The sequence below is a fragment of the Drosophila pseudoobscura genome, chromosome X, assembly GCF_009870125.1.
Source record: "Drosophila pseudoobscura strain MV-25-SWS-2005 chromosome X, UCI_Dpse_MV25, whole genome shotgun sequence".
NCBI lineage: Eukaryota > Metazoa > Arthropoda > Insecta > Diptera > Drosophilidae > Drosophila > Drosophila pseudoobscura.
This window is the reverse complement of record NC_046683.1, coordinates 37,411,541-37,472,488: the sequence shown is the minus strand read 5'-3', so window position 1 is coordinate 37,472,488 and position 60,948 is coordinate 37,411,541. Positions and strand designations below refer to the sequence as shown.

The 60,948-nt window shown below is 48.1% G+C and overlaps 1 protein-coding gene and 2 long non-coding RNA genes across 4 annotated transcripts; all 3 read left to right on the top strand.

Annotated features, from left to right (window-relative positions):
• The first annotated feature begins 15,342 nt into the window (after window positions 1–15,342).
• On the top strand, window positions 15,343–17,131 carry LOC117184676 (uncharacterized). Its single transcript, XR_004470091.1, has 3 exons — window positions 15,343–15,598; window positions 16,196–16,598; window positions 16,689–17,131. It is a non-coding gene; the product is annotated as an uncharacterized lncRNA (long non-coding RNA).
• Window positions 17,132–27,655: 10,524 nt separating this feature from the next.
• Window positions 27,656–33,198, top strand: LOC117184570 (uncharacterized). Its single transcript, XM_033382839.1, has 2 exons — window positions 27,656–32,879; window positions 32,958–33,198. The coding sequence occupies exons 1-2, from the start codon at window positions 27,940–27,942 to the stop codon at window positions 33,196–33,198; spliced, it is 5,181 nt and encodes a 1,726-aa protein (XP_033238730.1). The 5' UTR covers window positions 27,656–27,939.
• Window positions 33,199–40,140: 6,942 nt separating this feature from the next.
• On the top strand, window positions 40,141–40,555 carry LOC117184571 (uncharacterized). 2 transcript variants are annotated; one of them, XR_004469978.1, is made up of 2 exons: window positions 40,141–40,282; window positions 40,489–40,555. It is a non-coding gene; the product is annotated as an uncharacterized lncRNA (long non-coding RNA). The 2 variants fall into 2 exon arrangements; XR_004469977.1 differs by having other exon boundaries at window positions 40,157–40,282; window positions 40,469–40,555.
• Window positions 40,556–60,948: the final 20,393 nt, after the last annotated feature.

Below are 60,948 nucleotides of genomic sequence, written 5' to 3'. Positions count from 1 at the left end.
GATGCCTTTTACTTAACCCTTTCTTCCTTTCCAGCTCGCCCTCTGCCCTCACTGCGGGTCGCTTGCCGCGATTCCGCTCGTGAACAACGGGTCCTTCGACCCTCCGCCCGGGCTGGAATCTTTGGCTCACATCCCAGGGCAACTACTACGCGCCCCCGGCCGGACTCTTTTGACCGGCGTCTCCCTCACACAGTGGCTCGGACCCGAGGATCATCCGACTCCTCGCCCGGTAGACCACGCATGAGCGGCACCCGTCGTTCCGGCCCGACGCTTGTAGTTGCCCTGTGAGACCGCGTTGAGGCGTGAGCCTGGCCCCTGGGCTTTCTTTGGTCATCCGCTGCCTGAGATTACCCTCCCCGGCCCCGGATTCGCCTCCCAGCTTTGGGGACGCGTTTCCTGTTCAGGTTTGCTGAGCTTTTCCCTCTTCTCGCATTAATTTTCCTTACTCCTACTAATTCTCACTCTTTTTTTTTCAGATCGTTCCAACCACGGCTTTCCTGCTCTTCCTTTTTTTTTTTAAATCTAAGTGCGCCAGTCCGTCACCCTGCGTGCTGACGAGTCTCGCGCGTGTCCTGCGCGGCACCCTTCCCCCGTGTCCTGCGTGGCACCCTACCGTTCCCGGTCCTGCGCGACCCTTTTAGGGCGACCCACTCCATCCATTCCCTCTCACCCCTGCGTCCCTCAATCGTCGGGCTGGGGTTTCAGGTCTCGTATGTGGGCCGTTCTCTTTTTCCTGTCGCCCTCCTTTCTTAGGCTGCAGATAACGGGGGATATGAAGTCCTCTATCTGGTAAGGCCCATCGTACCTTGGTGCCAGCTTCGCGGCGAATCCCTCCGCTGCATTGGACAGGTGATGCTGTTTGGCCCATACGGTTTCTCCCACTTTGGGTCTCCACGGTCTTCTTCTCAGGTTGTAGTGCCTGGCCTGATCCTGGGCTGCCCTTTCCAAGTTTCGTCGTACCAACTGAAACAGCTCTTTTAACTTCTTCGCATTTTCTTCCGGTGTCTCTGTGCCCTGCCCCGTGCCTACCGTCTCCTCATCATATAGAGCCTTGGGCAGCCGGGGTTCCCTTCCTTGCACCACGAACGCCGGTGAATATCCCGTTGTATCCGACACTCCCGAATTCATGGCCAGCATTAGCTCCGGCCATTTTTCGTCCCAACACCTTTGATCGCCCTCGGTGAACTGAGCGATCATGGTCTTTATTGTTCTGTTTGTTCGCTCTGTCGGGTTTTCTTGCGGCGTGTATGGCGCCGTGAACTGGTGGCGGACTCCTAGCTGCTCCAGAAATCGTTTAAATGCCCTGCCCGCAAACTGCACCCCATTGTCCGTAATGAAGACTTTGGGTGCCCCAAACCGGGCTATTATGCGTTCTCGACAGGCCTTTATTAGTGCCTCGGCTGTGGCCTTCCTCAGCGGCACCAACTCGGTCCATTTTGAGAATCGATCCACTAGCACCAGCAGCATCGAGTTCCCATGCTTCGATCTCGGCAGAGGACCCACGAAGTCCGCGCATACCGTTGCCCACGGCTCTTCCGGTACCTGTGTCAACATCTCCCCTGCCGCTTGTAGCTGACTTGGCTTAAAACGCAAACACAGTTCGCACTTCCGCACGTAGGCCCTCACGTCTCTGTACATCCCCGGCCAGTAATACCTTGCCGCCACCCGTGCCGCGGTTCTCCTTCCGCCGGCGTGGCCTGCCTCCGGGTTATCGTGGCTCTCCTTTAAAACCCTTTCTCGGGCATATTTCGGCACACATAACTTCCACGAGGCGACTTCTTCGCTCCCGGCCCGGTGCGGAATGTGCCGGTACAAGTTCCCCCCCTTCTCCATTCTCTCGTTTATACTCTCCCTCCCTTTGTCCTATTATTTGTCGTTGTAGGCCCCACGTTGGGCGCCAGTTGTAACGAACCTGCTTTTTGGGCTCGCTTGAGTTTGCTGGGCTCGCTCAGCGGTCGGCAGATTCGCAGCAACGTATTTTTATTGTTGCCCCCAACGACAAATGATAAGACTTTCCTTTTCCTTTTATTTGATTTTCGCTTTATTCGCAATTCTATTAGGACTTAGGGCTAGGTGTTACAGTTTATCTTAATTACCGATCTCCACCACGCGGGGGCTCTCGTCGGGTGTGGCAGCGTCGAGGCTATTGATTGGGGCAAGTTGACCTCCGCTATTGCTTTGGTCCGCCACTCGAATCCGCACTCCACGTCTCGCACTCCCCTCCTAGCTTCCGCCGGCGTACGGGGATCTTCACTTAACTTAGACTTACTCTGGGGGGCAGGCGGGGCCTGTCTGCCTGCTGCTACACTTCACTACACTTCTTTGTTTCGTACCGAGTATCACTCTTGCGTTTCGACCGGGTCTCAACGTGCGCGCGCGCTTACTTATCCGCGGGAAAAGAGACCCGCTTTGACGCCGCCGCCTCCTTTTATAGCCCCTTGCCAGGCCCCGGCTCGGCGTCGGTAGTTTTCCATCGCCGTCTCCTGGTTTCCACGGCCTTCGTAACGGGGCCTGGCCGGCGGCGTGATCCCGTGCCCTTATTTGGTCATGCGCCAGATTACTGCTGGCCCGATCCCGCCGTTTCCTTTGCCTCTCTTGTGTCTCTCTCTCCGAGAGCAGGGCACTTCCCCTCTCGAGGCCCTTGGCCTCTTCGCCGCGTCCGGATAACCGTGGGCATCTGGCCTGACCTTCGCCTTATCCGGCCGGCCGTCAGCTTTTATCCGACTGTGCTTTTGGTCGCACTCGGCCTGTGGGAACCATGGTTCCTCACAACTTCCCAATCGTATGTGCCCCACATAGTCGCAGCTTGGTTGACGATATCACATCGATATCGCTTTGGCCTCTACGGTTATCGAATGCAAACACCCGACTGGCTTCATTGAGCACGCCGGCTCTCATCTCGGTTATCCACTCAGACAGCAGCTCACCCCGATTGTGTGCGGAGAGCTTGCTAAACCACGCTGGGGATACTACGTTCGCGTCGAGCCCAAAGATGACAGGAGTGCGGCTGCCCAGCAGCAGCACCGCATCTAAGTACCTGAGGTACGGCGCCAAGTCGGTGTCGAATTGGCAGTACACGGAGCATAGGAAGATTGAGCCGAATCTTCCCGTAACTCTGACGCATACTCCAAAATCCGTGGTAAGGGTCTCCATTGGCATGCAGATGGCGTCCGGTTCGTCGACGATGATAGCAGCTTTTCCTCGGCGGTCCTGGAATACTCGCATTCCAGAAGGAAGGCCGGTAATCCGCCCTGCTCCATCGACGTACGGCTCCTGGACCAGTGCGAACTGACGGCCAGAGCTGCGCATGATGGCCGCTCGGCCACGGCCACCATTAGCTTGGATGAAGCTAAACATTAATGTCTAGCTTGCACCCTCGCCAGTACCGCTGCGTAGATCGGGCACGCCGCTGACAGCATGGAATGTGCTGCAGGGTACCCCTTGAAGCGGCAGTTGCGGCAGTTCACGGGGTTGGGACACCGTGCAACGTAGTGGCCGTTCTGTCCACACCGGTGGCACACGCTCTCCTTTAGGCGACATTGCGACACCTTGTGGTCGACGCCTGCACATCTGTGGCAGGCGTATGTTCTGACCAAGGAGCGGCAGCGGCATCTAAACCACTTGATGTACACGCATTCGTGCAACGCCTCCTGTGCCTTTGCGTCGACCTCTAGCGTCACGTTGATCGTGGCGCCGTCGGTGACCGACCAGGGTTTACTGCCCAGGTGAACCGACTTTTTAAACTCCGCGGCAGTCATGGTCTCCTCCAGGTTCTTTGTGAAGAGCTCCTCCATGAACTCTTCAGGTGTGATGGACGTGTCCACGGCCTCTTCTTGACCTCCAATCCTGCTTCTGTGAACTTGCTGCTGGCCACTACCTTCCTCAGTTCGCTCACTGAAGGGGTGCGAATAATCGCTCCTCCGCTCTGCAGTTCGCGAACCTCCAAGAGTCGGCACCACGGTCTTCTTTACTCGCTCCGGGTTCTTGCTCTTTATTAGAGCAGACCAGGTATCCCTAGGCTTTGGGATCGGTGCAGCGACGGCGCTCGGTGCGGGCAGGCCTGGGAAGGCTGTCGCATACGCAGCGGTTGTGACGGCAGTGGTGCCCGTGTGGGCAGCAGCAGCGGGTCTCGGTGGAGGCGGCATCCTTGCCCTCTCCTCCAGGGCCATGACCAACTCGTCGTACCGGTTGGTCGCGACGAGGATTTCCATTGAGGCCTCTGGCGGCATCAGCCCCTTAAGGACAGCCTCGCTCACCGCCATCCTTATCGCAGACATTTCTGCGATGATTTTTATGATGGCCGAGTAGCCTGCCGCGACAATGCCAGTTGCCGGGCATGTGGCAGCGGTGGCGGCAGCGGCGGCAGAAGTACTGGCAGCGGTGGTGGCAGCGGCAGCGGCAGAGGTGGATGGAGCCTGCTCAAAGGGGAGCGACGTTGGCGGCGATCTCTCGGCTGGGATCGGCCGCTCTCCAGCTAGCCCAATCCCAAGCCCGATCTTTTTGGCTCCCTGTTTGGCGGCTGAGGACTTCGGCCGACCCCGCCTGCGGGCGGGAACGCTCGACGATGAGCTCGCCCCTACACTAGCCACGCTAGTGTCGCTGGCGTCGGCCTCCGTCTCTATTTCCATAGCCCGGCGGGTTGTGACTACCTCTATTGGCGTGACTCAACTAATCGGCACTTAGTGGAGACTCGAACCAACGTCTCAGCGGAGACACGAACCGAACGCTTCGAACTCGAGCCAAAGCTTCGAACCAAAGCTTCGAACTCGAACGTGCTGTCGAACTATTCCGACTTGTTGTCGAACTATTCGCACTTGTTTACGAACTAGGGTTCCGCACGTGGTTGTTTTTAGCGTTTATTCTGCAAATATTAATTTGCAAATATCTGCTTTGTTCTTTCACCAAATTAACACCCGATTACACTCACGAACAGCGCGTGATCTCGCGGCAATTTTGATGTATTTTCCACTTGGAAAAATCACTTTTTACTTTATTCGAACGACGGTATAGCGGACCGTGGACGTGTCCACGTCATACACCACGACCTGAGGCTTGGTCCACGGCCTCTTCTTGACCTCCAATCCTGCTTCTGTGAACTTGCTGCTGGCCACTACCTTCCTCAGTTCGCTCACTGAAGGGGTGCGAATAATCGCTCCTCCGTTCTTCAGTTCGCGAACCTCGTGGACGCGGACTCCAAGAGTCGGCACCACGGTCTTCTTTACTCGCTCCACAAGCTCCTTGCTGGTCTCCTCCGGGTTCTTGCTCTTTATTTGAGCAGACCAGGTATCCCTAGGCTTTGGGATCGGTGCAGCGACGGCGCTCGGTGCGGGCAGGCCTGGGAAGGCTGTCGCATACGCAGCGGTTGTGACGGCAGTGGTGCCCGTGTGGGCAGCAGCAGCGGGTCTCGGTGGAGGCGGCATCCTTGCCCTCTCCTCCAGGCGCAACTTTTCTCCAGCCAGGGCCATGACCAACTCGTCGTACCGGTTGGTAGCGACGAGGATTTCCATGGAAGCCTATGGCGGAATCAGCCCCTTCAGCACAGCCTGGTTCACCGCCATCCTTATCGCAGACATTTCCGCGATGATGGCCGAGTAGCCTGCCGCGACAATGCCAGTTGCCGGACATGTGGCAGCGGCAGCGGTGGTGGCAGCGATGGTGGCAGCGGCGGCAGAGGTACGGGCAGCGGTGGTGGCAGCGGCAGCGGCAGAGGTGCATGGAGCCTCCTCAAAGGGGAGCGATGTTGGCGGCGATCTCTCGGCTGGGATCGGCCGCTCTCCGGTTAGCCCAATCCCAAGCCCGATCTTCTTGGCTCCCTCTTTGGCGGCTGAGGACTTCGGCTGACCCCGCCTGCGGGCGGAAACGCTCGACGACGAGCTCGCCCCTACACCAGCCAGGCTAGTGTCGCTGGCGTCGGCCTCCGTGTCTACTTCCATTACCCGGCGAGTTGTGGCTCCCTCTATTGGCGTGACTCAACACTAAACGGCACTAGTGGAGACGCGAAACAAAAGTCTTAGCGGAGATACGAACCGAAAAGCTCTGACCTCGAGCCAAAGCTTCGAACCAAAGCTTTGTAAGGAAGTTTTCAGGCCGAGGTACAGCTTTTCAGTCTGTCCAGGGCCCGGTCCTTCCCCACAGCAAAATTTTTTGTGTGAGGACCTAAGGGGAGAGCCGCTCGTGGCGAAAGCGCGCCCGTGGGGTGGATCGTGGGCCGGTCGGGCCTGGCCCGGCCACGAGGCGTGGGTGAAGCCGAGCTTGGGAGCTGCAGAGACGTGCGTTGGGGGTCATGTGTGGCGGGAGACGGGGTTAGGGTCAGAGAGGGGAGCCCAGCCTAGCCCATGCCTCGTCCCCCGGGCGAGGGTGTAGGAGAGGGAACCCAGCTTTGCGAATGCCGCGTGAATCCACGACTCACATCCAGCATCGCCGGGTCCCCAGGGGAGAAAGGTATAGGAGAGGGAAAACCCAGCTTGGTGAATGCCGCATGATCCACGACTCACATCCACTTCGCCGGGTCCCCAGGGGAGAAAGGTATAGGACAGCGAAGTCCAGCTTTGCGAGTGCCGCATGAATCCACGACTCATATCCAGCATCGCCGGGTCCCCAGAGGAGAAAGGTGTTGGAGAGGGAAAACCCAGCTTGGTGAATGCCGCATGATCCACGACTCACATCCACTTCGCCGGGCCTCCCGGGAAAAGGGAAGAGAGGGGAGGGGGGGGGGCGAATGTTCCGAGACAGGTGGGTTGAGGTGTCTTTATTGTTTTCGGATCGAAATAAACGCCAAAAAATATCATAAACAACATGTGCGGGAATGTTCTGCTTATACCTGCCTACTGCACCGATCTATCCCCCCCAGAGCTCACCCTTGTTTCCCTTCTTTGGGTCGTGTTCTCCCACGGCGGGTCCTCGTCACTTCGGTGGCTTCCTTTGCACACCGCGTGGGTGCGGTCACAGCTGGTTTTATTCACCGCGTGCGGGCGAACACGGCTTATTGTGTACACGGCGCGGTCACGGCTAGTTTTTCACATCTATTTAGGCTTCCGCCGCACAACCGGTCTGGCTCAGCCCTCGGAGATCACTCCCGAGCTTGGCTCGCGCTGGACCGTGCCGGGCCTCGGCTTTTCTTTTTCGCAGCTTCTCTGCCGCTTCGGGTGCCGGCCTCTTCGGCTGCGTGGGTGTATGGCTGCGTGTGTGAATTGCCTGCTTCGCCGTCGGCTCTTTTTCTCGGCTGCGTGGGCGTAAGACCGATCGGCGGCTTCTCTGCCGCTTCGCTCTCTTTCATGTTGTCTCTTTTCGTCTGCGTATAGCCGTTCTCTTCCTTGCGTTGGCTGCGTGGGCGTAAGAGCGTATCTCTTACGTGTTGGTTCTCTTAGTTCTAATAAGTAAAAAGGCCTACTGTTTTGGTGTTTCTTAGCCTATTTCTTACTTTAATGGGTGAAAATAAGGATTCATTGTTGTTTGTCTTGGTAATACTAATAATAATTGAAGAAATAAAATCGGAAATGAACTGAGATAATAATGACATTAGATAACAAGCCGTCGGGGCGGTCCCTTCAGGGGATGGTGTCGTGGTCAGTGTTGTGGAGGCTTATGCCTTCACAGCTTCAAACTCGAACTTGCTGACGAACTATTCCGACTTGTTGTCGAACTACTCGCACTTGTTGACGAACTAAAGTTCCGCACGTGGCTGTTTTTTGGCGTTTATTTTGCAAATATTAATTTGCAAATAGCTGCACTGTTTTTGCACCAAATTAACACGCGATTTCACTGGCGAACAGTGCGTGATCTCGCGCCTCCTGTGCCTTTGCGTCGACCTCTAGCGTCACGTTGATCGTGGCGCCGTCGGTGACCGACCAGGGTTTACTGCCCAGGTGAACCGACTTTTTAAACTCCGCGGCAGTCATGGTCTCCTCCAGGTTCTTTGTGAAGAGCTCTTCCATGAACTCTTCAGGTGTTATGGACGTGTCCACGTCATACACCACGACCTGAGGCTTGGTCTCCGGCCTCTTCTTGACCTCCAATCCTGCTTCGGTGAACTTGCTGCTGGCCACTACCTTCCTCAGTTCGCTCACTGAAGGGGTGCGAATAATCGCTCCTCCGCTCTTCAGTTCGCGAACCTCGTGGACCGACTCCAAGAGTCGGCACCACGGTCTTCTTTACTCGCTCCACAAGTTCCTTGCTGGTCTCCTCCGGGTTCTTGCTCTTTATTAGAGCAGACCAGGTATCCCTAGGCTTTGGGATCGGTGCAGCGACGGCGCTCGGTGCGGGCAGGCCTGGGAAGGCTGTCGCATACGCAGCGGTTGTGACGGCAGTGGTGCCCGTGTGGGCAGCAGCAGCGGGTCTCGGTGGAGGCGGCATCCTTGCCCTCTCCTCCAGGCGCAACTTTTCTCCAGCCAGGGCCATGACCAACTCGTCGTACCGGTTGGTAGCGACGAGGATTTCCATGGAAGCCTATGGCGGAATCAGCCCCTTCAGCACAGCCTGGTTCACCGCCATCCTTATCGCAGACATTTCCGCGATGATGGCCGAGTAGCCTGCCGCGACAATGCCAGTTGCCGGACATGTGGCAGCGGCAGCGGTGGTGGCAGCGATGGTGGCAGCGGCGGCAGAGGTACGGGCAGCGGTGGTGGCAGCGGCAGCGGCAGAGGTGCATGGAGCCTCCTCCAAGGGGAGCGATGTTGGCGGCGATCTCTTGGCTGGGATCGGCCGCTCTCCGGTTAGCCCAATCCCAAGCCCGATCTTCTTGGCTTCCTTTTTGGCGGCTGAGGACTTCGGCCGACCCCGCCTGCGGGTGGGAACGCTCGCCTGGCTAGTGTCGCTGGCGTCGGCCTCCGTGTCTACTTCCATTGTCTATGTGGCTCCCTCTATCGGCGTAACTCTACACTAAACGGCACTAGTGGAGACGCGAACCACAAGCTCCAACCTTGAGCCAAAGCTTCGACCGAAGCTGCAAACTCGAACTTGTCGTCCAACAAAGCGCACTTGTTGTCGAGCTATCTGCACCTGTTGTCGAACTAATGTCCGCACAGGGCTGTTTCTTGAGTTATTTTAGCAAAAAACTAATTTGCCAATAACTCCACCAAATTGGCACCAAATCGACTCGCAATTTCACTTGATAACTGCGCGTAATCTCGCGGCAAATTTATGTTCACTTTCCACTCGGAAAAATGACTTCTTTCTACACTGAAAAGACGGCACAGCGGAACGCTTGAAAACGGCGTCTAATGTTTATTTGCAGCCATCACGCACCACCTCTAAATACGCAGGAATCTGGTACATGCGCCAGTTAGCTCCCCTAAAAGAAGCTATAGCTATGTACATAGCGACTCATCCGGTACCAATTAAAAGTATCCTGGTCGGTCGGTTTCCACGAGGAACCGAGCGGCTCTTCCCGCGTATCGTTTGGGTGTCAACCACAGCCACGATACTCCCACTAGGGGGCCGACCTCAATGTGCAGCCTTGGAAACTGCACAACCCGTGGTACCGATCTTAAGGACTCGATCGCCCTCTTTAGCCCCGACTGGCCTGGATAGGTAAACCACCCAGCCCGTGCACCGCTAGCACCTTCAGTTGCTGTCGCCTGGAGAACGTCAGTCCGACGAACCTGTCGAGCATCCGCATTCTCTCCTGAGTAGCCGTCACTTCGGAGAAGGTCCATTCGCCATCCGTGTGCTGCACTCCAAGTCTATCGAGGTCTCGGAAGTCTGCATAGAGGTTTTTTTTTTTTTTTTTTTTTTTTTTTTATTGGGAAAACAATATTAACAATAGTGGGTGGTGGGGGGGGGGATGGGTTATTGGGAATGGGAATGTTGATGGTAGTTCCGCTCCCGCGGGACTGCCGCTAGGCATTACTTCGCGGTGCGGAGCTTGGTGTCTTCTATGGCTCTAGTTGGTTCGGCATCGCTCCAGCCTACGCAGCTCCCTTATGACGCTTGCCGCGTGCCACGTCTGCTCGTCGGCTATCATCCGCTCGGTGAGGGTGTCTGCGCTTACTCCTGGGCTCGCCTCTCCTAGCATCTCTCGTTCCCGACGAAAGCGGGGACAGGAAAAGAAGACGTGCTCCTGGCCCGCAGTAGCTGCAGTACGGGTCATCGGCGTGCTTGAAGCGGTATAGGTATTGCTTGAAGCAGCCATGCCCCGTTAGCAGTTGGCCGAGGTAGTGGTCGATCTGGCCTCTCTTCCGCTGCATCCATGGTCTCAGCTGGGGGATTAGCCGTCTCGTCCATCTTCCATTCTCGGCTTGGTCCCATCGCCGTTGCCAGCGTGCTATAGTGCCCTCGCGGCGTTCGCCACCGACTGTCAAGCCGCTCTGCCGCTCGTCCACCAAGAGGTCCAGCGGGACCATGCCTGCCACCACTAGTGCGGCGTCCTCTGACACCGTCCGGAAGCAGCATGCAACCCTGAGGGCGCAGCGTCTGTATGCGCCTCTGCTGTCCCTGTATGACGGCATGTTGCTGTGGCTGCCTTCGCGCTTACGTACTCCAGGTGCGCCTTGAATGTAAGTCGCTGGTCGAGTACTACCCCTAGGTATTTTAGGGCGGGCTTGGTCCTGATGGCAGTGCTGCCAACCATCACGCACGCCTGTTCGACCACCTTCCTGCTGCTTATGAGCACAGCCTCCGTTTTCTTCTCCGCTAGAGACAGTCCGTTCTCTGTGAGCCATGATGTTATTTTTCCCACTGCTGCGTTGCATCTCTGCTCTGCTCCTCTGATGTGCTTTGCTACCGTCACTAGCGCGATGTCGTCCGCAAAGCCCACTAGCGTGCAGCCTTTCGGTAGTTCCAGACGCAGGATGTCGTCGTACATCGCATTCCACAGGATCGGCCCTAGGACCGAACCCTGTGGGACGCCACCGGTGATTGTGTGCTGCTTCGCTCCATCCTCCGTGTCGTACAGCAATACGCGGTCCGTGAAATAACTTCGGAGCGTCCGGATCAGGTATTGGGGTGTGCCTCTCCTCGCCAGTGCATCGAGGATGCTCTTCCAGCTGGCCGAGTTGAAGGCGTTCCGCACGTCTAGCGTGCACACTGGGCAGTATTCCTTCGAGCCTCCTGCCTATCGCGTTCCTGCAATGGCTTCTCTGGCCAAGCTCGTGACCATCTGGATGGCGTCGGTGGTGCTCCTCTGCTTCCTGAATCCAAACTGGAGGGTGGATAGGCCATTCCGTTGCGTCAGCTCGGCCTCGAGTCGGTTGCATACCAGCCTCTCATAGATCTTACCCACACCATCTAGCATGCATAGTGGTCGGTATGCCGATGGGTCGCTTAGGTCCTTGCCTGGCTTGGGTACCAGGGCAAGTCTCTGGCGTTTCCATGCTAGTGGTACGTACCGCTCCTGGATGCACTGGTTGTACATCCGTGTGAATGCCTCTGGGTGGGCACTGACCAAGCATTTCAGGGCCGCGTTGGGGATTCCGTCGGGTCCTGCCGCCTTGCCGTTCTTCAGTTTGGCAGTGACCTCCTGCACCTCCTTCACCGAGAAGGTGGTGGTGGCCGCCTGTGCCTGGTGCTCTGCGCTGTCTGCCTCCTGGAGTGGTGGTTGCCGGGGGAAGAGTGCGCAGACAATTTCCCTGAGCAGGACAGGGCACTTGGGGGTGGGTTGCCTACAGAGCTTTCCCATGACCAGCTTGTATGCCCCTCCGAAGGGTTCTGCATCTGCCGCCTCACAGAGCTGCTGGAAGCATTTGGCCTTGCTGCTTCTGATGGCGTCTCTAAGGGCTCTCCGGTTTGCCTTGAATGCCGCCCCTTTAATCCCAAACTGTGGTGTACCTCTAGATCGCTGGTACGCGCGTCGCGCTGCGCAGCACTCCCTCCTTGCTTGGGCGATGTGCTCGTTCCACCATGGTACTGGGCGGTGTCGACTTCCTCCTAGCTTCCTTCGCTGCATAGCTGCATCACATGCCGCTACGACGGTCCTGGAGATGGATCTCGCGCTTGTTTCGGCGTCCCCGGCGGCAGCTAGGTTTTCTGCTGCTGTTAGAAGCGCGCCCGTATCCAGCGTTGCTTCTTTGTAGCCAGTCAATTGCGCTCGTTGCCCCCTTGTTGCATTCCCGATGGCGGCTGTGTCCGTCATCACGGCCAGGTGGTCGCTGTGCGTGTACGTGCTCAGGACTTGCCACTTTGCGTGGCGAGCGATCTCCGGGCTTGCAAAGGTGAGGTCTATGATGGACACTCGGCCTGCTTTGCTGTATGTCGGGGTGCTTCCTGCGTTCAGGAGACAGTCGTTCAGGCTCGCAAATTCCTCCAATAGTGCTGTCCCTCGGGGCGTGTTCCTGGCGCTGCCCCAGGTCGTAGCCCAGGCGTTGAAATCGCCCGCTATTATGACCGGGGATCTGTCCTTGGCGTCGTTGGCTATGTCCCTGATGACCGCCTCGTATTCGCTCTATGTAACATTATAGCTATGCCATTATGTTTGGCTCTCACATATCCCACCCTAGCCGCTCTATGTGTGAGCTGGCCTGGTTGGGGGCCACAGCTCCAGATTGCCGCACCGCCGTCTGTGCTTTGGTGCCAGATCGCTTCGCTTCTTCCCTTATAGGGCTCACTGAGGAGCGCTACATCGATCTGCTGCTCCAGCACCGTTTGCGTTAGCAAGTCCTGGGCAGCTTGGCAGTGGTTGAGGTTCAGCTGAAGTAGCTTAACCATCTAGCAGCTGGGAAAGGGCTTTCTTGTACTCGGGAGAGCTGCGGCTAAGGACCGAGTGGGCTGTTGAGCGAGCGTCTCCGTTGTTGCCAACGCACAGTAGGCACTTTGGGGGTTTGGTGCATTTGTTTTGTACATGCCCCTCTCCGCCACACCTGAAGCAGGTATTCTTCTGCACCTTCTGCTTCTGCACCTCGCTGCCGTGTGGCAATAGGCGTGATCCGTTGTCGCATGCGGCACACCACCCAGCCGATTCGCACCTTGCCAAGCTCCAGGAGCTTCTGTGCAAGGGCGGGCTGGAGGTTTAGTGTAGCCACCTGCGTGGCACCATACGCTTTCCGCATCATCGGCTTTGTTGCTTGGGTCAAGTCCAGGTCGGTCGCTGCTGTAATTGCTTCTAATACCTCATCGCCTGTCGTGAGCTCATCAATGTGGAGCAATTCGACCGCGACTGTCTCCTGGATGGCCTTTACGGCTGCCATCTCTCCTATCGCTGCCTGTATTGCCTTCTGCAGTTCATGTGTGGCAGGGTCTGATGGTTGTTGCATCCTGACGAGCAGCTCGCCCGAGGCAGTCTTCCTTATGGCCTGGACCTTGCTCTTCAGGGCCTGGAGCGTTGGCGCCGCCTTCACCACCTTCAGGATGTCGGCATATGACGTACCCTCGGTACACTTCACCAGTACCGCGTCCGGCCGGGCTGTCGGCTTGCGCTTCGGCCGTCGCCCTCTGACCTCGTTCCACTTCTGCGCGGGGTCAGTGTTTTGCGTGCTGGTCGTCGGCTTCTTTGTCGCATCTTGCCGGTTGGCACCGTTGTTTTGCGCTGTCCGGGGCTTACGGCGAGCGTTTTCCTCCTTCATACTGGGTGTTGTCCCCTTCCTGCGAACTCCTGGCGTCGTCTGCGTCTCCTTTGTCGATGTGGTCTTCGCAACGTCTGGGTGGGGGTTAGCTAGCCTGGGGGTGGGTTCTGCGGTGTGGCAGTGGCATTGACATTCACCCATCGCTACCTTTCCTTCCGCTGGCGCCTTCAGTTGGGACCTTACCTCCAGTTGCAGCTCCTTCATGCGCGCCATCATTTTTTTAATGGCCATGTTAAGGGACCTCTGTCCCTTCTCGTTCATCTGGTACAGGAGGTCGTCCAGAATTGCGCCAATCTCGTCAATGTCCTGCACGCTGGTCCTGCTTCTCTTGGGCGGCGCTTTCCTTCCGCTACTCGATGGGGTAGGGGGGTCACGCTGCCTCTTTGGGGTGTCGGCATCTCTGTTGCCGTCCCGTGACGACCCGCTGGCAACGCCGTGTATTTTGCTCTGCTTCATGTGCAGGGCTGGGGCTGCTGGCTGCTGTGGCGGTGTTCTTGCCACTTTCGAGGCTTTTTGGAAAGCCGTTGCTTCGATGCTTGTAGTCATACTTGCTTCGCCGGCCAAGTGTGCCACCGGAAATGCTTCTTGGGGCCTCCAGAATCCGTGCCCCTTCCGCGGGATTGCTCCGCGCGGGTGGATTTCCACCGTGTGGGTTTCCACCTGGAGTAGTTATGTTTTTCGAATACATTTCTTTCCATTTCATACGCATTTTATACCTACTGCCAGGTTGTTTGCATTTTATACCTTCTGCCAGGTTATTTAACTGCCGATCACTGTGATACAGACGCAGACCAAGCAGCCGCCCACTGTGGGTCAGACGCTGCTTGGGTTTGGTTGGATTGTCGGCCCTTTGGGGCGTCCATCGGTGGTCACGAAGGGAAGTGGTTTCTTTCCTTCTTTCTGGTGCGGTCCCCGTTTTGGGGTGCGCCGCCTAGACGGTGGGGGTGGCTGTTGGCCTGCTCCATGACCTTTGACCCCTGTTGTTCCGTGTGTTCCGCTGGGAGTAGGAAGACTTGGGGGCTTTGGCACGGGCCTTGCCAGTCAGTCTGCCTCTGCATAGAGGTAGTGAAATTGCATTGCTTGCTTGGGGTGTCATGAGTGCCGTAATAACCCAACCAAAAATTGATAAAATAGCGATAAGATTGCCCTTGCTGTCATACATCTTCCTTCCTGTAAATGTAGACCATACGTGTTCGCTACCCAATAGTATGGTGCGTTTGTGCAGAAGTGTGTGTCAGCCAATTGAAGATCACTAAACACATCGAGTGCCGATCCATCAATGTTTTGCCTTCCCATTGATGAAGTGATTCTGCCAAGTACATGTGCGTTTACAGTCAAATAATCCTCAGAAATTCGTTACTTGATGTGAAGTGTGCTGGATCCCCTTGTGGTGTCGGCTTTTACTGAAGATATTCCCGAAACAAGGATACGTGAACGTGCCAATCCAAGAGCGTGAATGCAACGTTCCGATATATACGAGAGTTCTGAGCCAGTATCCAATAAGAGGCGACATGTTATGTAGTCCCCATTTGCGTTTTTAACATAAACCATGGCCGTGGGTAATGTGCTTCTGTTCAATCCTTTTGCTTGAGTAGATTGTGCAGTGCCTTGCGCACATACAATCGATGGTGAGCCCTCTGCTTGGGCAATGTGACTTGAAGTCACCGAAGTGTTATAATGCGCGTTTGAAATGCTCTGATTATCCCCTTTTGTTTGCGGTAAGGTCCCGATAATACCCGATGTAGTATCTGGTAAATGGAGTAGTGAATGGTGATGACCTTTGCATTGTTTACATGTGTATTTTGATTTACACTTGTTGCTCAAATGACCAGGCTTCATAAAGTTATAGCATAGATTTTTATCTTTTAGAAAAGAGCGCCTTTGCAAACCTGTCATTTCCAAAAATTGTGGACAGCCATACAGAATGTGTTCTGTCGAATGGCATTTGGTGCAGTTGCTGCCTTCAACTGCCACCATCGAGTGTGTGATTCTTTTTGATTTGTCCCCGTGAGTTACTGTTTTCCCTTCAGACGAAGGCTCCCCTTTGCTTTGTTCCAATTCCTCGCAACGAGCATCCAAGAACTTGAAGAAGTCGTCGAAAGTGGGTGAGTCTTTATTCAAACTGCGTTCAATCCACCTGCGCCTCGTGTCGGCATCAAGTTTTTCCAGTGCTAGATATATAATCCAACAGTCGCGTCCCGTTTGATTTACGGAAAATCGCCGCATCAATTTTAGTAGTTGTGGGCAACCTCATAAATTGTTCCAAAAACGAGTTTACGATATGCCTCGGCCGATTGTACCTTTCCTTGAGACGCTCCCATGCAGTGTTGTAAGCAGTGTCCGTGATCGCCAAATGTCGTACCAAATTGGCAGCCTCATCGATGAGTAGTGTTTTCAAATGATGAAACTTCTGTGTGTTCGTCAAATGCTGGCCACTCTTTGTAGCTGCCAGCGAACCGTTTGATTTGAATTTTTGGCAGTTCGCTCTGTATTGGTGTGACCGCACCAACTGCAGAATTTGAATTTACCGCGCCTCTAAACTCGACGCTCTCGCTCTCTCCAGCAGCACGCGTTGTTGCTGTTGTAGCAGGCTGAGTACTGCGTCGTTGTTTAGATGAAGCTCTTTGCTGCCATTCCCGTTGATCGTTGCAGTTGCAGTTGGTTGTACTAACCCTTTTTTCTCCAAAATCATTTCCTCGTAGAGTGCATTGTCTTCCTCTGGATCCCCATACCCATCCACGTGTTCGAGAAGGGCTATGGAATCTCCAAGTTGTGAGAACTCTTTCCAAGCCGATTGGAGCAGTTCCATCCGTGAGGTGACCTGCGCCGTTGTAGTTGGTTCCTCCCCTTCAGCCCAAGCCAATGCGCGTGTGATAATTGGCCTTGAGTCTGCCACGGGCTTTTACCAATGCCTTTAATTGTTCCATTGTAAACAATTTTCAATTAACACCAAAGCACACAAAACTGTTCAAGAATCCGGCTCGAAGGACCAAAGAATGTTCGCAAATAATATGCTCGACGAATTTGATTCTAGTGGACTGTATTTATTTTGTTCTTGTCCAGTTCGATGTCTATTTGGTACTGAAAAATGCCGTCGCAGCGTCGGTAAGAATATATATATATATTTGTGTGTATACAAATTTTCGTCTCTTCCATTCTCTTCTTGTTCTCTTTTGCCGATGGTTCTTCGCTTAGCGATGGACTTGTTATACGTTCCTCAACAGAAAGTAAGAGGGAGGAGATAGGTGTGGCAGCACCGGCGACTCTGCCAAGCGGTCTGGCATCTTGATATCTGACTTCGACGCTAAGCACAATGAATGTAGTTTAAATAATAATTAATAAAGGTCCAAGCGTACATTGGCCAATGCGCTAAAAAGGATAAGGGACGGCCGTATATTTACTATAAGTAGCATTAATTAATTTTTATGTCTTCGTATTATAATTTTATTCTTTGTGTGCTCCTGTATATATGTATCTCCCTTAATTATGTGTTCTCTTACCATTCAACCTTCTATACGGACATCTAGAAACCCAGTCATCCCTTTGCAATGAATCTAATCCTGTTCGAAAACGGGCGTTACGATTTGAGAGAGCTGGGCTTTGGGGGTGGAGTTGTTGCTCCCTCAAATCAACCCAGACTCGAGGCTTCAATTACCAATAATATTGCCAACGATCAGATCGCTCAAGGCAAAGCCTCAATAGGTAGAGGTCAGAGGTTTCAAATTCGCGAGGTTGGGCATTTCAACTTTTGGAAGGTATGCTACTCACTCACTGTTCAATTTCCAACGACGAAAGATCGATCTTCCGGCGTAGGCTGAAAACAAGCGTTAATTCGGAAAGGTGGTTTACAGTACGGGGACTCAATCTCTTGCTACAACTCAGAATTCCTAACTTCGACCTACTCCTTGTATGTGGAGCCACAAAACTTTTGGGGGAATTTTCTCCCTGACAATTCAATCCGAACTTAACTGACAACAATAGCTTGTGAATATTTATAAAGATTGCTTAAGCATGATATGAGTTTAACGAATGTGTAACGAAAATGAATTAAACTAGCGATGTCTTAACAATACTTATAACTGCAAATTCTGAACACATTTCCCGAACTCCCAGTGGGAACTTGAACGTTAATGAGGTTGGCTTATAATTATTCTTCATAAATATACAAATTTTGTGAGATTTTTATACTTTAAACCTTAGGATGGTAATAGACGAGCCTAGCATCCGCTGAACCCTATGATTTGGTGAACTGTGCTCCCTGAAGCTGCTGGAAGAGGAATCCTGGACAGAGTCGGGGCGAAGAGGACAGCCGAAGGCGGAGAATTCTGCCTCTGTTTGGCCGACGATTGGGCAACCAGGAAGACGATGGCCGCAGGTGGCTTTATCACTGTAGCATGGTCTGCGTTCGGCAACCAAGAAAACGAAGGCCGCAGGTGGCTTTAGCACTGCGGCATGGTCTGCGCTCGGGCAACCAAGAGAACGATGGCCGCAGGTGGCTTTAGCACTGCAGCATCCCTGATGTGCTCCTGATTCTTCTTCACGCGCCTTGGCGCGCGCTGCTGTTTAAGTAACATAAGTAACATTGATAAAATGATGATTTTGAATTTTGTGGATTTTTAAGGTGTGTTTTCTCAGTTCATTGCGCGAACTAAAAGATGTTTTTAAATAAAACAACTCGCAATGAAATGTCCTCATTTCGTATCTTATATAGGAAGTGATCAGCATATGAACAAAAATTCTATGCATTTTGTTCTGTTTATATAATTTTTTCATGTTGATGGTTATATAAGACCGAAAATGTAAATATAATATTTGAACCAATATACAGCAGTGTATCCATAATTCATCCCTTATTACTCAACAACCAATCAGACTTAAGACATCTGGCCATTACAGCTTTAAAACCATTTACTTATTATCACTCAACTACCAATCTGCTCAGATCACATTTGTATAAAATTGAATTAATGAGAGTATGAAAGAGCATGCAATCTTTTAAATAATTTAGTATAAAATCGTTAGTAGTTTGAATAGTTTCTATTACTATAATGGTATGTAAGAATATTTAAATCTCTTTATAGAAAATGATAAGCACTTAATCAAATATATACCTAGGCTTTCCTAGAATTACTTAACGAGACAAAGCCGGCGGTTGGATACACCAAGGTTGAGGACATGTGCATAGGATTTGAGTAAAATCAAAAAAACATCATTTGGAAATAAAGTAGTCCTTTATTTAACTGATAAGGACAACGAACCGCTTTGGATATTTTTACCTAAAAGTTATGTAACCAAATTTTCCACAAAAACACCCTTTAAGATGTTGAAGGAGCATGGAATCACATCTTATATATAAAGGAAAAGAGATGAATAGATATAGCACTGCCCATTTCCAATTTATATGTATGTATTATATGTATAAGAGTAAATAAAGATTTCCCATTATATACATATATGTAAGAGAAGAAGAGACAACTATACATGTAAAGACAAAAATAAAGAAAAAGGTTAAGAATATATGTACATATGTAAAAAAGAGATGGCTAGATATAGTACTTATCATTTCCAATACATGGGTAAAGAAAAATATAAGGGAAACAGAGCAAAGACGTGGATATAAAGAGTCCTGCTCTTTGAATCATTATCAGTAATAGATTCAAGAAGTCAGCTGCAAGATGCATGCCAAACAAATAAAAATTTTTTTAATGCAATTCGAGGAGATGATCTTTGAGGAGCACGTACAAATTCTTGAAAATTTGATGAGCATTTTGGAGGATCTGGAGGAAAAGGAGCTTCAGTACTCCAAGTTTGGCTTTCATTATAAGCTATGCCCCTGGAGTGATGACGATGCAACGGACGGACCTGACACATGCCTGTGTCATACCCTACCAAATAAGAAAGCAGAAGCTATAGACCTAATGTTAAAGTACTATAACTTAAATAAAAGAATGTATCAAAAAATCAGCTCAACCAGCTCAAAAAATCAATAAACATCTTAAATGTCTCTGAAATAATATTGTGTTTTATTTTAAACGAATTTTCTTAAACATTTGTATTATTAACTTATCATTATAGTTAAAATAATTTTTCTTAAATTGTTTTAAAAACAATTTAATATTTTTTTGCTGCTTTTAATACAGGATACAGTAAGGATACATTAATGACCGCATGTATTTGAAAAATCCTTGCAGTGGTTGTTTATTAAATGTAAATTTTGTGGAATTTTTCCTTAATATTTTTAAAAATTCTTTATTTTGGGGATATTAACCATATGAATCAAAAAATTCTGCTGAATATTTGTTTTCAAAGTAAAAAGCAACCCAATGAGTTCTTGAATGGCTTGAAGAATCTGTGTTTGCTATTATTAAAGCAGGATATTTCGAAATTACTTTAGGCAGCTGATCAGAGGGATAAACTCCTTTAAAAATTGTTTTTGTTTTTGAATGCTTGAAAAGCAACTTATCGATTTGCAATGTATTCATTTTTACAATAGAACACGAATATTTCTATATTCATCAATATCAATCATTGAGTCATATTCAAGTAACTGTTTCTGTAAGAGGCTCCGAAAATCGTCCTTCAATTCGGATGGCTCCTTGTGATATTAAATTTGAGCATACAGTTGAATTGTGATGGTCTGCAGTTAGGTCAAATGCTAATATAAAACTATTTTTATCAAACATTTCCTTTGTAATTTGTAAGCCTCGATCATAATGTTTTATTCCACTTGATCTGAATGGCATATTATATCCTCTAGAGCTTTGAGCATTTTCAGAGTTCGAGAAATCAAACTCAAGTGCCTGCGATGGCACTTGTACTCCATTAACCAATAGATTAAAGCGTTGAATTTTAAAATGATCAAAGTTGAAGGGGTTTAATGACCGATTTCCAGAATATGATTTGTTTTTTACCATGCAAAAAGCCAAAAAATTGGGAAGCTGTCCAATAACTGCATTGTCAATTGATAATGTATTATTTCCTGGATATATTGTAAATGATTTTACTTTAACTTTGCTGTATGGATAAATGGCATTTTATACCCGATACTCAAAATGAGTATTGGAGTATATTAGATTTGTGGTAAAAGTGGGTGTGTGTAACTTCCAGAAGGAATCGTTTCCGACCCCATAAAGTGTATATATTCTTGATCAGCATCAATAGCCAAGTCGATTAAGCCATGTCTGTCTGTCCGTCTGTCCGTCCGTCCGTCCGTCCGTCTGTCCGTCCCCTTCAGCGCCTAGTGCTTAAAGACTATAAGAGCTAGAGCAACGATGTTTTGGATCCAGACTTCTGTGATATGTCACTGCTACAAGAATATTTCAAAACTTTGCAACGTCCACTTCCGTCCCCACAAAGTGCGAAAATCTGTGGCATCCACAATTTCGACGATACGAGAAAACTAAAAGCGCAGAATCATAGATAATGATCATATCTATCAGATATCAATCATAACGTTCCCCCTCGTTTAGTTTGTAAAACATTATGATGAGCCAATAAAATGCTCGGATTAATAACTATGTGGTTCATGAATAATATTTTAAGATTTGATTCAGTTTCAGATTCCATTAAATAAAATGCTGTTTTTTCAATGTTAAAAGTAATCCTCAAATCTACATTATTTATAAGCAGTTTTTGTTTATTAAATATATCTCCATGAACTTTTCCGAATAGTTCAACCTTATTACTGTTTTGAAAAATATTTTTGAGCATAATGGATCCATCGGTGTTAACGTATCTACCAAATAATAATTTACCATATGGTTGTGCAAATTAGCCTGCCGTTAGGCACGATTTCTGAAGGTTTAATTAGACACACCAGACAGACCGACAGATCAATTATAAGTGAGTTTATTCTAAAGCGGCGCCCTCTTCATGAGCGGCTGCTGCTTGCATAGGCTCCGTTCGCAACATGGCATAAGAGCGCATGACATTACAATTTAAGAGCGTTATTTCATACATGTCTCTTAGGTATAATTATAGCTATATATATATATGCAGGCAACTGATTTGCCTTAACATCGGCCGCGTTGACAGCCTATAGGCTTCAATCCAATGGAATAGGCGCCAAACGATGGATCGATCGCTTGTAGACCCCGGCCTTCGTCCTAATCACGGCCACGCAAACCTTCCCGTCCGCTCCTGGGATTGCCTCCTCCACTATTCCGGTGAGCCACATTTGAGGGGGCACGTTGTCCTCGTGAATTGCCACCACTCTGCCTGGCTCCAAGTTGGCGATCTCCTCGGACCACTTCCCTCGCTGTTGAAGGCTGAGAAGATAGTCTCTGGACCAATCTCTCCAACATCTTTGCTTGATGGCAGACACGAGCTGCCATCGTTGCAGATATGAGAGGCTGCTGTCTGGTCTGGGCAGCTCTGATTCGGGCGGCAGCGAAACTAGCGTTCTGCCGACTAGTAGATGCGCTGGAGTCACCACCTCCCCTTCGTTGGGGCTGCCGCTGTCGACCACCAGTGGTCTGGAATTGAGCACGGCCTCGACGTCCACGAGAACCGTATGCAGCTCGTCCTCCTTGAGCACTGCGCTGCCCATAGCCCTGAGCAGCAGATTCTTGGCGGAATTCACCGCCGACTCCCACAGGCCTCCAATGTGCGGGGCTCGCGGGGTAATGAATTCCACCGAAAAACTGTGAGCCGCAGCATACGCCTTGAGGTCTTCGTCCTTGGCATTGAATGCATCCATGCGCTCCTTGAGCATGCGAGCTGCACCAACAAAATTCGTGGCGTTGTCGCAATAGAGTTTGACAAGAGGCCCACGACGTCCAACAAACCTGGATAAGCACAAAATAAGTCTTTTACAATATCTAGGTGTACGGCCTTAGATGCAAAGCAGACAAACACTGCTATGTACATCTTAAGAGGCTGCTTGCCAAATCTACAATTTTTTGGCATTAACAGTGGAAATTTTGCGTTATGGGCTAGAGGAGCGTTTAATGGGCGACCACCTACTCGAACCAACGAAAACGAGCATGAGCCCACTTTTTCTTCCGAAATGAAGGGAGTTAGTTTTTGAAGTGATGCCTGCAACTTTGATACCTTTTTTATTTTGTCAATCTCCTGCGAGAATGCGTCTCTTTGAACAGCTTCAACTGCTGCTAGAAACGCTGCGCCGAGCTCTTCTGATGACGGACAAGTACTACTCCAAATTACTCCTTTCCTTTTGTTTATGAACCGGCAATTGTGCCTACCACTTTCATATATGATGATGAGTTTTCTATTAGGGTGAGGATGGGATTGTGTTCGCCATCGGCCGCGACAAGCGGAGTGGCTACCTTCTTCTTCTCTAATGACGCGTCCGCTTCTGTCAAACGTAAATGACGATTTTGAGGCCAATCCATGGCATTTTGTTGCAGGAATGACGGGCCGTTAAACCAAAATAGTGAATCTAAGTCTGCTACTGATGATCCCCGAGATACTGGATCTGCAGGATTTTCTTTGGTGGGTACATGTCTCCATGAGGCAGTCGAAGTGATTTCCTGTATCTATGCAACTGGGAGGGATGAGTTTGCAGCCAATGTAGAACCACTTCCGAATCTGACCACAATATAACCTTCTCTACGGGGCAATCAATAATAGATCGAACTTCCTCCCACAACTTTGCCAACAGATGAGCGGCACACAGCTCCAATCTTGGGATTGTTTTTGTCTTTAAGGGTGCCACCCTTGACTTTGCCGTTAATAAGTTAACGGACACTCCATTTGAATGGGACACACGAACGTAGATGCAGCAGCCGTATGCGTATGCGTGGACGTATCTGCAAACCCATGTATTTGACATCGAGTGCTTGTGCTAGCTCCTACAAAACGTGGAATGGTGACTTCATGCAACCTTTGCATGTCCGAAACCATCGACTCCCATCTTTGTTGCAACTTTAAGGCAATGGGATCGTCCCAACCAAGGGTCAAAAGCCTAATTTCCTGCAAGAAGATTTTTGCATTAGTAATCACCGGACATAGCAGACCCAAGGTATCGAAAAGACTGGTTTCGGACGAGACTATTGGTTTCAGACAGTACTTGAAAATGTCTGCCTGTGGGTTCCACATCAGTCCAAGAGTTTTGCAATCTTGCTGATCTCCACTCGAAATAACCAGATTCTCTTTCTGACTGTCACCTAGTTGACAATTAGCAGTCCACTTCGTCAGCACAAATCCGGCTGGCTCTAGGATTTCAACTAGCTGTTGACGCAATATCCGTAGTTCGGATTTCGTGTCTGCGCCTGTAAGAAGATCGTCAACATAGAAATCGGAAGCAAGAGACTTTGAGCCAAGTGGATGCGAATTTAAATGAGTTTCGCTTAGATACTTCAAGCACCTGACAGCAAGAAATGGTGCGCTGGCCGTGCCATAAATTACCGTATTTAGACGAAACACTTGCAAGGGATCCGAGCTTGCACGTCTCCAAATAATTAATTGGAATTTGCGATGCGCCTCATCAAGTTCGACTTGACAGTACATTTTTGTAATGTCTGCTGTAAGAGCGAATTTGCGACACCGAAATCTTAACAACGTTGCGTAGAGGCACGGCTGGATGGTTGCTCCAACCATGAGTAAATCATTGAGCGAGACTTGACTCGTTGTTTTGCACGACGCATCGAACACTACTCTAAGCTTAGTGGATGTACTTTGTGGTCGTTCCACGCATTGATACGGGATGAAACAATGCGGCTCTGCCGGGATTGAGTTTTCCTTTGCAGTCATGTGGCCTAACGACAAGTATTCCTCCATAAAGTCCATAAACATCGATTTTATGGCAGGTTTTTGGCATAATCGCCTTTCTAAAGACAAAAATCGTCTTCTGGCTGTCTCAAACGACGAACCGAGAGATGTCGGGCTAGACTTAAATGGCAAAGAAACTTGCAATCGACCGGAGGGTAGACGTGTGATAGTGTCGATAAAGGATTTTTCACACATAGTTTCTTCGGGGTATACAGTCTTTCTATGGATGCATTTGGAACATTTTCCAACTCCCAGAAACGTTTGACCAAGCTGTCGAGCGGGCAGGCTTCTTGAACTGTGCTCACCATAGAGCAAGTTAATGTGGCTTGAGGGCCTTTGGACTTGCAACGTCCAGACACCACCCACCCAAAAACAGTGTTTTGTAAGGTTAGTGCCTCTCTGCCCTGTTTTACTTGACCATTACTTAAGATATCGAAAAAGGCGTCTGCACCTAATAGCAAATCAACCTTTTGTGGCTTGTAAAAGACTGGATCAGCCAGTGGATAGCTCTCAGTAGCATCCATTAAGGAATCAGGCGGAACCGCCTTTTCTGGATGGTACGAGGAAATCGATGTTAAAATCACGAAATCTGCCATATGCGAGAGCAGATTGTGGTTTGCACAACTTGGTGTGCCGATAAGCTGGATTTTCCAATACCTAACAAACTAATATGCTTTCTAGTTCTCTTTAACTGCAGACTTTTTGCCAATTCATCAACAATACTCTGGCTGGCTGATGTTGGCTTGAGCTGCCTTTAATGTCAACAACTGCTGTGGCTAAAAGTACTTGGTCATTGTCGCATGCCATTGCATGATTCGAAACTAGTGGACGTGCGTTCAGAATTGCAGGCGGATTGTCCAACGCAGCTTGACTTGTGGATGAGTCAGTTGTGTAACGATGTAACAAAGTATGATGCGGTTTGGAACAAACTCTGCAATGTGACGATTTGCACTTTGACACAATGTGTCCTTTGCGTAGGAAATTAATGCATAGCGGAACTCCCTTTGCAAATTGGAAGCGGGTTGCGACTGAAGCTGCAGCGAAATCCGAGCAAGAAGTAATGAAATGATCAGTTGCCTTGCAAAATGAACATTTCTGATCTTGAGAAGGTTTGGCCTGAGCCACAGTCCACGAAGTCTTTCCAGATTGCTTGCTCTTTGAATCCTGACTTGTCTTTTTTCCTCTAGATTGCCCTGAATTCGTCTCTTCTGCAGATAAATGTTGGTAGCGTTTGTTAAGCGAAGATACACAGTCTGTCCAATATGGAATGGATTGATAATCCAGATTCTCTTCCCATCGAAAGCGGGTTTTTTGATCTACCTTGGACATGAAAATGTGTATCAGTAAAGCATCCGAAATTTGTTTATAATCTCCTACAGACAATAGCGACTCATAAATAGCGGAAGCTGTGTCAAGAAGGGATCTCAGCCCAGATGCAGACGGACCTTGCATGCTTTGCAACTCGAACAGACGGGCTATACTATTTAAGAATATTAAACAATCATTATCGTATACCTTCATTAAGGCACTAAGGGCCTTCGGATAGTTTTGTTCGGTCACTGGATAAGCCTGTACTACTCCTAGCGCTTCTTTCTCTAGGCAAGTCAATAAATGATTAAATTTCTCCACATTGCTTAATGTGGGATCGCTATCCACTATGCTACTAAATAGGCCGATAAAATTTTTATACTCGGTATAATCGCCACTGAATTTGGGCAATTTTACTGGCGGCAAATGTCTATTTGTAGCAATTGTCGTATTTAATACCGACTCATTTGCTGTCCGTTGCCCAAATTTAGAAGACATGGACTTGAGCGTGGATTTAGCCTCAATACATAAATCCTCAAGCTCGGCTCGAGAAGCTAAATCTGGGTTGACATCCTCAATTTCTACTTGTAATTGGAAAGCCCGTTCAATGTATGACTCTAATATTTCCATGCGGCACTCCAAATGTGCCTTTGAAAAGGAAGACTGTTTATCTTTAAGAACGCTCCATTTATGATTGATATCTTTCTTAACTGCACTCAGCTTGCGAAGAGTGTCTAACGACTCCACATCGTCAACCTCTGCCGATTGTCTAGACATTTTAGTTCTATAAAATTTTTGTTTCTCAAAAATGGCACTGTCACACTCAGCAATTACACTCACAAATTTTTTCTGCCTGCTAACAGCCCAATGCTGTTACCGTGCTAGAGACTACGAGAGAGAGAGAGAGATGATCGCCAAAATGCCTACAAGCCAACGCTTTCGATTTCGAGTCGAGCTTGTAGTTCACCGAAACGCAACTTAACTGCGCGTATATGTATGCGTATGCTGACCGACCGACCGACCGACTAAACCACAAGTAATGGTATGTGTAATGTATGTGAGTGCTACATGGAGACAAGGAGAGAACACGAAACGATAAAGAGCAAGCGAGCGCTGAATGAGAGAGCACAAAAGTGCAGCTGCGCTGTAAAACGAAGAGCGTCCAGCAAGAACCGTTCGCGCAAAGCAGAAACGAAAATATATGACGAAGACGGGCGAGGGGGGAATGATGAAACCAAAATATTATTTAAATATAAGGACGAACTTCTAAACATTGAATGCAAAATATTATTCACTACTCCAACATCGGTTTATTCAATGTTGGTATTATCACTTTTTCTTAGTTGCACAACAAGTCTTAAGTAAACACTTGATAGGTCTCGATATGTTTCCCCATTTCCTAAGCAAACGAATTTAATTGAAGAGGCACTGTCCAACGAAGCTATGGGGTTATATGAAACTTCTTCTGTTCTCAGAATAGAGCTTTGTGTAGGATGTGGCTCAAAGAGATCCAATTCGCTTTTCATACATTCAATATGGGTGGTCATTTTGATTTAGAAAAAATGTCTCTTATGTATAGTTAATTTCTTTGTTGATTTTTTTTTTTGGTCTCGACTGCGTATGTTTGCTTCCTTCTTTAGATGATAAATGAGATAGTTTTTTCCTAGACCTTCTTGTTCGGGCGAAGCCCGAGTGTAAAATTTATACCATTGTTTTATTGCCTATCAATTCACTTTCTTTTCTATTTTGGTCATTATACTAAACTAACGTAACGTAAGCGTAGCTTTATCTATGCTCGCTCAGCAACATGCTCTCATTTTATCATCTATTCTTATCTATGCTCGCTCTTGTTATCTTTTCTTTCCTATGCCGTCGCTAAGCCGTCAGCAGCTGCGCCTGCTCTAGCAGTTACCGCTTGATATAGTTGGAGAACAGACCCCTTTTGTCCCCAATCTATTACTTTGGCTCGAGATCGGCTCGCTTGCCTCATCCAAGTGTTTCACTCTAATACTATTGTAAAAGGCTCTGGCATCTTTGGCCACCCTCAACACACAAAATACCTATAATAAAATTTATAACGTTTTCGGAAATTAATAATTTGTGAAATTATTGAACAATCATAGTCAGCGAAAAAGCTCGTTGTCTCAACATTTGGTGACCCCGACGTGATCGTCAGTAACAATTTGGAAATAAACAATTATAAACAGTGAAAATTATCCGCTAAACATAACTGTTCGAACGCGAAGCGGTTAGTTCCCATTTCGTCGCGCGCTTGCTTACAAGCACTAATACAGCTACGTGCATTAGCGGCTTCGGGTTCGCTGCACTTGCGCTTGCATACCAAAAAAAATCAAACGGTTGGTTCTTCGATTCTTCTTTGTGCTTTGCTCGCTGCTGCCTGTCGAAAATGGATGAGTCTAATGACGTGCCGGAAAACAGGGTGTCTTTTTACAAACTAAAGGCACTCTCAATATACAAAAAAGCCGTTTCACTTCGAGAGACGATATTGAATGATGAAAACAACCCAATCAGTGAAGATGCGCTAAGTGTTCATTTAAAATTCTTGGAAAAAATGTCCGACTCATTTAATGTTACTCATTCTAATTTAGAAGAGCTTGATGTAAGCGAAATTGGCAGCGACTTAAGCAACAATTTTGACGATTTGGCGATGGAAATCGAAGTTCGTATTCGCTCAGCACTCCGCAGGACTACCCAGAACATGCCGCATCACTCAACGATACGACCCGAGCTCAACGTTACTGCCTCCGGAAATGTACGGTCACGATATCATATTCCTGACATTAAACTTCCCACTTTCCGTGGAGGTTATACTGAGTGGGCAGACTTTTACTCGATGTTTAGCACAGTAATAGATCAGGAGCCCTTTCTATCAAAGATTGAGAAGTTCCAGCACCTGCGCTCATGTTTGGATGGACCTGCCCTGGAGGCTGTTCGCTCTTTGGAAGTATCGGAGAGCAATTATGATATTGCATTGGACATTTTAAACAATCGTTTCAATAATAAACGTTTAATCTTTCAGGCACACGTCGCTGAGATTCTGAGGCATGAGAAGGTTGAAGATGGGTCAACTACAAAGCTACGTACTTTATCGGACAAGCTTCATTCTCACATGAGAGCGCTTAGATCGATGGGTACCATGGAGGAAATAGCTGGATGCATCATCGTTAACTCCACATACAAGTATCTCGACTCTGATACCAGGACCAAATGGGAGGAGCTGTCACCCCCTAACGTCATACCAACATGGGACCATTTTTCGGCTTTTTTGGAGAGGAGATGTCAAGCCATGGAGACCATGGATCAAGCTATGTCGATTCAAATCCATAGCAGTCAGGTTGGAAAACATAAACGAATCACTCATTCAAAACACAGTCTTGTTGCTACAAATACAATCGTATTGGAATGCGTGTTCTGTGATAATAAAGGGCATAACATTTACAGCTGCACTCGCTTTGGAAACCTTTCGCCATCTTTGCGTCTTAGAGAGGCAAGGAAGCTTAGAGTTTGCTTCAACTGTTTGAAGAAGGGACATCGGAATACCTCCTGCAGTTCAGGCTCTTGTCGCACATGCGGTGAAAAGCATCATACCCTTTTACATATCAACAATCCGCTGCCTACGTCAGTTAACACGGAACCTGCAAACGCTACTACGTCTCCTATTCAGACAGACTTATGCCCAGGCCCCAATCTTTCAAGTTCTCTTGTTGCCGCTTCATCACCATGCTCGCCTCCTGCTCAGAATCTTAGCTCAGACGTAGTGCTTCTAGCCACGACAGTCATTATGATAAAGAGTCGAGTTGGTGATCTTCTTCCTTGCCGGGCTCTTCTGGATTCAGGCTCTCAGATTAATTTAATAACCTCTCGCTTTGCTCAGAGGCTTCAGCTGAAACGAGCCAAAGGGTCGGTATCAGTATCGGGTATCGGCGCTGATTCTGCATTTCACACGGAAGGTTCAGTTAATTTGGTCATTCAATCCAGGACTTCCGATTACTTTACGAGTCTCACAGCTCTCGTTGCTCCACGTATTACAGGAAACCAGCCTGCTTCTTCATTTGATGTATCCAAATGGGAAATGCCATCCAATATCAGCCTTGCTGACCCACACTTTAACAAATCTCAGCGCATCGATGTACTTATTGGAGCCAGCTTATTTTACGACATTTTATGCGTTGGACAGATCAAATTGGAGAGGGGACTTCCTATAATACAAAAAACCCGTCTCGGCTGGGTTGTCACAGGTGGAGGTCAGTACTCCCGCAGCTCAGTGCTCCTAGCTGCCTCTAGTTCGACGGAATTGAGTCAAACGCCTACCGTTGGTTTGGATGAGCTAGTGCGAAGGTTCTGGGAAGTGGAAAACTGCCACGGTCCCGCTACAGAAGCAACAAAGGAGGAAATTGCTTGCGAGGAACATTTCAAAAAACATTGCGGTCGGCTTCCAAGTGGCGAATATTGCGTTCAATTGCCTTTAAAGCTGAGTGACAGTCTTCTTGGAGATTCTTATCAACAAGCCTATCGCAGATTTCTCAATCTAGAGCGCAAGTTGGTTCGCAAACCGCTTCTCAAGGCCCAATACGCCGCATTTATAAAGGAATACGTCGATTTGAATCACATGTCCCCTGTCAAAAGTGACGCACTTAAACAATGCAAATTTTTTCTTCCTCATCACTGCGTCTTAAGAGAAGAAAAAACCACCACAAAACTCCGAGTAGTTTTCGACGGATCCGCTTGTACATCTACAGGATATTCCCTCAACGATATATTGATGTCAGGCCCAACAATTCAGCCAAAGTTAGTTACGACTCTTCTTCGATTTCGTACCTTTCGTATAGCATTGACTGGTGACATTTGTAAAATGTATAGATGCGTCCGTGTCTCGCCCCAAGATAGTTTTCTGCAGTGCATACTGTGGCGTGACTCACCCCTCGAGGAGCTAAGGACATTCAAGCTGGATACCGTGACCTATGGAACGAAACCAGCAGCATTTCTGGCCGTCCGTTCTATGCACCAACTAGCGGCAGACGAGAGTTCGTCATATCCAATTGGCTCTGAAGTTGTGCTGCGGGACTTTTACGTGGATGATTTGCTAACGGGGGGAGATACTACAAATGAGGTGCTGGAAATAATTCGCCAGGTGTCAGGACTATTAGCCAAAGGAAATTTCAAGATCAGAAAATGGTGTTCCAACGATACATATGTACTCGATCAAACACCCCATGAAGATAGGGAAACATTTGTTAAATTTACTGATGGCAGCGATGTAACCAAGACGCTAGGTTTAGCATGGAATCCCACTTCGGATGAGCTATTATTTTCATTCTGTCCCAATCAAGTCCCTTCGAAACCAACTAAGCGAGTTGTATTGTCAACTATTGCACGATTTTATGATCCACTCGGACTTATAGGGCCAGTTATTACTAAAGCAAAAATATTTCTACAGCAGCTGTGGAAAGAAAAGCTTCATTGGGATGAAAGTCTGCCAGTCTCCTTACGCACAACTTGGATCAACTTTATTCAGCAGTTTGACTCTATGCAACAAATTTCTTTCCCGCGCCTATCTTTCCTTCGAAGCAGCAACCTTGAAATGCATGGATTTTGTGATGCCAGCATGAGTGCTTATGGAGCTTGCATCTACGCTGTTTCGCAAGGCGACAATGGAGTCAAGGCAAATCTTCTATCTTCCAGATCTCGTGTAGCGCCACTGAAGACTATCACAATACCCAAGTTGGAATTATGTGGTGCAGCGCTACTCGCTCAGCTTATGCATGAAGTGTCTTTGATGAACTTCAAGTGCTCTTATTATTGCTGGTGTGACTCCACAGTCGTTTTGGCTTGGATCAAGAATCAACCATCCAACTTCAATGTATTTGTCGCTAATAGACTTTCTGTTATTCAGGAACTCACATCTGGAATGTCTTGGCTGCACGTGCCAACTGATCTAAACCCTGCCGATATGCTTTCTCGAGGATCATTACCAGCTGAGCTCATCAATTCTCATCTTTGGAAGTATGGACCTACATACTTGACAGCCAGTAAGGATCAATGGCCAAGTACACCTGCTCTTCCAGAGCCGGTTTTGGAGGCACGAAAAACCATACTAATTACAAACTGCGCGTCAAGATATTTGGTGGAAGAATCAAAGTTTGTAAATTCCTTCCCCAAAATGCAACGAATTTTTGCGTATGTATGCAAATTCATTCATCGACGAAAGTCTGGAATAACTGTGGAGGACTTGCGTTTGGGAACCGAACTGCTTATTCGTCTTACTCAACAATCTCGTCTATCCACTGAAATAAGAGCCCTGGAAACGCGAAAGGACATCAAGGCTTCAAGCTCGATCGCCTCTCTTTCGCCATTTTTAGATGATTGCGGTTTGCTTCGAGTTGGAGGGCGTCTTAAAAACTCTACCTTGGACTTTGAAGCACGACATCCCATAATATTGCCCAAGAATCATTCCATCACTTCTGCTCTGATACGGCACTTACACGAAAAGCACCTTCACGCTGGACCCCAGTCGCTATTAGCCATCATTCGTCAAACGTACTGGCCAATCGGTGGCCGAAAGACCGTAGCACACGTAATCCAAAAGTGTGTCAGATGCTTTAGAGTGAAGCCTCGAACTCTCGAGCAAATAATGGCAGATCTTCCGGTGGACAGAGTCAGCGAATCTCGTGCATTTTTAGTTACCGGCGTGGACTATTGCGGTCCGTTCCTTTATAAATCAGAAGTTCGAAACCGGCCCCCACTAAAGTGCTACATGAGCATTTTTATATGCTTCTCCACCAAGGCGGTTCACATCGAGCTTGTGAAGGATCTTACAACATCTGCGTTCCTCTCTGCTCTTCGCCGTTTCATTTGCACCCGTGGAAGACCGATTCGTATTTGGTCAGATAATGCCACAAATTTTGTTGGAGCGCGGAACGAACTGGCGGAACTTAAGTCGCTATTCCTAAGCGACAGTCATCAAGAAGCCGTGCATCAAGCTTTTCTCAACGATTGCATCGATTGGCGTTTCATTCCTCCTAGATCGCCACATTTTGGAGGATTGTGGGAGGCGTCAGTCAAGCTTGCTAAGCATCATCTTCGACGTGCCCTCGGATCCTCGCTTCTTGGATTTGATGAGCTGCGCACTCTCGCGTGCAATATCTGTGCAATCATTAATTCAAGGCCATTGTTTCCTCTTTCAGAGAACCCTGCAGATCTCGATGTACTCACGCCCAGCCATTTTCTAGTTGGCGCCCCTATCACAACCTTCTTGGAGCCTGACTTGGTTCATTTAAACGTCGATCGCTTGGACCGTTGGCAGAAGGTCACACAGCTTCAGCAAATCTTTTGGTCTCGCTGGCGCCAATCGTATTTAACCAGTCTTCAAGAAAGAACGAAGTGGCGCACCCGGAATCCTGAGCTTCACGTCAATGATGTCGTTCTTGTTAAGGACGAGAACTTCCCTCCTCTGAAGTGGCCTCTAGCGAGAATCCTCGAGCTCATCCCAGGAGCTGATGGCGTATCTCGAGTCGCCTTGATCAGGATGGCTACAGGTGTTAGCCGAAGAGCACTTGCAAAACTATGTCTATTGCCTCTACGAGATGAGGTGAAAGGCATGGATCCTTCCACGGGGGGAGTATGTTCGGGCGAAGCCCGAGTGTAAAATTTATACCATTGTTTTATTGCCTATCAATTCACTTTCTTTTCTATTTTGGTCATTATACTAAACTAACGTAACGTAAGCGTAGCTTTATCTATGCTCGCTCAGCAACATGCTCTCATTTTATCATCTATTCTTATCTATGCTCGCTCTTGTTATCTTTTCTTTCCTATGCCGTCGCTAAGCCGTCAGCAGCTGCGCCTGCTCTAGCAGTTACCGCTTGATATAGTTGGAGAACAGACCCCTTTTGTCCCCAATCTATTACTTTGGCTCGAGATCGGCTCGCTTGCCTCATCCAAGTGTTTCACTCTAATACTATTGTAAAAGGCTCTGGCATCTTTGGCCACCCTCAACACACAAAATACCTATAATAAAATTTATAACGTTTTCGGAAATTAATAATTTGTGAAATTATTGAACAATCATAGTCAGCGAAAAAGCTCGTTGTCTCAACACTTCTCTTTCTATTCTTTTTACCTGCCCCATTCTGGAATGGGGTTAACTTATTAATGGCTTTATTTGACAGGTTTTGCAAAGTAATTTTACTTTGTTCTTGTATAATGGTTCTTAAAGGTTTTCGACCAAACTCATTTATTACGGCCTTTCCAGTCTCAGAAGCTTGGTTTTTAATAGCTTTTATCCCCGAAAGGAATAAGTAGTGGTTTTATGTCATTAAAAAGACCACTAAAAAAACTCCCAATTCTCTGTTGCATCCACAATATTGCAGATTCGAGAAAACTAAAAACGCAGAATCATAGATAACAATCATATCTATCAGATTGCTGAATCTGGATCAGATCGGATCATTTTTGTAGCCAAAAGGAACAAACCAATATGCACTGGCTACGCAGCGCCCGACGTCACGCTCAGACTGATTTTCTGTCTCTCTCGCACGCACTCTTTGTCGTGTCGCTTAATATTAGCGGCGTCTGCCGGAGGAGAGCCATACTGACTTAGTATCGGGTATAACTGTAGAGTTGCGGTGTCCGCAGCAACTCACAACGTTCCCGCTCGTTACTTTTCGGTACAAGAACTTCCCTTGCAACGGCAGCGAAATGTATTCCGCCGAAATTACGCTTATTAGGTTTTGAGTTGAAAGATTTTTCGGTCAGAAAAGCTTCATCATCGATGTCGTTAGGTAAATCAGAGAACTCATTTTTGATAGAGAGTTCCTTTTTTGAGGACCCATTATTTGTATTGTTAAGAATAGAAGTGTTAGGTTTTACATCTAACCAAACTGACTCGTTTTGTGTTTGTATTCCAATGCTTTGAGGTGGTGAAAGTGGTTTGTTCTGCGTAGTTCGTATATCCATTGTCTTATTTCTTTTTTATTTTGATAGTAACACAATTCTTGACGTATTTTAATCCATTTATTAAAGTCACTAGTTTTTTTTATCATTTAAAATAGAAAAAAACGTTATATTTATTAAATCGTTTTTCTGGGCATTATTTACCAATTTTTGATATGCATTTGTATGCATTAAAATAACTTTGTTTAATTGATGCTTATTTTTAAGCATTGTTCAATATTGTTCCAAAAATCCCCGAAAGCAATGAACTTATTAAAACAGGTCGAAATCCTCCTTTTTGGATGAGAACTTTTCTCTTAGAATTTATTGACCGTTTTGGACATGAAATAAGTCGTAGAGTATTCAACACTATCTCCACTAATGCTTTTACTAACTCAATGTGACAATTACTTATAATTGCATTTCGAAGCTTATTATTTGCCCTTTTGAGCACATAAATTAAATGTTTGTTCGCTTTCAGTCGATTTAGATTCTTTTTGTAAACCATTTTCATCTGAAAAGCAAACTGTATACTCAGAATTAAAAATATGTGTACGAAATCTAAGGAGATCATTTATTCCCTGCGTAAGATCAATAAGTAAATAACCATGTGGTTTATCTGTCACCTCATTATATATTCTGAAGAGCTCGTGAGAATTTTCAGGATAAATTTGTCTTGCTAAGCATTGAAATTGAAGCTTATCTCTAGGATTTTTGAACGCAACGATATATTTTTTATTTAGTGAAATATCTCGAGTACGTGATGATTTATGAAATATATTTTGTTTGACTACTATTACGGATAAATTCCTGTGGTGTGATCCTTTTGTAAATAGCTCACAGACATTTTTATTAAATGCACCCATCATTAAGTCATCTAGTATTAAAAGAATAGGCTCATGATTTTCATTTTTAATTGTTTCGGGAACTCCTTTATAGTATTCGATGGTATTAAAATTTGGCTTAGCATGCTCCTCTCCATAACACCAAATTATTCGATTGAAATAATTGAAATGCTCAGCAAATCATTCCTTTTGTTTATTAAATTTTCTAAAAACGTTGTCTTACCAGATCCTGAAGGTCTGCAAATAAGCATTCTAAAAGGATGTATAAATTGCTTAAACATTTTTGGTTATGTTTTATTTATTAATATTTTATAAATGTTTTCTAACATCTAAGATGTTCTAATTACGCGTCTCCTGATCGCGCTTTTTGGGACAATTTTTTTTCTAAGTGAGTATCAGATCCGCAATGATTACAATAAGCAACTTGTGTGTATCCGCTTTTGTGAGGATCCTTTTCAAGCAAACGCTTAAATGAATCCATTTTAAACAACTAGTTACTAGAAGTGCTGAATATAAACTGAAAATCTACACATATGAGTCACCATTACAGTAGATAGCGTAGTTAGAATTTTCCAAGATAACAAATAGCTTAAATAAATTATTTAGAGCACATCTGAGAGGAATTTTTTTGTGGATTCTACAGTTTGTAAACAAATTTGGATAAAATGTGAGACTTTTTCCTATATCGATATCAATCATATTATTTGTTAAATACTTAGATAAAAACTTTTTTTTAATTTCACCACTTACAATAACGGTGCTAAATCTATTAAGTGGTGAAAGTATTTCACCTAAACTTAAATATGATATTTCGCCATCTGCCCGTTCCAATCCATTTATCGTTTGACGATTAATATTTTGTTGTTTAATCATTTCATTGTCCAATTCATTCAGATGATATGGTGGTTTGAAATGAAATAAGTTTGGTGTTACTGTTCCGGTTTGCATAAACGCCAATTCCTTAATAAAAAGTTGTTTATTATTTCCAAAGAGATATTGAAAATCAACTATAACGCTTGAATTCCTGTCGATTGTGTTCATGTTGGTTTGAGATTTTGTAAGAAAGTGAATGAGTCGTTGATGCTGTAGGCCGTCTAACCCGGGAATTGTAGTGACCAATATCGGTGCGTGAGTGAACTGTTTAGGTATAAAAACACAAGCCCGGCGATTTGATATAACTCTTTTTTATTAGCTGCGCGTCCGTCTCTCACAATCGCCATTTACAAAGTGAACTTACTCTCTTATCGATGTTTCTTATCCGATATCTCACTATTGGTATTTCCCGCCGAGTGTATCGATGGTGCGGTAAATACCAATGCGCGCTGTATGCTATTTTAAATACTAGTTGAATGCCTCACTAATTATTACCTTGCTACAATGCCTATCTCCTTTATATACAGCCCAATTCAGTAAGAGTTCCTAGTTTAACAAAAGCATTCAACCCAAATGGACACGCTTCAATCAAAAAGAATTAGGTCCACTAGAAAGAAGCAGGATCACGAAGTCATTTTCGGTCTCGAATATTATGTAGTACATAATTTAAAAATTAAATGCGGTTTTTCAACTACAAGAAAATTCACTCCAACGATATGGATGCAGCAAAGCAAAAACAATTTCATCGGTTTAGATAAAGATGAATGGATGCAATTGGTTACATACAAGGAGTATATCCAATTGAAACTTGATCAGTATGATTTTTTGATGCCTGATACAATTATAGACCATCCATTATTGCCCACAATTCAGTGTAATTTTAGATTTCGAAAATCAGATAAGCAGTATGTGTTTATAATAAAGCAGTTTAGAAATAAAATTAAATTTGATAGTGAGTCCTGAAGATCGTTTTTAAGATTAGGAATTTTTTTTACCACATTTTTATACATTAGCAACAAATTATAATACTATACTATACTATACTACTATAATAATATTATTCCTAAGTGTGCAGCCTTACAATAATTTGATGTTCAACTAGCTGATTTAGACGGTACTTATGATAGAAATGTGCAAATAGATTTAACCCGTTTATGCTTTGAAATTTCCAAAAAAAATGTGTAATCAAATAAAACGCGATGTTCTTGAGTATAAGCAAACACTTTTAAATAAGAAATCATCCCAACATAACAATAGAAAACGAGGGGGAACGTTGTGAGTTGCTGCGGACACCGCAACTCTACAGTTATACCCGATACTAAGTCAGTATGGCTCTCCTCCGGCAGACGCTAATATTAAACGACACGACAAAGAGTGCGTGCGAGAGAGACAGAAAATCAGTCTGAGCGTGACGTAACGCGCTGCGTAGCCACTGCAAATTGATTTGTTTCCTTTCGCTATAAAAATGATCTGATCTGATCCAGATTCAGCAATCTGATAGATATGGTCGCTATCTATGATTCTGCGTTTTTAGTTTTCTCGAATCTGCAATATTGTGGATGCAACAGATTTTCGTCCTTTGTGGGGTCGGAAGGGGGTGTGGCGAAATTTTGAGATATACGTTTTATAGTTAGATCTAACAGAAGTGCGGATACCAAATTTGGTTACTCTAGCTTTAATAGTCTCTGAGATTTGTGAATATCCCCAGATTTGCATCCTTTGCGGGGGCGGAAGGGGGTGTGGCGAAATTTTGAAACAAACTCGTCTCGGTCCGATATATTAGGAGTGTGGATACCAAATTTGGTTGCTCTAGCTTTTATAGTCTCTGAGATCTAGGCGCTAATGTTTTACTCTAAGCAAAGCCGCCTATGCTACGTGTGTGTTAGAGAGAGACAGGGCGAGAAAAAATGAAATTGTTTTCTTGATGCTGGCTATAATAGTAATACGATCCAATTCAGATTCTATATTCTAAAAGATATGGTCATTCTCTACGATTCTGCGTTTTTGGTTTTCTTGTATCTTTAAAATTGTGGATGCCACAGATTTTCGCTTTTTGTGAGGGCGGAAGTGGGCGGGGCAAAGTTTTGAAATATTTTTGTAGCAGTGACATATCACAGAAGTCTGGATCCAAAACATCGTTGCTCTAGCTCTTATAGTCTTTGAGCATTAGGCGCTGAAGGGGACGGACAGACGGACAGACAGACATGGCTCAATCGACTCGGCTATTGATGCTGATCAAGAATATATATACTTTATAGGGCTGGACGTTACACACATCCACTTTTACCACAAATCTAATATACCCCAATACTCATTTTGAGTATCGGGTATAATTACAGAAATAGTCATACATTAACCATTTTGAAAAATGGACTGGACTTAGTTGATTCAATGGCAGCCAAATTAGCTCCAAAGATTTCAACACTGTGGAAATTATGTCTTGCTATGCGTTGTCTAAACCCTGCTGAGTTTTAATGCAACATCACGATGTTTTTCTACATTCTCCATTTTTTTGCCATAAACGGCATATTATGATATTATGAATATCATCAGGATATCGCATATCTACTTCTAAAATATATCCAACATCACTAGATCCAGAACGTTGAAAGATGAAATTTCATCGTTACTTAGAAATTTAAAATTAGAAAATGGAAGGGGTTGACTTATAGCCCATCCATATACATAAATTGTTGGCGTCAATATATGAAAGGAAATTTATGGGTTCGGTACGCTTAAATTTATTATTTAAATATTTGTTATTTGCTGTTGCAATCCGTTGAGTACATTGGGTCAACCCTCCACGAACAGCAGTTTTAAAAAAATTATAAATGTCAGGATCACTTCTACCCTTGTGTCTTTAAACATTGCATCCCATGAAACTGAAGGAGCAGTAACATAATTAATGGAGTCTAACCTGTACACTCGGGAACAAAGACTCCTAAAATTCTCTAATACATCAGCAAGAATTAAAACATCGCTTTCCAAATATAATTTTAAATAATCTCTAATAGATTTGCAATTAAATGCGCTCCAAACCTTCTGAGCAAAGTTGTAGTCTTCAACACTACATTCCTCATCATTTACTGAATTATAAAAATTATCTCGCGAAGGAAGCAGGGATTCATCAAATTTTTCAAAACTATCCAAATAATCATAGGGAAATCTTCCCTTTCGTCGATCATGTCAAATTTTTCACCTTGATATTTAGTTTTCAAAATTTTAAAATTCGCTATGTTCATATAACTAGCGAGTTTTTCTAAGCTTGAATTTAAAAATCTATTTGAATCTATATATCTGATGAAGACAAGATTCATCGTGCTTACAAATTTGAGTTAACGAAATATATACATAACTCTTTATTTCAAGGAATGGGTCTTAGTTCATCTTTTATTGACGTAACAAATAAATGTATATCATAACGAGACAAGTTATGAAAAACTACCGGGAAAAAGGGATCGCTTAATCTAAATGTCCGCTTACACAGCTTATGAATAGGACCTACATATTGTCCTGTAAACTGATCAAAGAATTTTTCTCGATTATCATCAGAAATTTGTTTCTCGCAGGCATAGCAAACGCCGTGATCCTGGTAATCCTCATCCCAAATGTTAAACTGTTAGTTTGTTTTTTTATAGAACTTCCAGTACTTCTCATAAAGTCCATCGGTTTTCATCCTAAATGCTTGACAAAATTTTTGGATACAATCCGGTCCTGAAATAACGAAATCATAATGTTTATGAGTTTATTGCCTTTGCTGGAATGTGAAAATATTTACCTTCGTATTGTATTTATGTACAACATAAAATGATGCTGCACATGCTGTATGCCTCTGTGCCATAGTAGTTGATGATTTTGATGGATCATTAAGATTTATATGGTCATTTTCCAGGATACAAAGCAGCAACTTTTCCACACTCTTTAGTGTCATGTACTATAAAATTGCAAGCAGTTCTCGCAAAAATATGCAGTATTATGGGATTTACTATGTTGTGAATAACATAATTTTCTCATGCACGTTATATATGCATAATGCATCATTTGCATATTATCACTATTAATTCCAAGCAAGTTTATGTGGTGAGTCCGAATTTGCTTAGTCCTCACTGTGGGTCCCACAACGTTTTTTCCATTCTCATCGACTTCATAAACATTGATGCTAAAATCCTCATTTGCTGATTCGAATCGCTTGATTCCGGAAAAATGTAATCTTACTCCTTCATAATAAATTATGTCTTGCCGTATATTTCTCGGTATTTAAATTAGACATTTTGCCACATTTTTAGAAAACCAGCAAACACAAGTATTTAATTGCGACCATTAGGCAAATCAAGGAGAGCAGAAAAATGAATGGAATTATATGAATATATGAATATAATAAAGATATAAGAAACTTAATATTAATACATAGAAAAATCAAAATCCGCCAAAATATCGAAGCAGCGTATGTCAGACCAGCGATCCGCAATGAAAATCTAAAACGAAATTAAATTAAAATGTTTTAACTGGTTTTGTTTTTTTTTCTTGTTGCTTAGTGTATTTTTCGGTAAGGTTTCAATGCATTAGAGAAATTCATGGAATGCGAGCAATGCAAGCTTAAAGCAGAATTGGCAACTACGAGAACGAAAAGCTTCGAGTGTGTTTTTAACGCAATCGTTGCTCTCTCTTATCAGCAGCGGTTGGCCGCTGCGCATGCCTTTTAGAATTTTACGAATGCCGACGCAAAGCAGAAAAGGGAAATTGGGTCACTTACAGCTTCAGTACAGTGGTCCCTCGCTGAAAGGCGCCTTTCGTTTTGAAGCTGTGGAAACAGCTAAAAAAGGGGGGGATATTTGAAAGGTTTGGGGTATTTTTTTCTATTTTTGTTTTGTTTTTGTTGTTACTATTATAAACCTTTTTTTTCATTTTCAACCAGCAAAATAAATTAAGTTTTGGGAACTTTCGCGTTCACGGCTATCGAGGCAGGACTGCCTCGGAGTTAATGAAAGTAACATAGGAATAGCAGGGCTCAGAAGGAACCAAAAAAGAAGGAAAATGGAAGCTACACTATGCTACAAAATATTGGACCGGATCTCTATGCCCTCTATGCACCACACTACAAGGCGCATGGGGCCTGCGCGTAGGTTATGTATGGCCAATAACCATACAGTATATACATACATAGATGTGCCAGTTCATACAACGAAAGCGTCACACACTGGCTAGCGCGTTCAGTACCCCAGAGTGACGTCATCATGAGAGAGAGAGCGCAGAGAGAACATCTTTGCATGTGTTAGTGCACACGCAATATGTTTCGACAAAAATATGTGATTGTATGCTTTTTCAGATTTTTTGAACTCTCTCAGGTCTGGTTCTGTTTTGCCACCAGCATGTTTTAGTGTATGGGTGCACATGCATTCTCACGTACTTTGCGTGTGTGTGTTTACTATTGCTGGCCGCTAGAACTGAAATTTGAGTTTGATTCTTGTTTTGGGTCTTTTGATGGTCTGACCTACCGCCACAAAATAAATGAAGAATGGGCAGGGGGTGGGGTATGGTACACTAGGGCGCGGGAAATAAAATAAAAGCTGTTATTTGTTTGATTTATACCACAACAGTATTATAATAATATAATTACACATTTATTTCCTTATTTCAAACAGGATTATTATAAATTATAAAAATTATGCAATTATGCAAATTATGCAAAATATAATTGCACATTTATTTCCTTATCTTAAGCAGGTTTATTATAAATTATAAAAATTATGAAAACGCCGTCGGTTCTCGACTTTTTTGTTTATTATAACTAAAACAATGATGTATCTAAATATACAATATAAGAAAATATAGATACATATATACTTAAATAAATATGCATAAATATAAATGGAATTGGTTTTACATATATTTCAAATCAATTGTCAATTGCGCGCTTACCTACAGGAATCTGAAAAGCAAAAATTTAGATGCCGGTCGCACCTTGAATACTCTCATGGACAATACCCATACATTTTCTAATTCAATTATAAAGACAACATTAAGACAACAGTAATTTTACCCTCATGCAATATACGAATGTAATAATCTTTAATATTTATGTACATAAGATATTTTATGACATGCTATGCTATGACATGCATCGATAATTGGCACAAGGTTATTGCATGCGATATGCCCGAGCACCATAGCAATAACCTAACCTGGATCTGTACTGTCCAGCCGCAACCGTTACAATATGATAACGCACACAGACAACTATGAATTGCTGAGGAGAATAGAAATGCTTAAAGAGGGCGAGAATATTTTGACTATAGAAAAATTGCAAATTGTTAGGAACAAAATCATGGAAAACGTCAGTAAGAGTATAGTCTCACAATGTATGTTACGTTCGAAAACGTCTTTAGGCGAAACTTTGCCCAAAGTAATAAGATCAATGTATTTAATGCAAAACTAGCTCCTAAATTCTTTAAGGCAACTGTAGTTCGAAAGTTTGGTAACCACTGTTATGAATTAGAAGAAGATGGTAAACTGATAGGAAAGTTCCATGCCAAAGACCTACAGAAATGCGTAACTTAAAGGATGACCGTTTTTCAGCTTATTTTGAGCAAGTAGAACAGCTTAAAAATAACCTGTGATGTGATGGCAAATATTTGGATTGACTTATTTTTGTGCACATTGCTGTAGCTTATCTGCAAGCATTGGAATAAATGGGAATAAAGAGAAAGCTTTTGACGGGAGAGCGAGCTTTGAGTTATCGTGGTGGGTTTATGGCCTTGTGCTTTAGAGCGTGCGGTTAGAATGGGATCAAGAGACAAAATCAAAGCTCATGCGTTGGATCATTCGATCCATACAACTGAATTGTGAAAGGGAAGTTTGGTGGAACGGCAAGATAAAAGAAAAGAAAAGGTTATACACGTGTTTAAAAAAAACGAGGGGGAGCGTTGTGAGTTGCTGACTGCAACTCTACATTTATACCCGATACTTAGTCAGTATGGCTCTTTTCCGGCAGACGCCGCTAATATTGAACGACACGACAAAGAGTGCGTGCGAGAGAGACAGAAAATCAGTCTGAACGTGTCGTCGGGCGCTGCGTAGCCAATGCAAATTGATTTGTAGAGCAACGATGTTTTGGATCCAGACTTCTGTGATAGACATATCACTGCTACAAAAATATTTCAAAACTTTGCCCCGGCCACTTCCGCCCCCACAAAGGGTGAAAAAAACAATTTAATTTTTTCTCGCCCTGTCTCTCTCTAACACACACGTAGCATAGGCGGCTTTGCTTAGAGTAAAACATTAGCGCCTAGATCTCAGAGACTATAAAAGCTAGAGCAACCAAATTTGGTATCCACAATCCTAATATATCGGACCGAGACGAGTTTGTTTCAAAATTTCGCCACACCCCTTTCCGCCCCCGCAAAGGATGCAGATCTGGGGATATTCATAAATCTCAGAGACTATTAAGGCTAGAGTAACCAAATTTGGTGTCCGCACTTCTGTTAGATCTCACTATAAAACTTATATCTCAAAATTTCGCCCCACCCCCTTCCGCCCACTCAAAGGACGAGAATCTGTTGCATCCACAATATTGCAGATTCGAGAAAACTAAAAACGCAGAATCATAGATAATGACCATATCTATCTGGTTGCTGAATCTGGATCAGATCGGATCATTTTTATAGCCGAAAGGAACAAATCAATTTGCAGTGGCTACGCAGCGCCCGACGACACGTTCAGACTGATTTTCTGTCTCTCTCGCACGCACTCTTTGTCGTGTCGTTTAATATTAGCGGCGTCTGCCGGAGGAGAGCCATACTGACTTAGTATCGGGTATAACTGTAGAGTTGCGGTGTCCGCAGCAACGTTCCCCCTCGTTAACTTTCAAATCGATAACTTACTTTTAAATGTAATCAACATTTTTTTAGCTATTGTGCATTGTGCACAAAGTAATTAATAATTCATGTACTTGCGCGATATTGGCTGTTCTCCTGGCACAGGTTCTGTGAAAACAATGTCAATGTTCTTTATTTACCACGCGCATAACACATATTATTAATTATTTAAACACTGCACTTACCTGATAATAATAATAATCACAGCACTTAATTTCGCTTCGTTTTCGCACAATTTGACGATTGGAAATAGAAAATGCAAAGTGAAGAAAGAACGAGGGGGAACGTTGTGAGTAGCTGCGGAGACCGCAACTCTAAATTTATACCCGATACTTAGTCAGTACATATGTATGTGTCGGGGCTGAGGGACAGGGGGCTCTTCTTCTTGCAATTTTTCTTAAGCCTCGAGCGCAGTGAGTCGTGGTGTTGTCTCTCTCTCTAAAGTCCATGAGCAACCTGCCGAGCACATTCTTGTCTCTGCTTCTCTCAATTCTCGCATTGACCGACACAGCATTTTCAGATTTAATTGCTCTCCTTCCTCAATTCCTTTTTGATGTCGCTCTCTCAAATACAACAACACCGCGCCACACTCGGCGACTCTCTCTCTCTTCACAGCGTATTCTTTCTTTATTGTCACCATTTCTTAATGCTATACATCTCTTTCTCCTTCATTCTTATGCATCTCCGACACGGCCATCCTGACTTCCACACGTCCTCGTGTGCATACTGTATCACTAGGTTGGTATCATTCTTGCCTTAGTAATATTTTCTTTTATCGTTCTTGTTTTCATATCTTATGACCATTAAAAAAAAAACATAAACAAACTCAAACAGTACAAAACTTAATTTAATGCCCCGCCTGCGGGCGGAAACGCTCGACGACGAGCTCGCCCCTACACTAGCCAGGCTAGTGTCGCTGGCGTCGGCCTCCGTGTCTACTTCCATTACCCGGCGAGTTGTGGCTCCCTCTATTGGCGTGACTCAACACTAAACGGCACTAGTGGAGACACGAACTGAAAAGCTCCGACCTCGAGCCAAAGCTTCGAACTCGAACTTGCTGACGAACTATTCCGACTTGTCGAACTATTTGCACGCACGCTCGTTCCGTTTTTTCGCGTTTATTTTGCAAAGATTCATTTGCAAAAAGCTGCACTGTTTTTGCACCAAATTAACACGCGATTTCACTGGCGAACAGCGCGTGATCTCGCGGCAATTATGATATATTTTCTACTCAGTCAGTCGTCACCACAACATGGATCATGTTGTCCCATGGTGGTGTCCCATTCCTTCACTTCCCAATCGTATGTGCCCCACATAGTCGCAGCTTGGTTGACGATATCACATCGATATCGCTTTGGCCTCTACGGATATCGAATGTAAACACCCGACTGGCTTCATTGAGCACGCCGGCTCTCATCTCGGTTATCCACTCAGACAGCAGATCACCCCGTGCATAGTTAGCTTGCCCCGATTGTGTCCGGAGAGCTTGCTAAACCACGCTGGGGATACTGCGTTCGCGTCGAGCCCAAAGATGACAGGAGTGCGGCTGCCCAGCAGCAGCACCGCATCTAAGTACCTGAGGTAAGGCGCCAAGTCGGTGTCGAATTGGCAGTACACGGAGCATAGGAAGATTGAGCCGAATCTTCCCGTAACTCTGACGCATACTCCAAAATCCGTGGTAAGGGTCTCCATTGGCATGCAGATGGCGTCCGGTTCGTCGACGATGATAGCAGCTTTTCCTCGGCGGTCCTGGAAAACTCGCATTCCAGAAGGAAGGCCGGTAATCCGCCCTGCTCCATCGACGTACGGCTCCTGGACCAGTGCGAACTGACGGCCAGAGCTGCGCATGATGGCTCCGAGTTCCATCACAGCCGCTCGGCCACGGCCACCATTAGCTTGGATGAAGCTAAACATTAATGTCTAGCTTGCACCCTCGCCAGTACCGCTGCGTAGATCGGGAACGCCGCTGACAGCATGGAATGTGCTGATGAACATGGATCGCAACTCGAACACCAGCAAGCCAGCAGCAGCATCAACAGCGGGGGCGACCACCAGCACACCCAGCCACGCGCATCGCAAAAGGAGACGCATACGCACCCAATCGCCTGTAGGATTCTCGCCATCGCCCACGTTAAGCAAGCGTCCGCGTCTCCTGCCACCTTACATTTGCTGCAGCCAGAACCGCGATAAGTCGCACATAAGCGGCTTTCTGGCCAGCCATGTGGACGACGATGACGAAGTCGAAGCCGACGATCAGGATGAGGATGAGGAGGAGTCAGATGCGGAGAGCATTGTTAAGCGGCAGTTGCGGCAGTTCACGGGGTTGGGACACCGTGCAACGTTGTGGCCGTTCTGTCCACACCGGTGGCACACGTTCTCCTTCAGGCGACATTGCGACACCTTGTGGTCGAAGCCTGCACATCTGTGGCAGGCGTATGTTCTGACCAAGGAGCGGCAGCGGCATCTAAACCCCTTGATGTACACGCATTCGTGCCACGCCTCCTGTGCCTTTGCGTCGACCTCGTGGCGCCGTCGGTGACCGACCAGGGTTTACTGCCCAGGTGAACCGACTTTTTAAACTCCGCGGCAGTCATGGCCTCCTCCAGGTTCTTTGTGAAGAGCTCCTCCATGAACTCTTCAGGTGTTATGGACGTGTCCACGTCATACACCACGACCTGAGGCTTGGTCTCCGGTCTCTTCTTGACCTCCAATCCTGCTTCGGTGAACTTGCTGCTGGCCACTACCTTCCTCAGTTCGCTCACTGAAGGGGTGCGAATAATCGCTGCTCCGCTCTTCAGCTCGCGAACCTCGCTGACGCGGACTCCAAGAGTCGGCACCACGGTCTTCTTTACTCTTCTTGGTAGCGACGAGGATTTCCATGGAAGCCTCTGGCGGCGTCAGCCCCTTCAGCACAGCCTGGTTCACCGCCATCCTTATCGCAGACAGTTCCGCGATGATGGCCGAGTAGCCTGCCGCGACAATGCCAGTTGCCGGACATGTGGCAGCGGCAGCGGTGGTGGCAGCGGCAGCGGTGGTGGCAGCGATGGTGGCAGCGGCGGCGGAGGTACGGGCAGCGGTGGTGGCAGCGACAGCGGCAGAGGTGCATGGAGCCTCCTCAAAGGGGGGCGATGTTGGCGGCGATCTCTCGGCTGGGATCGGCCGCTCTCCGGTTAGCCCAATCCCAAGCCCGATCTTCTTGGCTTCCTTTTTGGCGGCTGATGACTTCGGCCGACCCCACCTGCGGGTGGGAACGCTCGACGACGAGCTCGCCCCTACACTAGCCAGGCGTCGGCCTCCGTGTCTACTTCCATCACCCGGCGAGTTGTGGCTCGCTCTATTGGCGCGACTCAACACTAAACGACACTAGTGGAGACACGAACCGAAAAGCTCCGACCTCGAGCCAAAGCTTCGAACTCGAACTTGCTGACGAACTATTCCGACTAGTTGTCGAACTATTCGCACTTGTTGACGAACTAAAGTTCCGCACGTGGCTGTTTTTTTGCGTTTATTTTGCAAATAGCTGCACTGTTTTTGCACCAAATTAACACGCGATTTCACTTGATAACAGCGCGTAATCTCGCGGCAATTTATGTTCAGTTTTCACTCGGAAAAATTGCTTCTTTCTACACTGAAAAGACACAGCGGAACGCTTCAAACCACGTCTGCTTTTGAGTAGATAGGGACAGAATGAATCTGATCTCTCAGCTTTATTTTACGTGGCGGTTCCTCAGGGAGGGATTTCAACCACGGCGTCTAATGTTTATTTGAAGGTTAGCCTATCACGACTCTTCCGGTACCAATTGAAAGTATCCTGGTCGATAGGGGGGGGGGGCCGACCTCAATGTGCAGCCTTGGAACTGCACAACCCGTGGTACCGACCTTAAGGACTCAGCTCGATCCTCCCTTTTAGCCCCGACCGGCCTGGATAGGGAATCCACCCAGCCCGTGCGCCGCTTGCACGTTCAGCAGCTGCTGTCGCCTGGAGAACGCCAATCCGGCGAACCTGTCGAGAGTCCGCATTCTCTCCTGAGAAGCCATCATTTCGGAGAAGGTCCAGTCGCCATCCGTGTACACTCCAAGGCCATCGAGGTCTCGCAAGTCTGCATAGAGGGGATAAGCACATAGGAAGTGCTGCCAATCCTCGCGTTCCGTGCCGCATAGACATGCTGGCGTGTCGCTAAGGCTTCTTCCATGAAGAAATGCATTGAGCGATCCATGGTCCGTCAGCAGGAACCCAGCGCGCAGCGTGAAGCCAAACCTTCGTTCGCTGTAGACGAAGCCTGCGTTCGGGATGAAGCGGTGTGTCACCCGACCTGGGGAGTCACCATCATCACAACTGCGTTGCCACTCGCACAACAGGCCGTCGTCTAGTCGCCATCTTCTGCTTCCAGCTAAGAGTTGCCAAATCTTCGCCGTACAGCCAATCACTCTCCTCCAGCGGGTAGTTACGCTTTAGTTTGAAGCTGATTGCCAGGCCTCTGGCATACCGGCAGGCATCTAATCAGGATAATCCTTTGGCACGCAAGCAGATGCCTCCTGGCAACCACTTGTGCCGTGTCCACGACAGACCAAACCGAGGCACCATGAGTCCGGCATATATAGTCCGCTTTATGCGGGGACTGAGACCTCAGTCGACCCGTAGTACGCGCGACATTGCCCCTACGACTCCAGTCAGCTTATCACGCAAGCCCGTGATGTGCGGGAGCAAATACTTGCCCTTGTATGGCAGGCTTTCTCCAGCAAACTGTACCACTGGTGGCCGTCTAAGTATATATATATATATAAGCTTAACAAACTAGTCTGATTCCTAAAGCTTACTTGAGTATAGCGGACCGCTTGGAAAAAACGACTGCTTCGAGTGGCAGTCAGAAAGCAACTGGCTCCTGGACAAGTGCGAACTGACAGCCAGAGCTGCGCATGATGGCTCCGAGTTCTATCACAGCCGCTCGGCCACGGCCACAATTAGCTTGGATGAAGCTTAACATTAATGTCTAGCTTGCACCCTCGCCAGTACCGCTGCGTAAATCGGGCACGCCGCTGACAGCATGGAATGTGCTGCATTGAAGCGGCAGTTGCGGCAGTTCACGGGGTTGGGACACCGTGCAACGTTGTGGCCGTTCTGTCCACACCGGTGGCAGGCGACATGGCGACACCTTGTGGTCGAAGCCTGCACATCTGTGGCAGGCGTATGTTCTGACCAAGGAGCGGCAGCGGCATCTAAACCACTTGATGTACACGCATTCGCATTCCGCGACAATGCCAGTTGCCGGACATGTGGCAGCGGAAGCGGTGGTGGCAGCGATGGTGGCAGCGGCGGCAGGGGTACTGGCAGCGGTGGTGGCAGCGGCAGCGGTAGAGGGGAGCGATGTTAGCGGCCATCTATCGGCTGGGATCGGCCGCTCTCCGGTTAGCCCAATCCCAAGTCCGATCTTCTTGGCTCCCTCTTTGGCGGCTGAGGACTTCGGCTGACCCCGCCTGCGGGCGGAAACGCTCGACGACGAGCTCGCCCCTACACTAGCCAGGCTAGTGTCGCTGGCGTCGGCCTCCGTGTCTACTTCTATTACCCGGCGAGTTGTGGCTCCCTCTATTGGCGTGACTCAACACTAAACGGCACTAGTGGAGACGCGAAACAAAAGTCTTAGCGGAGATACGAACCGAAAAGCTCCGACCTCGAGCCAAAGCTTCGAACTTGAACTTGCTAACGAACTATTCCGACTAGTTGTCGAACTATTCGCACTTGTTGACGAACTAAAGTTCCGCATGTGGCTGTTTTTTTTGCGTTTATTTTGCAAATATTAATTTGCAAATAGCTGCACTGTTTTTGCATCAAATTAACACGCGATTTCACTGGCGAACAGTGCGTGATCTCGCGCCTCCTGTGCCTTTGCGTCGACCTCTGGCGTCACGTTGATCGTGGACCGTCGGTGACCGACCAGGGTTTACTGCCCAGGTGAACCGACTTTTTAAACTCCGCGGCAGTCATGGTCTCCTCCAGGTTCTTTGTGAAGAGCTCTTCCATGAACTCTTCAGGTGTTATGGACGTGTCCACGTCATACACCACGACCTGAGGCTTGGTCTCCGGCCTCTTCTTGACCTCCAATCCTGCTTCGGTGAACTTGCTGCTGGCCACTACCTTCCTCAGTTCGCTCACTGAAGGGGTGCGAATAATCGCTCTTCCGCTCTTCAGTTCGCGAACCTCGTGGACGCGGACTCCAAGAGTCGGCACCACGGTCTTCTTTACTCGCTCCACAAGCTCCTTGCTGGTCTCCTCCGGGTTCTTGCTCTTTATTAGAGCAGACCAGGTATCCCTAGGCTTTGGGATCGATGCAGCGACGGCGCTCGGTGCGGGCAGGCCTGGGAAGGCTGTCGCATACGCAGCGGTTGTGACGGCAGTGGTGCCCGTGTGGGCAGCAGCAGCGGGTCTCGGTGGAGGCGGCATCCTTGCCCTCTCCTCCAGGCGCACCTTTTCCCCAGCCAGGGCCATGACCAACTCGTCGTACCGGTTGGTAGCGACGAGGATTTCCATGGAAGCCTCTGGCGGCGTCAGCCCCTTCAGCACAGCCTGGTTCACCGCCATCCTTATCGCAGACAGTTCCGCGATGATGGCCGAGTAGCCTGCCGCGACAATGCCAGTTGCCGGACATGTGGCAGCGGCAGCGGTGGTGGCAGCGGCAGCGGTGGTGGCAGCGATGGTGGCAGCGGCGGCGGAGGTACGGGCAGCGGTGGTGGCAGCGACAGCGGCAGAGGTGCATGGAGCCTCCTCAAAGGGGGGCGATGTTGGCGGCGATCTCTCGGCTGGGATCGGCCGCTCTCCGGTTAGCCCAATCCCAAGCCCGATCTTCTTGGCTTCCTTTTTGGCGGCTGATGACTTCGGCCGACCCCACCTGCGGGTGGGAACGCTCGACGACGAGCTCGCCCCTACACTAGCCAGGCGTCGGCCTCCGTGTCTACTTCCATCACCCGGCGAGTTGTGGCTCGCTCTATTGGCGCGACTCAACACTAAACGACACTAGTGGAGACACGAACCGAAAAGCTCCGACCTCGAGCCAAAGCTTCGAACTCGAACTTGCTGACGAACTATTCCGACTAGTTGTCGAACTATTCGCACTTGTTGACGAACTAAAGTTCCGCACGTGGCTGTTTTTTTGCGTTTATTTTGCAAATAGCTGCACTGTTTTTGCACCAAATTAACACGCGATTTCACTTGATAACAGCGCGTAATCTCGCGGCAATTTATGTTCAGTTTTCACTCGGAAAAATTGCTTCTTTCTACACTGAAAAGACACAGCGGAACGCTTCAAACCACGTCTGCTTTTGAGTAGATAGGGACAGAATGAATCTGATCTCTCAGCTTTTTTTTACGTGGCGGTTCCTCAGGGAGGGATTTCAACCACGGCGTCTAATGTTTATTTGCAGGTTAGCCTATCACGACTCTTCCGGTACCAATTGAAAGTATCCTGGTCGATAGGGGGGGGGGCCGACCTCAATGTGCAGCCTTGGAACTGCACAACCCGTGGTACCGACCTTAAGGACTCAGCTCGATCCTCCCTTTTAGCCCCGACCGGCCTGGATAGGGAATCCACCCAGCCCGTGTGCCGCTTGCACGTTCAGCAGCTGCTGTCGCCTGGAGAACGCCAATCCGGCGAACCTGTCGAGAGTCCGCATTCTCTCCTGAGAAGCCATCATTTCGGAGAAGGTCCAGTCGCCATCCGTGTACACTCCAAGGCCATCGAGGTCTCGCAAGTCTGCATAGAGGGGATAAGCACATAGGAAGTGCTGCCAATCCTCGCGTTCCGTGCCGCATAGACATGCTGGCGTGTCGCTAAGGCTTCTTCCATGAAGAAATGCATTGTCCGTCAGCAGGAACCCAGCGCGCAGCGTGAAGCCAAACCTTCGTTCGCTGTAGACGAAGCCTGCGTTCGGGATGAAGCGGTGTGTCACCCGACCTGGGGAGTCACCATCATCACATCTGCGTTGCCACTCGCACAACAGGCCGTCGTCTAGTCGCCATCTTCTGCTTCCAGCTAAGAGTTGCCAAATCTTCGCCGTACAGCCAATCACTCTCCTCCAGCGGGTAGTTACGCTTTAGTTTGAAGCTGATTGCCAGGCCTCTGGCATACCGGCAGGCATCTAATCAGGATAATCCTTTGGCACGCAAGCAGATGCCTCCTGGCAACCACTTGTGTCGTGTCCACGACAGACCAAACCGAGGCACCATGAGTCCGGCATATATAGTCCGCTTTATGCGGGGACTGAGACCTCAGTCGACCCGTAGTACGCGCGACATTGCCCCTACGACTCCAGTCAGCTTATCACGCAAGCCCGTGATGTGCGGGAGCAAATACTTGCCCTTGTATGGCAGGCTTTCTCCAGCAAACTGTACCACTGGTGGCCGTCTAAGTATATATATATATAAGCTTAACAAACTAGTCTGATTCCTAAAGCTTACTTGAGTATAGCGGACCGCTTGGAAAAAACGACTGCTTCGAGTGGCAGTCAGAAAGCAACTGGCTCCTGGACAAGTGCGAACTGACAGCCAGAGCTGCGCATGATGGCTCCGAGTTCTATCACAGCCGCTCGGCCACGGCCACAATTAGCTTGGATGAAGCTTAACATTAATGTCTAGCTTGCACCCTCGCCAGTACCGCTGCGTAAATCGGGCACGCCGCTGACAGCATGGAATGTGCTGCATTGAAGCGGCAGTTGCGGCAGTTCACGGGGTTGGGACACCGTGCAACGTTGTGGCCGTTCTGTCCACACCGGTGGCAGGCGACATGGCGACACCTTGTGGTCGAAGCCTGCACATCTGTGGCAGGCGTATGTTCTGACCAAGGAGCGGCAGCGGCATCTAAACCACTTGATGTACACGCATTCGCATTCCGCGACAATGCCAGTTGCCGGACATGTGGCAGCGGAAGCGGTGGTGGCAGCGATGGTGGCAGCGGCGGCAGGGGTACTGGCAGCGGTGGTGGCAGCGGTGGTGGCAGCGGCAGCGGTAGAGGGGAGCGATGTTAGCGGCCATCTATCGGCTGGGATCGGCCGCTCTCCGGTTAGCCCAATCCCAAGTCCGATCTTCTTGGCTCCCTCTTTGGCGGCTGAGGACTTCGGCTGACCCCGCCTGCGGGCGGAAACGCTCGACGACGAGCTCGCCCCTACACTAGCCAGGCTAGTGTCGCTGGCGTCGGCCTCCGTGTCTACTTCTATTACCCGGCGAGTTGTGGCTCCCTCTATTGGCGTGACTCAACACTAAACGGCACTAGTGGAGACGCGAAACAAAAGTCTTAGCGGAGATACGAACCGAAAAGCTCCGACCTCGAGCCAAAGCTTCGAACTTGAACTTGCTGACGAACTATTCCGACTAGTTGTCGAACTATTCGCACTTGTTGACGAACTAAAGTTCCGCATGTGGCTGTTTTTTTTGCGTTTATTTTGCAAATATTAATTTGCAAATAGCTGCACTGTTTTTGCACCAAATTAACACGCGATTTCACTGGCGAACAGTGCGTGATCTCGCGCCTCCTGTGCCTTTGCGTCGACCTCTGGCGTCACGTTGATCGTGGACCGTCGGTGACCGACCAGGGTTTACTGCCCAGGTGAACCGACTTTTTAAACTCCGCGGCAGTCATGGTCTCCTCCAGGTTCTTTGTGAAGAGCTCTTCCATGAACTCTTCAGGTGTTATGGACGTGTCCACGTCATACACCACGACCTGAGGCTTGGTCTCCGGCCTCTTCTTGACCTCCAATCCTGCTTCGGTGAACTTGCTGCTGGCCACTACCTTCCTCAGTTCGCTCACTGAAGGGGTGCGAATAATCGCTCTTCCGCTCTTCAGTTCGCGAACCTCGTGGACGCGGACTCCAAGAGTCGGCACCACGGTCTTCTTTACTCGCTCCACAAGCTCCTTGCTGGTCTCCTCCGGGTTCTTGCTCTTTATTAGAGCAGACCAGGTATCCCTAGGCTTTGGGATCGATGCAGCGACGGCGCTCGGTGCGGGCAGGCCTGGGAAGGCTGTCGCATACGCAGCGGTTGTGACGGCAGTGGTGCCCGTGTGGGCAGCAGCAGCGGGTCTCGGTGGAGGCGGCATCCTTGCCCTCTCCTCCAGGCGCACCTTTTCCCCAGCCAGGGCCATGACCAACTCGTCGTACCGGTTGGTAGCGACGAGGATTTCCATGGAAGCCTCTGGCGGCGTCAGCCCCTTCAGCACAGCCTGGTTCACCGCCATCCTTATCGCAGACAGTTCCGCGATGATGGCCGAGTAGCCTGCCGCGACAATGCCAGTTGCCGGACATGTGGCAGCGGCAGCGGTGGTGGCAGCGGCAGCGGTGGTGGCAGCGATGGTGGCAGCGGCGGCGGAGGTACGGGCAGCGGTGGTGGCAGCGACAGCGGCAGAGGTGCATGGAGCCTCCTCAAAGGGGGGCGATGTTGGCGGCGATCTCTCGGCTGGGATCGGCCGCTCTCCGGTTAGCCCAATCCCAAGCCCGATCTTCTTGGCTTCCTTTTTGGCGGCTGATGACTTCGGCCGACCCCACCTGCGGGTGGGAACGCTCGACGACGAGCTCGCCCCTACACTAGCCAGGCGTCGGCCTCCGTGTCTACTTCCATCACCCGGCGAGTTGTGGCTCGCTCTATTGGCGCGACTCAACACTAAACGACACTAGTGGAGACACGAACCGAAAAGCTCCGACCTCGAGCCAAAGCTTCGAACTCGAACTTGCTGACGAACTATTCCGACTAGTTGTCGAACTATTCGCACTTGTTGACGAACTAAAGTTCCGCACGTGGCTGTTTTTTTGCGTTTATTTTGCAAATAGCTGCACTGTTTTTGCACCAAATTAACACGCGATTTCACTTGATAACAGCGCGTAATCTCGCGGCAATTTATGTTCAGTTTTCACTCGGAAAAATTGCTTCTTTCTACACTGAAAAGACACAGCGGAACGCTTCAAACCACGTCTGCTTTTGAGTAGATAGGGACAGAATGAATCTGATCTCTCAGCTTTTTTTTACGTGGCGGTTCCTCAGGGAGGGATTTCAACCACGGCGTCTAATGTTTATTTGCAGGTTAGCCTATCACGACTCTTCCGGTACCAATTGAAAGTATCCTGGTCGATAGGGGGGGGGGCCGACCTCAATGTGCAGCCTTGGAACTGCACAACCCGTGGTACCGACCTTAAGGACTCAGCTCGATCCTCCCTTTTAGCCCCGACCGGCCTGGATAGGGAATCCACCCAGCCCGTGTGCCGCTTGCACGTTCAGCAGCTGCTGTCGCCTGGAGAACGCCAATCCGGCGAACCTGTCGAGAGTCCGCATTCTCTCCTGAGAAGCCATCATTTCGGAGAAGGTCCAGTCGCCATCCGTGTACACTCCAAGGCCATCGAGGTCTCGCAAGTCTGCATAGAGGGGATAAGCACATAGGAAGTGCTGCCAATCCTCGCGTTCCGTGCCGCATAGACATGCTGGCGTGTCGCTAAGGCTTCTTCCATGAAGAAATGCATTGTCCGTCAGCAGGAACCCAGCGCGCAGCGTGAAGCCAAACCTTCGTTCGCTGTAGACGAAGCCTGCGTTCGGGATGAAGCGGTGTGTCACCCGACCTGGGGAGTCACCATCATCACATCTGCGTTGCCACTCGCACAACAGGCCGTCGTCTAGTCGCCATCTTCTGCTTCCAGCTAAGAGTTGCCAAATCTTCGCCGTACAGCCAATCACTCTCCTCCAGCGGGTAGTTACGCTTTAGTTTGAAGCTGATTGCCAGGCCTCTGGCATACCGGCAGGCATCTAATCAGGATAATCCTTTGGCACGCAAGCAGATGCCTCCTGGCAACCACTTGTGTCGTGTCCACGACAGACCAAACCGAGGCACCATGAGTCCGGCATATATAGTCCGCTTTATGCGGGGACTGAGACCTCAGTCGACCCGTAGTACGCGCGACATTGCCCCTACGACTCCAGTCAGCTTATCACGCAAGCCCGTGATGTGCGGGAGCAAATACTTGCCCTTGTATGGCAGGCTTTCTCCAGCAAACTGTACCACTGGTGGCCGTCTAAGTATATATATATATAAGCTTAACAAACTAGTCTGATTCCTAAAGCTTACTTGAGTATAGCGGACCGCTTGGAAAAAACGACTGCTTCGAGTGGCAGTCAGAAAGCAACTGGCTCCTGGACAAGTGCGAACTGACAGCCAGAGCTGCGCATGATGGCTCCGAGTTCTATCACAGCCGCTCGGCCACGGCCACAATTAGCTTGGATGAAGCTTAACATTAATGTCTAGCTTGCACCCTCGCCAGTACCGCTGCGTAAATCGGGCACGCCGCTGACAGCATGGAATGTGCTGCATTGAAGCGGCAGTTGCGGCAGTTCACGGGGTTGGGACACCGTGCAACGTTGTGGCCGTTCTGTCCACACCGGTGGCAGGCGACATGGCGACACCTTGTGGTCGAAGCCTGCACATCTGTGGCAGGCGTATGTTCTGACCAAGGAGCGGCAGCGGCATCTAAACCACTTGATGTACACGCATTCGCATTCCGCGACAATGCCAGTTGCCGGACATGTGGCAGCGGAAGCGGTGGTGGCAGCGATGGTGGCAGCGGCGGCAGGGGTACTGGCAGCGGTGGTGGCAGCGGTGGTGGCAGCGGCAGCGGTAGAGGGGAGCGATGTTAGCGGCCATCTATCGGCTGGGATCGGCCGCTCTCCGGTTAGCCCAATCCCAAGTCCGATCTTCTTGGCTCCCTCTTTGGCGGCTGAGGACTTCGGCTGACCCCGCCTGCGGGCGGAAACGCTCGACGACGAGCTCGCCCCTACACTAGCCAGGCTAGTGTCGCTGGCGTCGGCCTCCGTGTCTACTTCTATTACCCGGCGAGTTGTGGCTCCCTCTATTGGCGTGACTCAACACTAAACGGCACTAGTGGAGACGCGAAACAAAAGTCTTAGCGGAGATACGAACCGAAAAGCTCCGACCTCGAGCCAAAGCTTCGAACTTGAACTTGCTGACGAACTATTCCGACTAGTTGTCGAACTATTCGCACTTGTTGACGAACTAAAGTTCCGCATGTGGCTGTTTTTTTTGCGTTTATTTTGCAAATATTAATTTGCAAATAGCTGCACTGTTTTTGCACCAAATTAACACGCGATTTCACTGGCGAACAGTGCGTGATCTCGCGCCTCCTGTGCCTTTGCGTCGACCTCTGGCGTCACGTTGATCGTGGACCGTCGGTGACCGACCAGGGTTTACTGCCCAGGTGAACCGACTTTTTAAACTCCGCGGCAGTCATGGTCTCCTCCAGGTTCTTTGTGAAGAGCTCTTCCATGAACTCTTCAGGTGTTATGGACGTGTCCACGTCATACACCACGACCTGAGGCTTGGTCTCCGGCCTCTTCTTGACCTCCAATCCTGCTTCGGTGAACTTGCTGCTGGCCACTACCTTCCTCAGTTCGCTCACTGAAGGGGTGCGAATAATCGCTCTTCCGCTCTTCAGTTCGCGAACCTCGTGGACGCGGACTCCAAGAGTCGGCACCACGGTCTTCTTTACTCGCTCCACAAGCTCCTTGCTGGTCTCCTCCGGGTTCTTGCTCTTTATTAGAGCAGACCAGGTATCCCTAGGCTTTGGGATCGATGCAGCGACGGCGCTCGGTGCGGGCAGGCCTGGGAAGGCTGTCGCATACGCAGCGGTTGTGACGGCAGTGGTGCCCGTGTGGGCAGCAGCAGCGGGTCTCGGTGGAGGCGGCATCCTTGCCCTCTCCTCCAGGCGCACCTTTTCCCCAGCCAGGGCCATGACCAACTCGTCGTACCGGTTGGTAGCGACGAGGATTTCCATGGAAGCCTCTGGCGGCGTCAGCCCCTTCAGCACAGCCTGGTTCACCGCCATCCTTTTCGCTGACAGTTCCGCGATGATGGCCGAGTAGCCTGCCGCGACAATGCCAGTTGCCGGACATGTGGCAGCGGCAGCGGTGGTGGCAGCGATGGTGGCAGCGATGGTGGCAGCGGCGGCACGGGTACTGGCAGCGGTGGTGGCAGCGGCAGCGGTAGAGGTGCACTTTCTCCTCAAAGGGGAGCGATGTTGGCGGCCATCTCTCGGCTGGGATCGGCCGCTCTCCGGTTAGCCCAATCCAAAGTCCGATCTTCTTGGCTCCCTCTTTGGCGGCTGATGACTTCGGCCGACCCCACCTGCGGGTGGGAACGCTCGACGACGAGCTCGCCCCTACACTAGCCAGGCGTCGGCCTCCGTGTCTACTCCATCACCAGGCGAGTTGTGGCTCGCTCTATTGGAGCGACTCAACACTAAACGGCACTAGTGGAGACACGAACCGAAAAGCTCCGACCTCGAGCCAAAGCTTCGAACTCGAACTTTCTGACGAACTATTCCGACTAGTTGTCGAACTATTCGCACTTGTTGACGAACTAAAGTTCCGCACGCTGTTTTTTTGCGTTTATTTTGCAAATAGCTGCACTGTTTTTGCACCAAATTAACACGCGATTTCACTTGATAACAGCGCGTAATCTCGCGGCAATTTATGTTCACTTTTCACTCGGAAAAATTGCTTCTTTCTACACTGAAAAGACACAGCGGAACGCTTCAAACCACGTCTGCTTTTGAGTAGATAGGGACAGAATGAATCTGATCTCTCAGCTTTCAACCACGGCGTCTAATGTTTATTTGCAGGTTAGCCTATCACGCACCACCTCTACATACGCAGGAATCTGGAACATGCGCCAGTTAGCTATAGCGACTCTTCCGGTACCAATTGAAAGTATCCTGGTCGATAAGGGGGGGGGGCCGACCTCAATGTGCAGCCTTGGAACTGCACAACCCGTGGTACCGACCTTAAGGACTCAGCTCGATCCTCCCTTTTAGCCCCGACCGGCCTGGATAGGGAATCCACCCAGCCCGTGCGCCGCTTGCACGTTCAGCAGCTGCTGTCGCCTGGAGAACGCCAATCCGGCGAACCTGTCGAGAGTCCGCATTCTCTCCTGAGAAGCCATCATTTCGGAGAAGGTCCAGTCGCCATCCGTGTACTGCACTCCAAGGCCATCGAGGTCTCGCAAGTCTGCATAGAGGGGACAAGCACATAGGAAGTGCTGCCAATCCTCGCGTTCCGTGCCGCATAGACATGCTGGCGTGTCGCTAAGGCTTCTTCCATGAAGAAATGCATTGAGCGATCCATGGTCCGTCAGCAGGAACCCAGCGCGGAGCGTGACGAAGCCTGCGTTCGGGATGAAGCGGTGCGTCACCCGACCTGGGGAGTCACCATCATCCCATCTGCGTTGCCACTCGCACAACAGGCCGTCGTCTAGTCGCCATCTTCTGCTTCCAGCTAAGAGTTGCCAAATCTTCGCCGTACAGCCAATCACTCTCCTCCAGCGGGTAGCTACGCTTTAGTTTGAAGCTGATTGCCAGGCCTCTGGCAACCAGATCAAACGGAGGGACTCCATGGTGGACACTGTTCGGAATACCGGCAGGCATCTAATCAGGATAATCCTTTTGCACGCAAGCAGATGCCTCCTGGCAACCACTTGTGTCGTGTCCACGACAGACCAAACCGAGGCACCATGAGTCCGGCATATATAGTCCGCTTTATGCGGGGACTGAGACCCCAGTCGACCCGCAGTACGCGCGACAATGCCCCTACGACTCCGGTCAGCTTATCACGCAAGCCCGTGATGTGCGGGAGCTAATACTTGCAGGCTTTCTCCAGCAAACTGTACCACTGGTGGCCGTCTAAGTATGCCTATGCGCAGCCTTTGAAACGGCAACGCCGACTTCAACTCCCCAAGCGCTTACGATGGACATTAACTTACCACCTTTTTGCTCGCGTTCTGAACGGGCATTTCCCTCGATGAGGAGAAGCAAGTCGTCAGCATAGGCCGGAACTGTGACGATGCTCGCACTCCGGCCTGAGAGGAAACTTCGCCAGAAGCTTGCTTCTCGGCATCCCAGCCTCAAAAGCGTCGAGGGCTGGCGGAGCCTCTTATCGTAGAGGATGTAAATTCTGAACCAGATCGTGTAATTATCACAGCAGAACTTTAACAGTTTCTGGGTTAGATCCTGGTCTACGATTAAACTCCTGGGAAATGGTCTGAAAAATTGTAGATATGGTTCTACTCTTGCCGACGCCTGCGCCGCCACCAACAAACTCATAAAAAACTGCCTTATTTCTCACATTATGCAGAACATGGGTTAGATATGTAGGTTTTTTGTTTCAAATTCAGCGATCTAATCAAATTAGCAATTACCGCATGCTTGAATGCTTCAATTGAAAAGGCGAACCATTTGCAGGAGCAAATCGAGGACATAACAGGTGATGATGCATATGCAGGCGAGTTGGAAGAGCTGACGATTGTCACCAAGAGAAAGATAATGTCGCTTATCGCAGCAAGCGAGATGAAGCCAGTGTCTTCTTCAGAACCAACTCATGCTAGACTTCCGAAATTGGCATTACCAAAATTTAGTGGGAAACACTCGGAGTTCAAAAATTTCATTAGCCTTTTTGAGAGACTAGTCCATAGTGACAACAGCATACCGGTGATCGAAAAATTTAATCATTTAATTTCGTGTCTCTCTGATGAAGCATTAGGAACAATAAAGGCGTTCCAAGTCACCGAGGCAAATTATGAAAAGGCCATGGCTGGCCTAAAACGAGTATATGACAACGATTATTTGATTTTCACGAATAATATTTCCACATTGTTCAATCTGCCGAGAATACCGCATCAATCAATAAGAACTCTAATCGATACTATTTCGTCGATTTACGGATCGTTACTGTCGATCGGAGATGATACAAAAATTTCATTCATCTCGTCTTAAACAGAGTCGTTCCAGTGACGAAACAAAAGTGGGATGAACAGTGTTCGGGCCAGCCGCTGAAGAATAACC

Coding starts and splice junctions, on each gene's coding strand:
- LOC117184570 (XM_033382839.1), top strand. CDS start 27,940: ATGGATGAGTCTAATGACGTGCCGGAAAACAGGGTGTCTTTTTACAAA. Junction 32,880..32,957: donor GTCACACAGCTTCAGCAAAT/CTTTTGGTCTCG, acceptor GAATCCTGAGCT/TCACGTCAATGATGTCGTTC.